This window comes from Ovis canadensis, chromosome 19 (assembly GCF_042477335.2).
Source record: "Ovis canadensis isolate MfBH-ARS-UI-01 breed Bighorn chromosome 19, ARS-UI_OviCan_v2, whole genome shotgun sequence".
Classification (NCBI taxonomy): domain Eukaryota; kingdom Metazoa; phylum Chordata; class Mammalia; order Artiodactyla; family Bovidae; genus Ovis; species Ovis canadensis.
The window spans coordinates 11,615,360-11,685,251 of NC_091263.1; positions in this window are offsets into that span (position 1 = coordinate 11,615,360).

Below are 69,892 nucleotides of genomic sequence, written 5' to 3' on the forward strand. Positions count from 1 at the left end.
CGAATGCGGGCATGCACTTGCGCTTTCCTCCAGTGCGGTAGCAGCAGTGTCACGCAGTCCGCCGCGTGGATCAAAGGATCTATGGTTTTCCCTCGAGTCTTTCCCACGAGGCTTTCCCACGAGGCTTTCCCACAGGGCTGTCCCACGTGCACACGTGGTGGGAGTCGATCCTCGGCTTGAACGTCAAGGCAGTGCAGGGAAAACAGGTTCCTCTGGAATGGACTGACACATCTGGGGGACTCTTGGAATTGTGGCACGACCCTGGAGTTCCTCTCGCCTTTCCTGTGGAGAGCGCCTCCTCTTGAGATGCGACGGGAACGCCGGGAATTCTTTCCCTACGAAACAGGGAAAGGATCCCTCATCTCGAGCTAGGAGGCGGAAACGGGGCTCCCCTGGATGTGTGCGGGACCCCACGTGCTTCCTTTCGAGTGCAGACGGGTATGTCGGGGAACTTCTTGAGTTGCAGCAATGGTGTGAAGGACCCTTTGGAAGTTCCAGTGGTTAGATGTGATTGGCCTCGAGAAGCCTCAGCGGAAATGGGCCTCATCTCGCCTGGAGGGCAAAACCTCCTGGATTTTCTCGAGTTGCGGCAGGTGCTCTCGACTTACGACGGGGACCTCAGGGACCCGCTCTGGTGGCCTCAGGAAAGGCCAGTCCCCATGCGAGTTCCTCGGGGGCGTCTCGGGATTCCTCTCCCGTCGATGCCGGGCCCTAAGACCTTGTGTGGAGTCGGGGCCGGAACCTGAGGATTCCTCTCCAGTGCTGACATGGATCTTGGGGTACTTCTGGAGTCTCCCCAGGGGAGTCAGTCCTCGTCTCGAATGCTGGCATGCACTTGCGCTTTCCCCCAGAGCGGTAGCAGCAGTGTCACGCAGTCCGCCGCGTGGATCAAAGGATCTATGGTTTTCCCTCGAGTCTTTCCCACGAGGCTTTCCCACGAGGCTTTCCCACAGGGCTGTCCCACGTGCACACGTGGTGGGAGTCGATCCTCGGCTTGAACGTCAAGGCAGTGCAGGGAAAACAGGTTCCTCTGGAATGGACTGACACATCTGGGGGACTCTTGGAATGGTGGCACGACCCTGGAGTTCCTCTCGCCTTTCCTGTGGAGAGCGCCTCCTCTTGAGATGCGACGGGAACGCCGGGAATTCTTTCCCTACGAAACAGGGAAAGGATCCCTCATCTCGAGCTAGGAGGCGGAAACGGGTCTCCCCTGGATGTGTGCGGGACCCCATGTGCTTCCTCTCGAGTGGAGACGGGTATATCGGGGAACTTCTTGAGTTGCAGCAAGGGTGTGAAGGACCCTTTGGAAGTTCCAGTGGTTAGATGTGATTGGCCTCGAGAAGCCTCAGCGGAAATGGGCCTCATCTCGCCTGGAGGGCAAAACCTCCTGGATTTTCTCGAGTTGCGGCAGGTGCTCTCGACTTACGACGGGCACCTCAGGGACCCGCTCTGGTGGCCTCAGGAAAGGCCAGTCCCCATGCGAGTTCCTCGGGGACCTCTCGGCATTCCTCTCCCGTCGATGCCGGGGCCTAAGACCTTGTGTGGAGTCGGGGCCGGAACCTGAGGATTCCTCTCCAGTGCTGACATGGATCTTGGGGTACTTCTGGAGTCTCCCCAGGGGAGTCAGTCCTCGTCTCGAATGCGGGCATGCACTTGCGCTTTCCTCCAGAGCGGTAGCAGCAGTGTCACGCAGTCCGCCGCGTGGATCAAAGGATCTATGGTTTTCCCTCGAGTCTTTCCCACGAGGCTTTCCCACGAGGCTTTCCCACAGGGCTGTCCCACGTGCACACGTGGTGGGAGTCGATCCTCGGCTTGAACGTCAAGGCAGTGCAGGGAAAACAGGTTCCTCTGGAATGGACTGACACATCTGGGGGACTCTTGGAATGGTGGCACGACCCTGGAGTTCCTCTCGCCTTTCCTGTGGAGAGCGCCTCCTCTTGAGATGCTACGGGAACGCCGGGAATTCTTTCCCTACGAAACAGGGAAAGGATCCCTCATCTCGAGCTAGGAGGCGGAAACGGGGCTCCCCTGGATGTGTGCGGGACCCCACGTGCTTCCTCTATAGTGGAGACGGGTATGTCGGGGAACTTCTTGAGTTGCAGCAATGGTGTGAAGGACCCTTTGGAAGTTCCAGTGGTTAGATGTGATTGGCCTCGAGAAGCCTCAGCGGAAATGGGCCTCATCTCGCCTGGAGGGCAAAACCTCCTGGATTTTCTCGAGTTGCGGCAGGTGCTCTCGACTTACGACGGGGACCTCAGGGAACCGCTCTGGTGGCCTCAGGAAAGGCCAGTCCCCATGCGAGTTCCTCGGGGGCGTCTCGGGATTCCTCTCCCGTCGATGCCGGGCCCTAAGACCTTGTGTGGAGTCGGGGCCGGAACCTGAGGATTCCTCTCCAGTGCTGACATGGATCTTGGGGTACTTCTGGAGTCTCCCCAGGGGAGTCAGTCCTCGTCTCGAATGCGGGCATGCACTTGCGCTTTCCTCCAGAGCGGTAGCAGCAGTGTCACGCAGTCCACCGCGTGGATCAAAGGATCTATGGTTTTCCCTCGAGTCTTTCCCACGAGGCTTTCCCACGAGGCTTTCCCACAGGGCTGTCCCACGTGCACACGTGGTGGGAGTCGATCCTCGGCTTGAACGTCAAGGCAGTGCAGGGAAAACAGGTTCCTCTGGAATGGACTGACACATCTGGGGGACTCTTGGAATGGTGGCACGACCCTGGAGTTCCTCTCGCCTTTCCTGTGGAGAGCGCCTCCTCTTGAGATGCGACGGGAACGCCGGGAATTCTTTCCCTACGAAACAGGGAAAGGATCCCTCATCTCGAGCTAGGAGGCGGAAACGGGGCTCCCCTGGATGTGTGCGGGACACCACATGCTTCCTCTCGAGTGGAGACGGGTATGTCGGGGAACTTCTTGAGTTGCAGCAAGGGTGTGAAGGACCCTTTGGAAGTTCCAGTGGTTAGACGTGATTGGCCTCGAGAAGCCTCAGCGGAAATGGGCCTCATCTCGCCTGGAGGGCAAAACCTCCTGGATTTTCTCGAGTTGCGGCAGGTGCTCTCGACTTACGACGGGGACCTCAGGGACCCGCTCTGGTGGCCGCAGGAAAGGCCAGTCCCCATGCGAGTTCCTCGTGGACCTCTCGGCATTCCTCTCCCGTCGATGCCGGGGCCTAAGACCTTGTGTGGAATCGGGGCCGCAACCTGAGGATTCCTCTCCAGTGCTGACATGGATCTTGGGGTACTTCTGGAGTCTCCCCAGGGGAGTCAGTCCTCGTCTCGAATGCGGGCATGCACTTGCGCTTTCCTCCAGAGCGGTAGCAGCAGTGTCACGCAGTCCGCCGCGTGGATCAAAGGATCTATGGTTTTCCCTCGAGTCTTTCCCAAGAGGCTTTCCCACGAGGCTTTCCCACAGGGCTGTCCCACGTGCACACGTGGTGGGAGTCGATCCTCGGCTTGAACTTCAAGGCAGTGCAGGGAAAACAGGTTCCTCTGGAATGGACTGACACATCTGGGGGACTCTTGGAATGGTGGCACGACCCTGGAGTTCCTCTCGCCTTTCCTGTGGAGAGCGCCTCCTCTTGAGATGCGACGGGAACGCCGGGAATTCTTTCCCTACGAAACAGGGAAATGATCCCTCATCTCGAGCTAGGAGGCGGAAACGGGGCTCCCCTGGATGTGTGCGGGACACCACGTGCTTCCTCTCGAGTGCAGACGGGTATGTCGGGGAACTTCTTGAGTTTCAGCAATGGTGTGAAGGACCCTTTGGAAGTTCCAGTGGTTAGACGTGATTGGCCTCGAGAAGCCTCAGCGGAAATGGGCCTCATCTCGCCTGGAGGGCAAAACCTCCTGGATTTTCTCGAGTTGCGGCAGGTGCTCTCGACTTACGACGGGGACCTCAGGGACCCGCTCTGGTGGCCTCAGGAAAGGCCAGTCCCCATGCGAGTTCCTCGGGGACCTCTCGGCATTCCTCTCCCGTCGATGCCGGGGCCTAAGACCTTGTGTGGAGTCGGGGCCGGAACCTGAGGATTCCTCTCCAGTGCTGACATGGATCTTGGGGTACTTCTGGAGTCTCCCCAGGGGAGTCAGTCCTCGTCTCGAATGCGGGCATGCACTTGAGCTTTCCTCCAGAGCGGTAGCAGCAGTGTCACGCAGTCCGCCACGTGGATCAAAGGATCTATGGTTTTCCCTCCAGTCTTTCCCACGAGGCTTTCCCACGTGGCTTTCCCACAGGGCTGTCCCACGTGCACACGTGGTGGGAGTCGATCCTCGGCTTGAACGTCAAGGCAGTGCAGGGAAAACAGGTTCCTCTGGAATGGACTGACACATCTGGGGGACTCTTGGAATGGTGGCATGACCCTGGAGTTCCTCTCGCCTTTCCTGTGGAGAGCGCCTCCTCTTGAGATGCGACGGGAACGCCGGGAATTCTTTCCCTACGAAACAGGGAAAGGATCCCTCATCTCGAGCTAGGAGGCGGAAACGGGGCTCCCCTGGATGTGTGCGGGACACCACATGCTTCCTCTCGAGTGGAGACGGGTATGTCGGGGAACTTCTTGAGTTGCAGCAAGGGTGTGAAGGACCCTTTGGAAGTTCCAGTGGTTAGACGTGATTGGCCTCGAGAAGCCTCAGCGGAAATGGGCCTCATCTCGCCTGGAGGGCAAAACCTCCTGGATTTTCTCGAGTTGCGGCAGGTGCTCTCGACTTACGACGGGGACCTCAGGGACCCGCTCTGGTGGCCGCAGGAAAGGCCAGTCCCCATGCGAGTTCCTCGTGGACCTCTCGGCATTCCTCTCCCGTCGATGCCGGGGCCTAAGACCTTGTGTGGAGTCGGGGCCGCAACCTGAGGATTCCTCTCCAGTGCTGACATGGATCTTGGGGTACTTCTGGAGTCTCCCCAGGGGAGTCAGTCCTCGTCTCGAATGCGGGCATGCACTTGCGCTTTCCTCCAGAGCGGTAGCAGCAGTGTCACGCAGTCCGCCGCGTGGATCAAAGGATCTATGGTTTTCCCTCGAGTCTTTCCCAAGAGGCTTTCCCACGAGGCTTTCCCACAGGGCTGTCCCACGTGCACACGTGGTGGGAGTCGATCCTCGGCTTGAACTTCAAGGCAGTGCAGGGAAAACAGGTTCCTCTGGAATGGACTGACACATCTGGGGGACTCTTGGAATGGTGGCACGACCCTGGAGTTCCTCTCGCCTTTCCTGTAGAGAGCGCCTCCTCTTGAGATGCGACGGGAACGCCGGGAATTCTTTCCCTACGAAACAGGGAAAGGATCCCTCATCTCGAGCTAGGAGGCGGAAACGGGGCTCCCCTGGATGTGTGCGGGACACCACGTGCTTCCTCTCGAGTGCAGACGGGTATGTCGGGGAACTTCTTGAGTTTCAGCAATGGTGTGAAGGACCCTTTGGAAGTTCCAGTGGTTAGATGTGATTGGCCTCGAGAATCCTCAGCGGAAATGGGCCTCATCTCGCCTGGAGGGCAAAACCTCCTGGATTTTCTCGAGTTGCGGCAGGTGCTCTCGACTTACGACGGGGACCTCAGGGACCCGCTCTGGTGGCCTCAGGAAAGGCCAGTCCCCATGCGAGTTCCTCGGGGGCCTCTCGGGATTCCTCTCCCGGCGATGCCGGGGCCTAAGACCTTGTGTGGAGTCGGGGCCGGAACCTGAGGATTCCTCTCCAGTGCTGACATGGATCTTGGGGTACTTCTGGAGTCTCCCCAGGGGAGTCAGTCCTCGTCTCGAATGCGGGCATGCACTTGCGCTTTCCTCCAGAGCGGTAGCAGCAGTGTCACGCAGTCCGCCGCGTGGATCAAAGGATCTATGGTTTTCCCTCGAGTCTTTCCCACGAGGCTTTCCCACGAGGCTTTCCCACAGGGCTGTCCCACGTGCACACGTGGTGGGAGTCGATCCTCGGCTTGAACATCAAGGCAGTGCAGGGAAAACAGGTTCCTCTGGAATGGACTGACACATCTGGGGGACTCTTGGAATGGTGGCATGACCCTGGAGTTCCTCTCGCCTTTCCAGTGGAGAGCGCCTCCTCTTGAGATGCGACGGGAATGCCGGGAATTCTTTCCCTACGAAACAGGGAAAGGATCCCTCATCTCGAGCTAGGAGGCGGAAACGGGGCTCCCCTGGATGTGTGCGGGACACCACGTGCTTCATCTCGAGTGCAGACGGGTATGTCGGGGAACTTCTTGAGTTGCAGCAAGGGTGTGAAGGACCCTTTGGAAGTTCCAGTGGTTAGATGTGATTGGCCTCGAGAAGCCTCAGCGGAAATGGGCCTCATCTCGCCTGGAGGGCAAAACCTCCTGGATTTCTCGAGTTGCGGCAGGTGCTCTCAACTTACGACGGGGACCTCAGGGAACCGCTCTGGTGGCCTCAGGAAAGGCCAGTCCCCATGCGAGTTTCTCTGGGGCCTCTCGGGATTCCTCTCCCGTCAATGCCGGGGCCTAAGACCTTGTGTGGAGTCGGGGCCGGAACCTGAGGATTCCTCTCCAGTGCTGACATGGATCTTGGGGTACTTCTGGAGTCTCCCCAGGGGAGTCAGTCCTCGTCTCGAATGCGGGCATGCACTTGCGCTTTCCTCCAGAGCGGTAGCAGCAGTGTCACGCAGTCCGCCGCGTGGATCAAAGGATCTATGGTTTTCCCTCGAGTCTTTCCCAAGAGGCTTTCCCACGAGGCTTTCCCACAGGGCTGTCCCACGTGCACACGTGGTGGGAGTCGATCCTCGGCTTGAACTTCAAGGCAGTGCAGGGAAAACAGGTTCCTCTGGAATGGACTGACACATCTGGGGGACTCTTGGAATGGTGGCACGACCCTGGAGTTCCTCTCGCCTTTCCTGTGGAGAGCGCCTCCTCTTGAGATGCGACGGGAACGCCGGGAATTCTTTCCCTACGAAACAGGGAAAGGATCCCTCATCTCGAGCTAGGAGGCGGAAACGGGGCTCCCCTGGATGTGTGCGGGACACCACGTGCTTCCTCTCGAGTGCAGACGGGTATGTCGGGGAACTTCTTGAGTTTCAGCAATGGTGTGAAGGACCCTTTGGAAGTTCCAGTGGTTAGACGTGATTGGCCTCGAGAAGCCTCAGCGGAAATGGGCCTCATCTCGCCTGGAGGGCAAAACCTCCTGGATTTTCTCGAGTTGCGGCAGGTGCTCTCGACTTATGACGGGTACCTCAGGGACCCGCTCTGGTGGCCTCAGGAAAGGCCAGTCCCCATGCGAGTTCCTCGGGGGCGTCTCGGGATTCCTCTCCCGTCGATGCCGGGGCCTAAGACCTTGTGTGGAGTCGGGGCCGGAACCTGAGGATTCCTCTCCAGTGCTGACATGGATCTTGGGGTACTTCTGGAGTCTCCCCAGGGGAGTCAGTCCTCGTCTCGAATGCGGGCATGCACTTGCGCTTTCCTCCAGAGCGGTAGCAGCAGTGTCACGCAGTCCGCCGCGTGGATCAAAGGATCTATGGTTTTCCCTCCAGTCTTTCCCACGAGGCTTTCCCACGTGGCTTTCCCACAGGGCTGTCCCACGTGCACACGTGGTGGGAGTCGATCCTCGGCTTGAACGTCAAGGCAGTGCAGGGAAAACAGGTTCCTCTGGAATGGACTGACACATCTGGGGGACTCTTGGAATGGTGGCATGACCCTGGAGTTCCTCTCGCCTTTCCTGTGGAGAGCGCCTCCTCTTGAGATGCGACGGGAACGCCGGGAATTCTTTCCCTACAAAACAGGGAAAGGATCCCTCATCTCGAGCTAGGAGGCGGAAACGGGGCTCCCCTGGATGTGTGCGGGACACCACGTGCTTCATCTCGAGTGCAGACGGGTATGTCGGGGAACTTCTTGAGTTGCAGCAAGGGTGTGAAGGATCCTTTGGAAGTTCCAGTGGTTAGATGTGATTGGCCTCGAGAAGCCTCAGCGGAAATGGGCCTCATCTCGCCTGGAGGGCAAAACCTCCTGGATTTTCTCGAGTTGCGGCAGGTGCTCTCGACTTACGACGGGGACCTCAGGGACCCGCTCTTGTGGCCTCAGGAAAGGCCAGTCCCCATGCGAGTTCCTCGGGGGCCTCTCGGGATTCCTCTCCCGGCGATGCCGGGGCCTAAGACCTTGTGTGGAGTCGGGGCCGGAACCTGAGGATTCCTCTCCAGTGCTGACATGGATCTTGGGGTACTTCTGGAGTCTCCCCAGGGGAGTCAGTCCTCGTCTCGAATGCGGGCATGCACTTGCGCTTTCCTCCAGAGCGGTAGCAGCAGTGTCACGCAGTCCGCCGCGTGGATCAAAGGATCTATGGTTTTCCCTCGAGTCTTTCCCACGAGGCTTTCCCACGAGGCTTTCCCACAGGGCTGTCCCACGTGCACACGTGGTGGGAGTCGATCCTCGGCTTGAACGTCAAGGCAGTGCAGGGAAAACAGGTTCCTCTGGAATGGACTGACACATCTGGGGGACTCTTGGAATGGTGGCATGACCCTGGATTTCCTCTCGCCTTTCCAGTGGAGAGCGCCTCCTCTTGAGATGCGACGGGAACGCCGGGAATTCTTTCCCTACGAAACAGGGAAAGGATCCCTCATCTCGAGCTAGGAGGCGGAAACGGGGCTCCCCTGGATGTGTGCGGGACCCCACGTGCTTCCTCTCGAGTGCAGACGGGTATGTCGGGGAACTTCTTGAGTTGCAGCAAGGGTGTGAAGGACCCTTTGGAAGTTCCAGTGGTTAGATGTGATTGGCCTCGAGAAGCCTCAGCGGAAATGGGCCTCATCTCGCCTGGAGGGCAAAACCTCCTGGATTTTCTCGAGTTGCGGCAGGTGCTCTCGACTTTCGACGGGGACCTCAGGGACCCGCTCTGGTGGCCTCAGGAATGGCCAGTCCCCATGCGAGTTCCTCGGGGGCGTCTCGGGATTCCTCTCCCGTCGATGCCGGGGCCTAAGACCTTGTGTGGAGTCGGGGCCGGAACCTGAGGATTCCTCTCCAGTGCTGACATGGATCTTGGGGTACTTCTGGAGTCTCCCCAGGGGAGTCAGTCCTCGTCTCGAATGCGGGCATGCACTTGCGCTTTCCTCCAGAGCGGTAGCAGCAGTGTCACGCAGTCCGCCGCGTGGATCAAAGGATCTATGGTTTTCCCTCGAGTCTTTCCCACGAGGCTTTCCCACGAGGCTTTCCCACAGGGCTGTCCCACGTGCACACGTGGTGGGAGTCGATCCTCGGCTTGAACGTCAAGGCAGTGCAGGGAAAACAGGTTCCTCTGGAATGGACTGACACATCTGGGGGACTCTTGGAATGGTGGCACGACCCTGGAGTTCCTCTCGCCTTTCCTGTGGAGAGCGCCTCCTCTTGAGATGCGACGGGAACGCCGGGAATTCTTTCCCTAGGAAACAGGGAAAGGATCCCTCATCTCGAGCTAGGAGGCGGAAACGGGGCTCCCCTGGATGTGTGCGGGACCCCACGTGCTTCCTCTCGAGTGGAGACGGGTATGTCGGGGAAGTTCTTGAGTTGCAGCAATGGTGTGAAGGACCCTTTGGAAGTTACCGTGGTTAGATGTGATTGGCCTCGAGATGCCTCAGCGGAAATGGGCCTCATCTCGCCTGGAGGGCAAAACCTCCTGGATTTTCTCGAGTTGCGGCAGGTGCTCTCGACTTACGACGGGGACCTCAGGGACCCGCTCTGGTGGCCTCAGGAAAGGCCAGTCCCCATGCGAGTTCCTCGGGGGCCTCTCGGGATTCCTCTCCCGTCGATGCCGGGGCCTAAGACCTTGTGTGGAGTCGGGGCCGGAACCTGAGGATTCCTCTCCAGTGCTGACATGGATCTTGGGGTACTTCTGGAGTCTCCCCAGGGGAGTCAGTCCTCGTCTCGAATGCGGGCATGCACTTGCGCTTTCCTCCAGAGCGGTAGCAGCAGTGTCACGCAGTCCGCCGCGTGCATCAAAGGATCTATGGTTTTCCCTCGAGTCTTTCCCACGAGGCTTTCCCACGAGGCTTTCCCACAGGGCTGTCCCACGTGCACACGTGGTGGGAGTCGATCCTCGGCTTGAACGTCAAGGCAGTGCAGGGATAACAGGTTCCTCTCGAGTGGACTGACACATCTGGGGGACTCTTGGAATGGTGGCACGACCCTGGAGTTCCTCTCGCCTTTCCTGTGGAGAGCGCCTCCTCTTGAGAAGCGACGGGAACGCCGGGAATTCTTTCTCTACGAAACAGGGAAAGGATCCCTCATCTCGAGCTAGGAGGCGGAAACGGGGCTCCCCTGTATGTGTGCGGGACCCCACGTGCTTCCTCTCGAGTGCAGACGGGTATGTCGGGGAACTTCTTGAGTTGCAGCAATGGTGTGAAGGACCCTTTGGAAGTTCCAGTGGTTAGATGTGATTGGCCTCGAGAAGCCTCAGCGGAAATGGGCCTCATCTCGCCTGGAGGGCAAAACCTCCTGGATTTTCTCGAGTTGCGTCAGGTGCTCTCGACTTACGACGGGGACCTCAGGGACCCGCTCTGGTGGCCTCAGGAAAGGCCAGTCCCCATGCGAGTTCCTCGGGGGCGTCTCGGGATTCCTCTCCAGTCGATGCCGGGGCCTAAGACCTTGTGTGGAGTCGGGGCCGGAACCTGAGGATTCCTCTCCAGTGCTGACATGGATCTTGGGGTACTTCTGGAGTCTCCCCAGGGGAGTCAGTCCTCGTCTCGAATGCGGGCATGCACTTGCGCTTTCCTCCAGAGCGGTAGCAGCAGTGTCACGCAGTCCGCCGCGTGGATCAAAGGATCTATGGTTTTCCCTCGAGTCTTTCCCACGAGGCTTTCCCACGAGGCTTTCACACAGGGCTGTCCCACGTGCACACGTGGTGGGAGTCGATCCTCGGCTTGAACGTCAAGGCAGTGCAGGGAAAACAGGTTCCTCTGGAATGGACTGACACATCTGGGGGACTCTTGGAATGGTGTCACGACCCTGGAGTTCCTCTTGCCTTTCCTGTGGAGAGCGCCTCCTCTTGAGATGCGACGGGAACGCCGGCAATTCTTTCCCTACGAAACAGGGAAAGGATCCCTCATCTCGAGCTAGGAGGCAGAAACGGGGCTCCCCTGGATGTGTGTGGGACACCACGTGCTTCCTCTCGAGTGCAGACGGGTATGTCGGGGAACTTCTTAAGTTGCAACAAGGGTGTGAAGGACCCTTTGGAAGTTCCAATGGTTAGATGTGATTGGCCTCGAGAAGCCTCAGCGGAAATGGGCCTCATCTCGCCTGGAGGGCAAAACCTCATGGATTTTCTCGAGTTGCGGCAGGTGCTCTCGACTTACGACGGGGACCTCAGGGACGCGCTCTGGTGGCCTCAGGAAAGGCCAGTCCCCATACGAGTTCCTCGGGGGCCTCTCGGGATTCCTCTCCCGTCGATGCCGGGGCCTAAGACCTTGTGTGGAGTCGGGGCCGGAACCTGAGGATTCCTCTCCAGTGCTGACATGGATCTTGGGGTACTTCTGGAGTCTCCCCAGGGGAGTCAGTCCTCGTCTCGAATGCGGGCATGCACTTGCGCTTTCCTCCAGAGCGGTAGCAGCAGTGTCACGCAGTCCGCCGCGTGGATCAAAGGATCTATGGTTTTCCCTCGAGTCTTTCCCACGAGGCTTTCCCACGAGGCTTTCCCACAGGGCTGTCCCACGTGCACACGTGGTGGGAGTCGATCCTCGGCTTGAACGTCAAGGCAGTGCAGGGAAAACAGGTTCCTCTGGAATGGACTGACACATCTGGGGGACTCTTGGAATGGTGGCACGACCCTGGAGTTCCTCTCGCCTTTCCTGTGGAGAGCGCCTCCTCTTGAGATGCGACGGGAACGCCGGGAATTCTTTCTCTACGAAACAGGGAAAGGATCGCTCATCTCGAGCTAGGAGGCGGAAACGGGGCTCCCCTGGATGTGTGCGGGACCCCACGTGCTTCCTCTCGAGTGGAGACGGGTATGTCGGGGAACTTCTTGAGTTGCAGCAATGGTGTGAAGGACCCTTTGGAAGTTCCAGTGGTTAGATGTGATTGGCCTCGAGAAGCCTCAGCGGAAATGGGCCTCATCTCGCCTGGAGGGCAAAACCTCCTGGATTTTCTCGAGTTGCGGCAGGTGCTCTCGACTTACGACGGGGACCTCAGGGACCCGCTCTGGTGGCCTCAGGAAAGGCCAGTCCCCATGCGAGTTCCTCGGGGGCCTCTCGGGATTCCTCTCCCGTCGATGCCGGGGCCTAAGACCTTGTGTGGAATCGGGGCTGGAACCTGAGGATTCCTCTCCAGTGCTGACATGGATCTTGGGGTACTTCTGGAGTCTCCCCAGGGGAGTCAGTCCTCGTCTCGAACGCGCGCATGCACTTGCGCTTTCCTCCAGAGCGGTAGCAGCAGTGTCACGCAGTCCGCCGCGTGGAGCAAAGGATCTATGGTTTTCCCTCGAGTCTTTCCCACGAGGCTTTCCCACGAGGCTTTCCCACAGGGCTGTCCCACGTGCACACGTGGTGGGAGTCGATCCTCGGCTTGAACGTCAAGGCAGTGCAGGGAAAGCAGGTTACTCTGGAATGGACTGACACATCTGGGGGACTCTTGGAATGGTGGCACCACCCTGGAGTTCCTCTCGCCTTTCCTGTGGAGAGCGCCTCCTCTTGAGATGCCACGGGAACGACGGGAATTCTTTCCCTACGAAACAGGGAAAGGATCCCTCATCTCGAGCTGGGAGGCAGAAACGGGTCTCCCCTGTATGTGTGCGGGACCCTCGTGCTTCCTCTCGAGTGGAGACGGGTATGTCGGGGAACTTCTTGAGTTGCAGCAAGGGTGTGAAGGACCCTTTGGAAGTTCCAGTGGTTAGATGTGATTAGCCTCGAGAAGCCTCAGCGGAAATGGGCCTCATCTCGCCTGGAGGGCAAAACCTCCTGGATTTTCTCGAGTTGCGGCAGGTGCTCTCGACTTACGACGGGGACCTCAGGGACCCGCTCTGGTGGCCTCAGGAAAGGCCAGTCCCCATGCGAGTTCCTCGGGGGCCTCTCGGGATTCCTCTCCCGTCGATGCCGGGGCCTAAGACCTTGTATGGAGTCGGGGCCGGAACCTGAGGATTCCTCTCCAGTGCTAACATGGATCTTGGGATACTTCTGGAGTCTCCCCAGGGGAGTCAGTCCTCGTCTCGAATGCGGGCATGCACTTGCGATTTACCCCAGAGCGGTAGCAGCAGTGTCACTCAGTCCGCCGCGTGCATCAAAGGATCTATAGTTTTCCCTCGAGTCTTTCCCACGAGGCTTTCCCACGAGGCTTTCCCACAGGGCTGTCCCACGTGCACACGTGGTGCGAGTCGATCCTCGGCTTGAACGTCAAGGCAGTGCAGGGAAAAAAGGTTCCTCTGGAATGGACTGACACATCTGGGGGACTCTTGGAATGGTGGCACGACCCTGGAGTTCCTCTCGCCTTTCCTGTGGAGAGCGCCTCCTCTTGAGATGCGACGGGAACGCCGGGAATTCTTTCCCTACGAAACAGGGAAAGAATCCCTCATCTCGAGCTAGGAGGCGGAAACGGGGCTCCCCTGGATGTGTGCGGGACCCTCGTGCTTCCTCTCGAGTGGAGACGGGTATGTCGGGGAACTTCTTGAGTTGCAGCAAGGGTGTGAAGGACCCTTTGGAAGTTCCAGGTGTTAGATGTGATTAGCCTCGAGAAGCCTCAGCGGAAATGGGCCTCATCTCGCCTGGAGGGCAAAACCTCCTGGATTTTCTCGAGTTGAGGCAGGTGCTCTCGACTTAGGACGGGGACCTCGGGGACCCGCGCTGGTGGCCTCAGGAAAGGCCAGTTCACATGCGAGTTCCTCATGGGACTCTCGGGATTCCTCTCCCGTCGATGCCGGGGCCTAAGACCTTGTGTGGAGTCGGGGACGGAACCTGAGGATTCCTCTCCAGTGCTGACATGGATCTTGGGGTACTTCTGGAGTCTCCCCAGGGGAGTCAGTGCTCGTCTCGAATGCGGGCATGCACTTGCGCTTTCCTCCAGAGCGGTAGCAGCAGTGTCACGCAGTCCGCCGCGTGGATCAAAGGATCTGTGGTTTTCCCTCGAGTCTTTCCCACGAGGCTTTCCCACAGGGCTGTCCCACGTGCACACGTGGTGGGAGTCGATCCTCGGCTTGAACATCAAGGCAGTGCAGGGAAAACAGGTTCCTCTGAAATGGACTGACACATCTGGGGACTCTTGGAATGGTGTCACGACCCTGGAGTTCCTCTCGCCTTTCCTGTGGAGAGCGCCTCCTCTTGAGATGCGACGGGAACGCCGGGAATTCTTTCCCTGCGAAACAGGGAAAGGATCCCTCATCTCGAGCTAGGAGGCGGAAACCGGGCTCCCCTCGATGTTTGCGGGACCCCACGTGCTTCCTCTCGAGTGGAGACGGGTATGTCCCGGAACTGCTTGAGTTGCAGCAAGGGTGTGAAGGACCCTTTGGAAGTTCCAGTGGTTAGACGTGATTAGCCTCGAGAAGCCTCAGCGGAAATGGGCCTCAACTCGCCTGGAGGGCAAAACCTCCTGGATTTTCTCGAGTTGTGGCAGGTGCTCTCGACTTACGACGTGGACCTCAGGGACCCGCTCTGGTGGCCTCAGGAAAGGCCAGTCCCCATGCGAGTTCCTCTGGGGCCTCTCTGGATTCCTCTCCCGTCGATGCCGGGGCCTAAGACCTTGTGTGGAGTCGGGGCCGGAACCTGAGGATTCCTCTCCAGTGCTGACATGGATCTTGGGGTACTTCTGGAGTCTCCCCAGGGGAGTCAGTCCTCATCTCGAATGCGGGCATGCACTTGCGCTTTCCTCTAGAGCGGTAGCAGCAGTGTCACGCAGTCCGTCGCGTGGATCAAAGGATCTATGGTTTTCCCTCGAGTCTTTCCCACGAGGCTTTCCCACGAGGCTTTCCCACAGGGATGTCCCACGTGCACACGTGGTGGGAGTCGATCCACGGCTTGAACGTCAAGGCAGTGCAGGGAAAACAGGTTCCTCTGGAATGGACTGACACATCTGGGGGACTCTTGGAATGGTGGCACGACCCTGGAGTTCCTCTCGCCTTTCCTGTGGAGAGCGCCTCCTCTTGAAATGCGACGGGAACGCCGGGAATTCTTTCCCTACGAAGCAGGGAAAGGATCCCTCATCTCGAGCTAGGAGGCGGAAACGGGGCTCCCCTGGATGTGTGCGGGACCCACGTGCTTCCTCTCGAGTGGAGACGGGTATGTCGGGGAACTTCTTGAGTTGCAGCAATGGTGTGAAGGACCCTTTGGAAGTTCCAGTGGTTTGACGTGATTAACCTCGAGAAGCCTCAGCGGAAATGGGCCTCATCTCGCCTGGAGGGCAAAACCTCCTGGATTTTCTCGAGTTGCGGCAGGTGCTCTCGACTTACGACGGGGACCTCAGGGACCCGCTCTGGTGGCCTCAGGAAAGGCCAGTCCCCATGCGAGTTCCTCGGGGGCCTCTCGGGATTCCTCTCCCATCGATGCCGGGGCCTAAGACCTTGTGTGGAGTCGGGGCCGGAACCTGAGGATTCCTCCCAGTGCTGACATGGATCTTGGGGTACTTCTGGAGTCTCCCAAGGGGACTCAGTCCTCGTCTCGATTGCGGGCATGCACTTGCGCTTTCCTCCAGAGCGGTAGCAGCAGTGTCACGCAGTCCGCCGCGTGGATCAAAGGATCTATGGTTTTCCCTGGAGTCTTTTCCACGAGGCTTTCCCACGAGGCTTTCCCACAGGGCTGTCCCACGTGCACACGTGGTGGGAGTCGATCCTCGGCTTCAACGTCAAGGCAGTGCAGGGAAAACAGGTTCCTCTGGAATGGACTGACACATCTGGGGGACTCTTGGAATGGTGGCACGACCCTGGAGTTCCTCTCGCCTTTCCTGTGGAGAGCGCCTCCTCTTGAGATGCGACGGGAACGCCGGGAATTCTTTCCCTGCGAAACAGGGAAAGGATCCCTCATCTCGAGCTAGGAGGCGGAAACCGGGCTCCCCTCGATGTGTGCGGGACCCCACGTGCTTCCTCTCGAGTGGAGACGGGTATGTCCCGGAACTGCTTGAGTTGCAGCAAGGGTGTGAAGGACCCTTTGGAAGTTCCATTGGTTAGACGTGATTAGCCTCGAGAAGCCTCAGCGGAAATGGGCCTCATCTCGCCTGGAGGGCAAAACCTCCTGGATTTTCTCCAGTTGTGGCAGGTGCTCTCGACTTACGACGTGGACCTCAGGGACCCGCTCTGGTGGCCTCAGGAAAGGCCAGTCCCCATGCGAGTTCCTCTGGGGCCTCTCTGGATTCCTCTCCCGTCGATGCCGGGGCCTAAGACCTTGTGTGGAGTCGGGGCCGGAACCTGAGGATTCCTCTCCAGTGCTGACATGGATCTTGGGGTACTTCTGGAGTCTCCCCAGGGGAGTCAGTCCTCGTCTCGAATGCGGGCATGCACTTGCGCTTTCCTCTAGAGCGGTAGCAGCAGTGTCACGCAGCCCGTCGCGTGGATCAAAGGATCTATGGTTTTCCCTCGAGTCTTTCCCACGAGGTTTTCCCACGAGGCTTTCCCACAGGGATGTCCCACGTGCACACGTGGTGGGAGTGGATCCACGGCTTGAACGTCAAGGCAGTGCAGGGAAAACAGGTTCCTCTGGAATGGACTGACACATCTGGGGGACTCTTGGAATGGTGGCACGACCCTGGAGTTCCTCTCGCCTTTCCTGTGGAGAGCGCCTCCTCTTGAAATGCGACGGGAACGCCGGGAATTCTTTCCCTACGAAGCAGGGAAAGGATCCCTCATCTCGAGCTAGGAGGTGGAAACGGGGCTCCCCTGGATGTGTGCGGGACCCCACGTGCTTCCTCTCGAGTGCAGACGGGTATGTCGGGGAACTTCTTGAGTTGCAGCAAGGGTGTGAAGGACCCTTTGGAAGTTCCAGTGGTTAGATGTGATTGGCCTCGAGAAGCCTCAGCGGAAATGGGCCTCATCTCGCCTGGAGGGCAAAACCTCCTGGATTTTCTCGAGTTGCGGCAGGTGCTCTCGACTTTCGACGGGGACCTCAGGGACCCGCTCTGGTGGCCTCAGGAAAGGCCAGTCCCCATGCGAGTTCCTCGGGGGCGTCTCGGGATTCCTCTCCCGTCGATGCCGGGGCCTAAGACCTTGTGTGGAGTCGGGGCCGGAACCTGAGGATTCCTCTCCAGTGCTGACATGGATCTTGGGGTACTTCTGGAGTCTCCCCAGGGGAGTCAGTCCTCGTCTCGAATGCGGGCATGCACTTGCGCTTTCCTCCAGAGCGGTAGGAGCCGTGTCACGCAGTCCGCCGCGTGGATCAAAGGATCTATGGTTTTCCCTCGAGTCTTTCCCACGAGGCTTTCCCACGAGGCTTTCCCACAGGGCTGTCCCACGTGCACACGTGGTGGGAGTCGATCCTCGGCGTGAACGTCAAGGCAGTGCAGGGAAAACAGGTTCCTCTGGAATGGACTGACACATCTGGGGGACTCTTGGAATGGTGGCACGACCCGGGAGTTCCTCTCGCCTTTCCTGTGGAGAGCGCCTCCTCTTGAGATGCGACGGGAACGCCGGGAATTCTTTCCCTGCGAAACAGGGAAAGGATCCCTCATCTCGAGCTAGGAGGCGGAAACCGGGCTCCCCTCGATGTGTGCGGGACCCCACGTGCTTCCTCTCGAGTGGAGACGGGTATGTCGGGGAACTTCTTGAGTTGCAGCAAGGGTGTGAAGGACCCTTTGGAAGTTCCAGTGGTTAGACGTGATTAACCTCGAGAAGCCTCAGCGGAAATGGGCCTCATCTCGCCTGGAGGGCAAAACCTCCTGGATTTTCTCGAGTTGCGGCAGGTGCTCTCGACTTACGACGGGGACCTCAGGGACCCGCTCTGGTGGCCTCAGGAAAGGCCAGTCCCCATGCGAGTTCCTCGGGGGCCTCTCGGGATTCCTCTCCCGTCGATGCCGGGGCCTAAGACCTTGTGTGGAGTCGGGGCCGGAACCTGAGTATTCCGCTCCAGTGCTGACATGCATCTTGGGGTACTTCTGGAGTCTCCCAAGGGGAGTCAGTCCTCGTCTCGAATGCGGGCATGCACTTGCGCTTTCCTCCAGAGCGGTAGCAGCAGTGTCACGCAGTCCTCCGCGTGGATCAAAGGATCTATGGTTTTCCCTCGAGTCTTTCCCACGAGGCTTTCCCACGAGGCTTTCCCACAGGGCTGTCCCACGTGCACACGTGGTGGGAGTCGATCCTCGGCGTGAACGTCAAGGCAGTGCAGGGAAAACAGGTTCCTCTGGAATGGACTGACACATCTGGGGGACTCTTGGAATGGTGGTACGACCCGGGAGTTCCTCTCGCCTTTCCTGTGGAGAGCGCCTCCTCTTGAGATGCGACGGGAACGCCGGGAATTCTTTCCCTGCGAAACAGGGAAAGGATCCCTCATCTCGAGCTAGGAGGCGGAAACCGGGCTCCCCTCGATGTGTGCGGGACCCCACGTGCTTCCTCTCGAGTGGAGACGGGTATGTCCCGGAACTGCTTGAGTTGCAGCAAGGGTGTGAAGGACCCCTTGGAAGTTCCAGTGGTTAGATGTGATTGGCCTCGTGAAGCCTCATCGGAAATGGGCCTCATCTCGCCTGGAGGGCAAAACCTCCTGGATTTTCTCGAGTTGCGGCAGGTCCTCTCGACTTACGACGGGGACCTCAGGGACCCGCCTTGGTGGCCTCAGGAAAGGCCAGTCCCCATGCGAGTTCATCGGGGGCCTCTCGGGATTCCTCTCCCGTCGATGCCGGGGCCTAAGACCTTGTGTGGACTCGGGGCCGGAACCTGAGGATTCCTCTCCAGTGCTGACATGGATCTTCGGGTAATTCTGGAGTCTCCCCAGGGGAGTCAGTCCTCGTCTCGAATGCGGGCATGCACTTGCGCTTTCCTCCAGAGCGGTAGCAGCAGTGTCACGCAGTCCGCCACGTGGATCAAAGGATCTATGGTTTTCCCTCGAGTCTTTCCCACGAGGCTTTCCCACGAGGCTTTCCCACAGGGCTGTCCCACGAGCACACGTGGAGGGAGTCGATCCTCGGCTTGAACGTCAAGGCAGTGCAGGGAAAACAGGTTCCTCTGGAATGGACTGACACATCTGGGGGACTCTTGGAATGGTGGCACGACCATGGAGTTCCTCTCGCCTTTCCTGTGGAGAGCGCCTCCTCTTGAGATGCGACGGGAACGCCGGGAATTCTTTCCCGACGAAACAGGGAAAGGATCCCTCATCTCGAGCGAGGAGGCGGAAACGGGGCTCCCCTGGATGTTTGCGGGACCCACGTGCTTCCTCTCGAGTGGAGACGGGTATGTCGAGGAACTTCTTGAGTTGCAGCAAGGGTGTGAAGGACCCTTTGGAAGTTCCAGTGGTTAGACGTGATTAGCCTCGAGAAGCCTCAGCGGAAATGGCCCTCATCTCGCCTGGAGGGCAAAACCTCCAGGATTTTCTCGAGTTGCGGCAGGTGCTCTCGACTTACGACGGGGACCTCAGGGACCCGCTCTGGTGGCCTCAGGAAAGGCCAGTCCCCATGCGAGTTCCTCGGGGGCCTCTCGGGATTCCTCTCCCGTCGATGCCGGGGCCGAAGACCTTGTGTGGAGTCGGGGCCGGAACCTGAGGATTCCTCTCCAGTGCTGACATGGATCTTGGGGTACTTCTGGAGTCTGCCCAGGGGAGTCAGTCCTCGTCTCGAATGCGGGCATGCACTTGCGCTTTCCTCCAGAGCGGTAGCAGCAGTGTCACGCAGTCCGCCGCGTGGATCAAAGGATCTATGTTTTTCCCTCGAGTCTTTCCCACGAGGCTTTCCCACGAGGCTTTCCCACAGGGCTGTCCCACGTGCACACGTGGTGGGAGTCGATCCTCGGCTTGAACGTCAAGGCAGTGCAGGGAAAACAGGTTCCTCTGGAATGGACTGACACATCTGGGGGACTCTTGGAATGGTGTCACGACCCTGGAGTTCCTCTCGCCTTTCCTGTGGAGAGCGCCTCCTCTTGAGATGCGACGGGAACGCCGGGAATTCTTTCCCTACGAAACAGGGAAAGGATCCCTCATCTCGAGCTAGGAGGCGGAAATGGTGCTCCCCTGGATGTGTGCGGGAAACCACGTGCTTCCTCTCGAGTGGAGACGGGTATGTCGCGGAACTGCTTGAGTTGCAGCAAGGGTGTGAAGGACCCTTTGGAAGTTCCAGTGGTTAGACGTGATTGGCCTCGAGAAGCCTCAGCGGAAATGGGCCTCAACTCGCCTGGAGGGCAAAACCTCCTGGATTTTCTCGAGTTGTGGCAGGTGCTCTCGACATACGACGGGGACCTCACGGACCTGCTCTGGTGGCCTCAGGAAAGGCCAGTCCCCATGCGAGTTCCTCGGGGGCCTCTCGGGATTCCTCTCCCGTCGATGCCGGGGCCTAAGACCTTGTGTGGAGTCGGGGCCGGAACCTGAGGATTCCTCTCCAGTGCTGACATGGATCTTGGGGTACTTCTGGAGTCTCCCAAGGGGAGTCGTCCTCGTCTGGGATGCGGGCATGCACTTGCGCTTTCCTCCAGAGCGGTAGCAGCAGTGTCACGCAGTCCGCCGCGTGGATCAAAGGATCTATGGTTTTCCCTCGAGTCTTTCCCACGAGGCTTTCCCACGAGGCTTTCCCACAGGGCTGTCCCACGAGCACACGTGGTGGGAGTCGATCCTGGGCTTGAACGTCAAGGCAGTGCAGGGAAAACAGGTTCCTCTAGAATGGACTGACACATCTGGGGGACTCTTGGAATGGTGGCATAACCCTGGAGTTCTTCTCGCCTTTCCTGTGGAGAGCGCCTCCTCTTGAGATGCGACTGGAACGCCGGGAAATCTTTCCCTACGAAACAGGGAAAGGATCCCTCATGTCGAGTTTGGAGGCGGAAACCGGGCTCCCCTCGATGTGTGCGGGACCCCACGTGCTTCCTCTCGAGTGGAGACGGGTATGTCCCGGAACTGCTTGAGTTGCAGCAAGGGTGTGAAGGACCCTTTGGAAGTTCCAGTGGTTAGATGTGATTGGCCTCGAGAAGCCTCATCGGAAATGGGCCTCATCTCGCCTGGAGGGCAAAACCTCCTGGATTTTCTCGAGTTGCGGCAGGTGCTCTCGACTAACGACGCGGACCTCTGGGACCCGCTCTGGTGGCCTCAGGAAAGGCCAGTCCCCATGCGAGTTCCTCGGGGGCCTCTCAGGATTCCTCTCCCGTCGATGCCGGGGCCTAAGACCTTGTGTGGAGTCGGGGCCGGAACCTGAGGATTCCTCTCCAGTGCTGACATGGATCTTGGGGTACTTCTGGAGTCTCCCCAGGGGAGTCAGTCCTCGTCTCGAATGCGGGCATGCACTTGCGCTTTCCTCTAGAGCGGTAGCAGCAGTGTCACGCAGTCCGCCGCGTGGATCAAAGGATCTATGGTTTTCCCTCGAGTCTTTCCCACGAGGCTTTCCCACGAGGCTTTCCCACAGGGCTGTCCCACGAGCACACGTGGTGGGAGTCGATCCTCGGCTTGAACGTCAAGGCAGTGCAGGGAAAACAGGTTCCTCTGGAATGGACTGACACATCTGGGGGACTCTTGGAATGGTGGCACGACCCTGGAGTTCCTCTCGCCTTTCCTGTGGAGAGCGCCTCCTCTTGAGATGCGACGGGAACGCCGGGAATTCTTTCCCTACGAAACAGGGAAAGGATCCCTCATCTCGAGCTAGGAGGCGGAAACAGGGCTCCCCTGGATGTGTGCGGGACACCACGTGCTTCCTCTCGAGTGCAGACGGGTATGTGGGGGAACTTCTTGAGTTGCAGCAAGGGTGTGAAGGACCCTTTGGAAGTTCCAGTGGTTAGATGTGATTGGCCTCGAGAAGCCTCAGCGGAAATGGGCCTCATCTCGCCTGGAGGGCAAAACCTCCTGGATTTTCTCGAGTTGCAGCAGGTGCACTCGACTTACGACGGGGACCCCAGGGACCCGCTCTGGTGGCCTCAGGAAAGGCCAGGCCCCATGCGAGTTCCTCGGGGGCCTCTCGGGATTCCTCTCCCGTCGATGCCGGGGCCTAAGACCTTGTGTGGAGTCGGGGCCGGAACCTGAGGATTCCTCTCCAGTGCTGACATGGATCTTGGGGTACTTCTGGAGTCTCCCCAGGGGAGTCAGTCCTCGTCTCGAATGCGGGCATGCACTTGCGCTTTCCTCCAGAGCGGTAGCAGCAGTGTCACGCAGTCCGCCGCGTGGATCAAAGGATCTATGGTTTCCCTCGAGTCTTTCCCACGAGGCTTTCCCACGAGGCTTTCCCACAGGGCTGTCCCACGTGCACACGTGGTGGGAGTCGATTCTGGGCTTGAACGTCAAGGCAGTGCAGGGAAAAAAGGTTCCTCTAGAATGGACTGACACATCTGGGGGACTCTTGGAATGGTGGCATGACCCTGGAGTTCTTCTCGCCTTTCCTGTGGAGAGCGCCTCCTCTTGAGATGCGACTGGAACGCCGGGAAATCTTTCCCTACGAAACAGGGAAAGGATCCCTCATGTCGAGTTAGGAGGCGGAAACCGGGCTCCCCTCGATGTGTGCGGGACCCCACGTGCTTCCTCTCGAGTGGAGACGGGTATGTCCGGGAACTGCTTGAGTTGCAGCAAGGGTGTGAAGGACCCTTTGGAAGTTCCAGTGGTTAGATGTGATTAGCCTCGAGAAGCCTCATCGGAAATGGGCCTCATCTCGCCTGGAGGGCAAAATCTCCTGGATTTTCTCGAGTTGCGGCAGGTGCTCTCGAGTTACGACGCGGACCTCTGGGACCCGCTCTGGTGGCCTCAGGAAAGGCCAGTCCCCATGTGAGTTCCTCGGGGGCCTCTCAGGATTCCTCTCCCGTCGATGCCGGGGCCTAAGACCTTGTGTGGAGTCGGGGCCGGAACCTGAGGATTCCTCTCCAGTGCTGACATGGATCTTGGGGTACTTCTGGGGTCTCCCCAGGGGAGTCAGTCCTCGTCTCGAATGCGGGCATGCACTTGCGCTTTCCTCTAGAGCGGTAGCAGCAGTGTCACGCAGTCCGCCGCGTGGATCAAAGGATCTATGGTTTTCCCTCGAGTCTTTCCCACGAGGCTTTCCCACGAGGCTTTCCCACAGGGCTGTCCCAGGAGCACACGTGGTGGGAGTCGATCCTCGGCTTGAACGTCAAGGCAGTGCAGGGAAAACAGGTTCCTCTGGAATGGACTGACACATCTGGGGGACTCTTGGAATGGTGGCACGACCCTGGAGTTCCTCTCGCCTTTCCTGTGGAGAGCGCCTCCTCTTGAGATGCGACGGGAAAGCCGGGAATTCTTTCCCTACGAAACAGGGAAAGGATCCCTCATCTCGAGCTAGGAGGCGGAAACGGGGCTCCCCTGGATGTGTGCGGGACACCACGTGCTTCCTCTCGAGTGCAGACGGGTATGTGGGGGAACTTCTTGAGTTGCAGCAAGGGTGTGAAGGACCCTTTGGAAGTTCCAGTGGTTAGATGTGATTGGCCTCGAGAAGCCTCAGCGGAAATGGGCCTCATCTCGCCTGGAGGGCAAAACCTCCTGGATTTTCTCGAGTTGCAGCAGGTGCACTCGACTTACGACGGGGACCCCAGGGACCCGCTCTGGTGGCCTCAGGAAAGGCCAGTCCCCATGCGAGTTCCTCGGGGGCCTCTCGGGATTCCTCTCCCGTCGATGCCGGGGCCTAAGACCTTGTGTGGAGTCGGGGCCGGAACCTGAGGATTCATCTCCAGTGCTGACATGGATCTTGGGGTACTTCTGGAGTCTCCCAAGGGGAGTCGTCCTCGTCTCGAATGCGGGCATGCACTTGCGCTTTCCTCCAGAGCGGTAGCAGCAGTGTCACGCAGTCCGCCGCGTGGATCAAAGGATCTATGGTTTTCCCTCGAGTCTTTCCCACGAGGCTTTCCCACGAAGCTTTCCCACAGGGCTGTCCCAGGAGCACACGTGGTGGGAGTCGATCCTGGGCTTGAACGTCAAGGCAGTGCAGGGAAAACAGGTTTCTCTGGAATGGACTGACACATCTGGGGGACTCTTGGAATGGTGGCATGACCCTGGAGTTCCTCTCGCCTTTCCTCTGGAGAGCGCCTCCTCTTGAGATGCGACGGGAACGCCGGGAATTCTTTCCCTACGAAACAGGGAAAGGATCCCTCATCTCGAGCTAGGAGTCGGAAACGGGGCTCCCCTGGATGTGTGCGGGACCCCACGTGCTTCCTCTCGAGTGCAGACGGGTATGTCGGGGAACTTCTTGAGTTGCAGCAAGGGTGTGAAGGACCCTTTGGAAGTTCCAGTGGTTAGATGTTTTTGGCCTCGAGAAGCCTCAGCGGAAATGGGCCTCATCTCGCCTGGAGGGCAAAACCTCCTGGATTTTCTCGAGTTGCGGCAGGTGCTCTCGACTTACGACGGGGACCTCAGGGACCAGCTCTGGTGACCTCCGGAAAGGCCAGTCCCCATGCGAGTTCCTCGGGGGCCTCTCGGGATTCCTCTCCCGTCGATGCCGGGGCCTAAGACCTTGTGTGGAGTCGGGGCCGGAACCTGAGGATTCCTCTCCAGTGCTGACATGGATCTTGGGGTATTTCTGGAGTCTCCCCAGGGGAGTCAGTCCTCGTCTCGAATGCGGGCATGCACTTGCGCTTTCCTCCAGAGCGGTAGCAGCAGTGTCACGCAGTCCGCCGCGTGGATCAAAGGATCTATGGTTTTCCCTCGAGTCTTTCCCACGAGGCTTTCCCACGAGGCTTTCCCACAGGGCTGTCCCACGTGAACACGTGGTGGGAGTCGATCTTCGGCTTGAACGTCAAGGCAGTGCAGGGAAAACAGGTTCCTCTGGAATGGACTGACTCATCTGGGGGACTCTTGGAATGGTGTCACGACCCTGGAGTTCCTCTCGCCTTTCCCGTGGAGAGCGCCTCCTCTTGAGATGCGACGGGAACGCCGGGAATTCTTTCCCTACGAAACAGGGAAAGGATCACTCATCTCGAGCTAGGAGGCGGAAACGGGGCTCCCCTGGATGTGTGCGGGACCCCACGTGCTTCCTCTCGAGTGGAGACGGGTATGTCGCGGAACTGCTTGAGTTGCAGCAAGGGTGTGAAGGACCCTTTGGAAGTTCCAGTGGTTAGATGTGATCAGCCTCGAGAAGCCTCAGCGGAAATGGGCCTGAACTCGCCTGGAGGGCAAAACCTCCTGGATTTTCTCGAGTTGTGGCAGGCGCTCTCGACTTACGACGGGGACCTCAGGGACCCGCTCTGGTGGCCTCAGGAAAGGCCAGTCCACATGCGAGTTCCTCGGGGGCCTCTCGGGATTCCTCTCCCATCGATGCCGGGGCCGAAGACCTTGTGTGGAGTCGGGGCCGGAACCTGAGGATTCCTCTCCAGTGCTGACATGGATCTTGGGGTACTTCTGGAGTCTCCCAAGGGGAGTCGTCCTCGTCTCGAATGCGGGCATGCACTTGCGCTTTCCTCCAGAGCGGTAGCAGCAGTGTCACGCAGTCCGCCGCGTGGATCAAAGGATCTATGGTTTTCCCTTGAGTGTTTCCCACGAGGCTTTCCCACGAAGCTTTCCCACAGGGCTGTCCCACGAGCACACGTGGTGGGAGTCGATCCTGGGCTTGAACGTCAAGGCAGTGCAGGGAAAACAGGTTCCTCTGGAATGGACTGACACATCTGGGGGACTCTTGGAATGGTGGCATGACCCTGGAGTTCCTCTCGCCTTTCCTGTGGAGAGCGCCTCCTCTTGAGATGCGACGGGAACGCCGGGAATTCTTTCCCTACGAAACAGGGAAAGGATTCCTCATGTCGAGCTAGGAGGCGGAAACGGGGCTCCCCTGGATGTGTGCGGGACCCCACGTGCTTCCTCTCCAGTGGAGACGGCTATATCGGGGAACTTCTTGAGTTGCAGCAAGGGTGTGAAGGACACTTTGGAAGTTCCAGTGGTTAGATGTGATCAGCCTCGAGAAGCCTCTTTGGAAATGGGCCTCATCTCGCCTGGAGGGCAAAACGTCCTGGATTTTCTCGAGTTGCGGAAGGTGCTCTCGACTTACGACGGGGACCTCAGGGAACCGCTCTGGTGGCCTCAGGAAAGGCCAGTCCCCATGCGAGTTCCTCGGGGGCCTCTCGAGATTCCTCTCCCTTCGATGCCGCGGCCTAAGACCTTGTGTGGAGTCGGGGCCGGAACCTGAGGATTCCTCTCCAGTGCTGACATGGATCTTGGGGTACTTCTGGAGTCTCCCCAGGGGAGTCAGTCCTCGTCTCGAATGCGGGCATGCACTTGCGCTATCCTCCAGAGCGGTAGCAGCAGTGTCACGCAGTCCGCCGCGTGCATCAATGGATCTATGGTTTTCCCTCGAGTCTTTCCCACGAGGCTTTCCCACGAGGCTTTCCCACAGGGCTGTCCCACGTGCACACGTGGTGGGAGTCGATCCTCGGCTTGAACGTCAAGGCAGTGCAGGGAAAACAGGTTCCTCTGGAATGGACTGACACATCTGGGGGACTCTTGGAATGGTGGCACGACCCTGGAGTTCCTCTCGCCTTTCCTGTGGAGAGCGCCTCCTCTTGAGATGCGATGGGAACGCCGGGAATTCTTTCCCTGCGAAACAGGGAAAGGATCCCTCATCTCGAGCTAGGAGGCGGAAACCGGGCTCCCCTCGATGTGTGCGGGACCCCACGTGCTTCCTCTCGAGTGCAGACGGGTATGTCGGGGAACTTCTTGAGTTGCAGCAAGGGTGTGAAGGACCCTTTGGAAGTTCCAGTGGTTAGATGTCTTTGGCCTCGAGAAGCCTCAGCGGAAATGGGCCTCATCTCGCCTGGAGGGCAAAACCTCCTGGATTTTCTCGAGTTGCGGTAGGTGCTCTCGACTTACGACGGGGACCTCAGGGACGCGCTCTGGTGGCCTCAGGAAAGGCCAGTCCCCATGCGACTTCCTCGGGGGCCTCTCGGGATTCCTCTCCCGTCGATGCCGGGGCCTAAGACCTTGTGTGGAGTCGGGGCCGGAACCTGAGGATTCCTCTCCAGTGCTGACATGGATCTTGGGGTACTTCTGGAGTCTCCCCAGGGGAGTCAGTCCTCGTCTCGAATGCGGGCATGCACTTGCGCTTTCCTCCAGAGCGGTAGCAGCAGTGTCACGCAGTCCGCCGCGTGGATCAAAGGATCTATGGTTTTCCCTCGAGGCTTTCCCACGAGGCTTTCCCACGAGGCTTTCCCACAGGGCTGTCCCACGTGCACACGTGGTGGGAGTCGATCCTCGGCTTGAACGTCAAGGCAGTGCAGGGAAAACAGGTTCCTCTGGAATGGACTGACACATCTGGGGGTCTCTTGGAATGGTGGCACGACCCTGGAGTTCGTCTCGCCTTTCCTGTGGAGAGCGCCTCCTCTTGAGATGCGACGGGAATGCCGGGAATTCTTTACTACGAAACAGGGAAAGGATCCCTCATCTCGAGCTAGGAGGCGGAAACGGGGCTCCCCTGGATGTGTGCGGGACCCTCGTGCTTCCTCTCGAGTGGAGACGTGTATGTCGGGGAATTTCTTCAGTTGCAGCAAGGGTGTGAAGGACCCTTTGGAAGTTCAAGTGGTTAGATGTGATTAGCCTCGAGAAGCCTCAGCGGAAATGGACTTCATCTCGCCTGGAGGGCAAAATCTCCTGGATTTTCTCGAGTTGCGGCAGGTGCTCTCGACTTACGACGGGGACCTCAGGGACCCGCTCTGGTGACCTCAGGAAAGGCCAGTCCCCATGCGAGTTCCTCGGGGGCCTCTCGGGATTCCTCTCCCGTCGATGCCGGGGCCTAAGACCTTGTGTGGAGTCGGGGCCGGAACCTGAGGATTCCTCTCCAGTGCTGACATGGATCTTGGGGTACTTCTGGAGTCTCCCCAGGGGAGTCAGTCCTCGTCTCGAATGCGGGCATGCACTTGCGCTTTCCTCCAGAGCGGTAGCAGCAGTGTCACGCAGTCCGCCGCGTGGATCAAAGGATCTATGGTTTTCCCTCGAGTCTTTCCCACGAGGCTTTCCCACGAGGCTTTCCACAGGGCTGTCCCACGTGCACACGTGGTGTGACTCGATCCTCGGCTTGAACGTCAAGGCAGTGCAGGGAAAACAGGTTCCTCTGGAATGGACTGACACATCTGGGGGACTCTTGGAATGGTGGCACGACCCTGGAGTTCCTCTCGCCTTTCCTGTGGAGAGCGCCTCCTCTTGAGATGCGACGGGAACGCCGGAATTCTTTCCCTACGAAACAGGGAAAGGATCCCTCTTTTCGAGCTTGGAGGCAGAAACGGGGCTCCCCTGGATGTGTGCGGGACCCCACGTGCTTCCTCTCGAGTGGAGACAGGTATGTCGGGGAACTTCTTGAGTTGCAGCAAGGGTGTGAAGGACCCTTTGGAAGTTCCAGTGGTTAGATGTGATTAGCCTCGAGAAGCCTCAGCGGAAATGGGCCTCATCTCGCCTGGAGGGCAAAACCTCCTGGATTTTCTCGAGTTGCGGCAGGTGCTCTCGACTTACGACGGGGACCTCAGGGACCCGCTCTGGTGGCCTCAGGAAAGGCCAGTCCCCATGCGACTTCCTCGGGTCCTCTCGGGATTCCTCTCCCGTCGATGCCGGGGCCTAAGACCTTGTGTGGAGTCGGGGCCGGAACCTGAGGATTCCTCTCCAGTGCTGACATGGATCTTGGGGTACTTCTGGAGTCTCCCGAGGGGAGTCAGTCCTCGTCTGGAATGCGGGCATGCACTTGCGCTATCCTCCAGAGCGGTAGCAGCAGTGTCAAGCAGTCCGCCGCGTGCATCAAAGGATCTATGGTTTTCCCTTGAGTCTTTCCCACGAGGCTTTCCCACGAGGCTTTCCCACAGGGCTGTCCCACTTGCACACGTGGTGGGAGTCGATCCTCGGCTTGAACGTCAAGGCAGTGCCGGGAAAACAGGTTCCTCTGGAATGGACTGACACATCTGGGGGACTCTTGGAATGGTGGCACGACCCTGGAGTTCCTCTCGCCTTTCCTGTGGAGAGCGCCTCCTCTTGAGATGCGACGGGAACGCCGGAATTCTTTCCCTACGAAACAGGGAAAGGATCCCTCTTTTCGAGCTTGGAGGCAGAAACGGGGCTCCCCTGGATGTGTGCGGGAACCCACGTGCTTCCTCTCGAGTGGAGACAGGTATGTCGGGGAACTTCTTGAGTTGCAGCAAGGGTGTGAATGACCCTTTGGAAGTTCCAGTGGTTAGATGTGATTAGCCTCGAGAAGCCTCAGCGGAAATGGGCCTCATCTCGCCTGGAGGGCAAAACCTCCTGGATTTTCTCGAGTTGCGGCAGGTGCTCTCGACTTACGACGGGGACCTCAGAGACCCGCTCTGGTGGCCTCAGGAAAGGCCAGTCCCCATGCGACTTCCTCGGGTCCTCTCGGGATTCCTCTCCCGTCGATGCTGGGGCCTAAGACCTTGTGTGGAGTTGGGGCCGGAACCTGAGGATTCCTCTCCAGTGCTGACATGGATCTTGGGGTACTTCTGGAGTCTCCCCAGGGGAGTCAGTCCTCGTTTCGAATGCGGGCATGCACTTGCGCTTTCCTCCAGAGCGGTAGCAGCAGTGTCACGCAGTCCGCCGTGTGGATCAAAGGATCTATGGTTTTCCCTCGAGCCTTTCCCACGAGGCTTTCCCACGAGGCTTTCCCACAGGGCTGTCCCACGTGCACACGTGGTGGGAGTCGATCCTCGGCTTGAACGTCAAGGCAGTGCAGGGAAAACAGGTTCCTCAGGAATGGACTGACACATCCGGGGGTCTCTTGGAATGGTGGCACGACCCTGGAGTTCCTCTCGCCTTTCCTGTGGAGAGCGCCTCCTCTTGAGATGCGACGGGAATGCCTGGAATTCTTTCCTACGAAACAGGGAAAGGATCCCTCATCTCGAGCTAGGAGGCGGAAACGGGGCTACCCTGGTTGTGTGCGGGACCCTCGTGCTTCCTCTCGAGTGGAGACGGGTATGTCGGGGAACTTCTAGAGTTGCAGCAAGGGTGTGAAGGACCCTTTGGAAGTTCAAGTGGTTAGACGTGATTAGCCTCCAGAAGCCTCAGCGGAAATGGGCTTCATCTCGCCTGGAGGGCAAAATCTCCTGGATTTTCTCGAGTTGCGGCAGGTGCTCTCGACTTACGACGGGGACCTCAGGGACCCGCTCTGGTGACCTCAGGAAAGGCCAGTCCCCATGCGAGTTCCTCGGGGGCCTCTCGGGATTCCTCTCCCGTCGATGCCGGGGCCGAAGACCTTGTGTGGAGTCGGGGCCGGAACCTGAGGATCCCTCTCCAGTGCTGACATGGATCTTGGGGTACTTCTGGAGTCTCCCCAGGGGAGTCAGTCCTCGTCTGGGATGCGGGCATGCACTTGCGCTATCCTCCAGAGCGGTAGCAGCAGTGTCAAGCAGTCCGCCGCGTGCATCAAAGGATCTATGATTTTCCCACGAGTCTTTCCCACGAGGCTTTCCCACGAGGCTTTCCCACAGGGCTGTCCCACGTGCACACGTGGTGGGAGTCGATCCTCGGCTTGAACGTCAAGGCAGTGCAGGGAAAACATGTTCCTCTGGAATCGACTGACATATCTGGGGGACTCTTTGAATGGTGGCACGACGCTGGAGTCCTCTCGCCTTTCCTGTGGAGAGCGCCTCCTCTTGAGATGCGACGGGAACGCCGGGAATTCTTTCCCTACGAAACAGGGAAAGGATCCCTCATCTCGAGCTAGGAGGCAGAAACGGGGCTCCCCTGGATGTGTGCGGGACCCTCGTGCTTCCTCTCGAGTGGAGACGGGTATGTCGGGGAACTTCTTGAGTTGCAGCAAGGGTGTGAAGGACCCTTTGGAAGTTCCAGTGGTTAGATGTCTTTGGCCTCGAGAAGCCTCAGCGGAAATGGGCCTCATCTCGCCTGGAGGGCAAAACCTCCTGGATTTTCTCGAGTTGCGGCAGGTGCTCTCGACTTACGACGGGGACCTCAGGGACCCGCTCTGGTGGCCTCAGGAAAGGCCAGTCCCCATGCGACTTCCTCGGGTCCTCTCGGGATTCCTCTCCCGTCGATGCTGGGGCCTAAGACCTTGTGTGGGGTCGGGGCCGGAACCTGAGGATTCCTCTCCAGTGCTGACATGGATCTTGGGGTACTTCTGGAGTCTCCCCAGGGGAGTCAGTCCTCGTCTCGAATGCGGGCATGCACTTGCGCTTTCCTCCAAAGCGGTAGCAGCAGTGTCACGCAGTCCGCCGCGTGGATCAAAGGATCTATGGTTTTCCCTCGAGTCTTTCCCACGAGGCTTTCCCACGAGGCTTTCCCACAGGGCTGTCCCACGTGCACACGTGGTGGGAGTCGATCCTCGGCTTGAACGTCAAGGCAGTGCAGTGAAAACAGGTTCCTCTGGAATGGACTGACACATCTGGGGGACTCTTGGAATGGTGGCACGACCCTGGAGTTCCTCTCGCCTTTCCTGTGGAGAGCGCCTCCTCTTGAGATGCGACGGGAACGCCGGGAATTCTTTCCCTACGAAACAGGGAAAGGATCCTTCATCTCGAGCTAGGAGGCGGAAAAGGGGCTCCCCTGGATGTGTGCGGGACCCCACGTGCTTCCTCTCGAGTGGAGACGGGTATGTCGGGGAACTTCTTGAGTTGCAGCAATGGTGTGAAGGACCCTTTGGAAGTTCCAGTGGTCAGACGTGATTAGCCTCGAGAAGCCTCAGCGGAAATGGGCTTCATCTCGCCTGGAGGGCAAAACCTCCTGGATTTTCTCGAGTTGCGGCAGGTGCTCTCGACTTACGACGGGGACCTCAGGGACCCGCTCTAGTGGCCTCAGGAAAGGCCAGTCCACATGCGAGTTCCTCGGGGGCCTCTCGGGATTCCTCTCCCGTCGATGCCGGGGCCTACGACCTTGTGTGGAGTCGGGGCCGGAACCTGAGGATTCCTCTCCAGTGCTGACATGGATCTTGGGGTACTTCTGGAGTCTCCCCAGGGGAGTCAGTCCTTGTCTCGAATGCGGGCATGCACTTGCGCTTTCCTCCAGAGCGGTAGCAGCAGTGTCACGCAGTCCACCACGTGGATCAAAGGATCTATGGTTTTCCCTCGAGTCTTTCCCACGAGGCTTTCCCACGAGGCTTTCCCACAGGGCTGTCCCACGTGCACACGTGTTGAGAGTCGATCCTCGGCTTGAATGTCAAGGCAGTGCAGGGAAAACAGATTCCTCTGGAATGGACTGACACATCTGGGGGTCTCTTGGAATGGTGGCACGACCCTGGAGTTCCTCTCGCCTTTCCTGTGGAGAGCGCCTCCTCTTGAGATGCGACGGGAACGCCGGGAATTCTTTCCCTACGAAACAGGGAAAGGATCCCTCATCTCGAGCTAGGAGGCGGAAACCGGGCTCCCCTCGATGTGTGCGGGACCCCACGTGCTTCCTCTCGAGTGGAGACGGGTATGTCGCGGAACTTCTTGAGTTGCAGCAAGGGTGTGAAGGACCCATTGGAAGTTCCAGTGGTTAGATGTGATTAGCCTCGAGAAGCCTCAGCGGAAATGGGCCTCATCTCGCCTGGAGGGCAAAACCTCCTGGATTTCCTCGAGTTGCGGCAGGTGCTCTCGACTTACGACGGGGACCTCAGGGACCCGCTCTGGTGGCCTCAGGAAAGGCCAGTCCCCATGCGAGTTCCACGGGGGCCTCTGGGGATTCCTCTCCCGTCGATGCCGGGGCCTAAGACCTTGTGTGGAGTCGGGGCCGGAACCTGAGGATTCCTCTCCAGTGCTGACATGGATCTTGGGGTACTTCTGGAGTCTCCCCAGGGGAGTCAGTCCTCGTCTCGAATGCGGGCATGCACTTGCGCTTTCCTCCAGAGCGGTAGCAGCAGTGTCACGCAGTCCGCCGCGTGGATCAAAGGATCTATGGTTTTCCCTCGAGTCTTTCCCACGAGGCTTTCCCACGAGGCTTTCCCACAGGGCTGTCCCACGTGCACACGTGGTGGGAGTCGATCCTCTGCTTGAACGTCAAGGCAGTGCAGTGAAAACAGGTTCCTCTGGAATGGACTGACACATCTGGGGGACTCTTGGAATGGTGGCACGACCCTGGAGTTCCTCTCGCCTTTCCTGTGGAGAGCGCCTCCTCTTGAGATGCGACGGGAACGCCGGGAATTCTTTCCCTACGAAACAGGGAAAGGATCCTTCATCTCGAGCTAGGAGGCGGAAAAGGGGCTCCCCTGGATGTGTGCGGGACCCCACGTGCTTCCTCTCGAGTGGAGACGGGTATGTCGGGGAACTTCTTGAGTGGCAGCAAGGGTGTGAAGGACCCTTTGGAAGTTCCAGTGGTTAGACGTGATTAGCCTCGAGAAGCCTCAGCGGAAATGGGCCTCATCTCGCCTGGATGGCAAAACCTCCTGGATTTTCTCGAGTTGAGGCAGGTGCTCTCGACTTACGACAGGGACTTCAGGGACCCGCTCTGGTGGCCTCAGGAAAGGCCAGTCCCCATGCGAGTTCCTCGGGGGCCTCTCGGGATTCCTCTCCCGTCGATGCCGCGGCCTAAGACCTTGTGTGGAGTCGGGGCCGGAACCTGAGGATTCCTCTCCAGTGCTGACATGGATCTTGGGGTACTTCTGGAGTCTCCCCAGGGGAGTCAGTCCTCGTCTCGAATGCGGTCATGCACTTGCGCTTTCCTCCAGAGCGGTAGCAGCAGTGTCACGCAGTCTGCCGCGTGGATCAAAGGATCTATGGTTTTCCCTCGAGTCTTTCCCACGAGGCTTTCCCACGAGGCTTTCCCACAGGGCTGTCCCACGTCCACACGTTGTGGGAGTGGATCCTCGGCTTGAACGTCAAGGCAGTGCAGGGAAAACAGGTTCCTCTGGAATGGACTGACACATCTGGGGGACTCTTGGAATGGTGGCACGACCCTGGAGTTCCTCTCGCCTTTCCTGTGGAGAGCGCCTCCTCTTGAGATGCGACGGGAACGCCGGGAATTCTTACCCTACGAAACAGGGAAAGGATCTCTCATCTCGAGCTAGGAGGCGGAAACGGGGCTCCCCTGGATGTGTGCGGGACCCCACGTGCTTCCTCTCCAGTGGAGACGGGTATGTCGGGGAACTTCTTGAGTTGCAGCAAGGGTGTGAAGGACCCTTTGGAAGTTCCAGTGGTTAGATGTGATTAGCCTCGAGAGGCCTCAGCGGAAATGGGCCTCATCTCGCCTGGAGGGCAAAACCTCCTGGATTTTCTCGAGTTGCGGCAGGTGCTCTCGACTTACGACGGGGACCTCAGGGACCCGCTCTGGTGGCCTCAGGAAAGGCCAGTCCACATGCGAGTTCCTCGGGGGCCTCTCGGGATTCCTCTCCCGTCGATGCCGGGGCCTAAGACCTTGTGTGGAGTCGGGGCCGGAACCTGAGGATTCCTCTCCAGTGCTGACATGGATCTTGGGGTACTTCTGGAGTCTCCCCAGGGGAGTCAGTCATCGTCTCGAATGCGGGCATGCACTTGCGCTTTCCTCCAAAGCGGTAGCAGCAGTGGTACGCAGTCCGCCGCGTGGATCAAAGGATCTATGGTTTTCCCTCGAGTCTTTCCCACGAGGCTTTCCCACGAGGCTTTCCACAGGGATGTCCCACGTGCACACGTGGTGGGAGTCGATCCTCGGCTTGAACGTCAAGGCAGTGCAGGGAAAACAGGTTCCTCTGGAATGGACTGACATATCTGGGGGACTCTTGGAATGGTGGCACGACCCTGGAGTTCCACTCGCCTTTCCTGTGGAGAGCGCCTCCTCTTGAGATGCGACGGGAACGCCGGGAATTCTTTCCCTACGAAACAGGGAAAGGATCCCTCATCTCGAGCTAGGAGGCGGAAATGGGGCTCCCCTGGATGTGTGCGGGACCCCACGTGCTTCCTCTCGAGTGGAGACGGGTATGTCGGGGAACTTCTTGAGTTGCAGCAAGGGTGTGAAGGACCCTTTGGAAGTTCCTGTGGTTAGACGTGATTAGCCTCGAGAAGCCTCAGCGGAAATGGGCCTCATCTCGCCTGGAGGGCAAAACCTCCTGGATTTTCTCGAGTTGCGGCAGGTGCTCTCGACTTATGACGGGGACCTCAGGGACCCGCTCTGGTGGCCTCAGGAAAGGCCAGTCCCCATGCGAGTTCCTCGGGGGCGTCTCGGGATTCCTCTCCCGTCGATGCCGGGGCCTAAGACCTTGTGTGGAGTCGGGGCCGGAACCTGAGGATTCCTCTCCAGTGCTGACATGGATCTTGGGGTACTTCTGGAGTCTCCCCAGGGGAGTCATTCCTCGTCTCGAATGCGGGCATGCATTTGCGCTTTCCTCCAGAGCGGTAGCAGCAGTGTCACGCAGTCCGCCGCGTGGATCAAAGGATCTATGGTTTTTCCCTCGAGTCTTTCCCACGAGGCTTTCCCACGAGGCTTTCCCACAGGGCTGTCCCACGTGCACACGTGGTGGGAGTGGATCCTCGGCTTGAACGTCAAGGCAGTGCAGGGAAAACAGGTTCCTCTGGAATGGACTGACACATCTGGGGGACTCTTGGAATGGTGGCACGACCCTGGAGTTCCTCTCGCCTTTCCTGTGGAGAGCTCCTCCTCTTGAGATGCGACGGGAACGCCGGGAATTCTTTCCCTACGAAACAGGGAAAGGATCCCTCATCTCGAGCTAGGAGGCGGAAAGGGGCTCCGCTGGATGTGTGCGGGACCCCATGTGCTTATTCTCGAGTGGAGACGGGTATGTCGGGGACCTTCTTGAGTTGCAGCAAGGGTGTGAAGGACCCTTTGGAAGTTCCAGTGGTTAGACGTGATTCGCCTCGAGAAGCCTCAGCGGATATGGGCCTCATCTCGCCTGGAGGGCAAAACCTCCTGGATTTTCTCGAGTTGCGGCAGGTGCTCTCGACTTACGACGGGGACCTCAGGGACCCTCTCTGGTGGCCTCAGGAAAGGCCAGTCCCCATGCGAATTCCTCGGGGGCCTCTCGGGATTCCTCTCCCGTCGATACCGGGGCCTAAGACCTTGTGTGGAGTCGGAGCCGGAACCTGAGGATTCCTCTCCAGTGCTGACATGGATCTTGGGGTACTTCTGGAGTCTCCCCAGGGGAGTCAGTCCTCGTCTCGAATGCGGGCATGCACTTGCGCTTTCCTCTAGAGCGGTAGCAGCAGTTTTACGCAATCCGCCGCGTGGATCAAAGGATCTATGGTTTTCCCTCGAGTCTTTCCCACGAGGCTTTCCCACGAGGCTTTCCCACAGGGCTGTCCCACGTGCACACGTGTTGAGAGTCGATCCTCGGCTTGAATGTCAAGGCAGTGCAGGGAAAACAGATTCCTCTGGAATGGACTGACACATCTGGGGGTCTCTTGGAATGGTGGCACGACCCTGGAGTTCCTCTCGCCTTTCCTGTGGAGAGCGCCTCCTCTTGAGATGCGACGGGAACGCCGGGAATTCTTTCCCTACGAAACAGGGAAAGGATCCCTCATCTCGAGCTAGGAGGCGGAAACCGGGCTCCCCTCGATGTGTGCGGGACCCCACGTGCTTCCTCTCGAGTGGAGACGGGTATGTCGCGGAACTGCTTGAGTTGCAGCAAGGGTGTGAAGGACCCATTGGAAGTTCCAGTGGTTAGATGTGATTAGCCTCGAGAAGCCTCAGCGGAAATGGGCCTCATCTCGCCTGGAGGGCAAAACCTCCTGGATTTCCTCGAGTTGCGGCAGGTGCTCTCGACTTACGACGGGGACCTCAGGGACCCGCTCTGGTGGCCTCAGGAAAGGCCAGTCCCCATGCGAGTTCCACGGGGGCCTCTGGGGATTCCTCTCCCGTCGATGCCGGGGCCTAAGACCTTGTGTGGAGTCGGGGCCGGAACCTGAGGATTCCTCTCCAGTGCTGACATGGATCTTGGGGTACTTCTGGAGTCTCCCCAGGGGAGTCAGTCCTCGTCTCGAATGCGGGCATGCACTTGCGCTTTCCTCCAGAGCGGTAGCAGCAGTGTCACGCAGTCCGCCGCGTGGATCAAAGGATCTATGGTTTTCCCTCGAGTCTTTCCCACGAGGCTTTCCCACGAGGCTTTCCCACAGGGCTGTCCCACGTGCACACGTGGTGGGAGTCGATCCTCTGCTTGAACGTCAAGGCAGTGCAGTGAAAACAGGTTCCTCTGGAATGGACTGACACATCTGGGGGACTCTTGGAATGGTGGCACGACGCTGGAGTTCCTCTCGCCTTTCCTGTGGAGAGCGCCTCCTCTTGAGATGCGACGGGAACGCCGGGAATTCTTTCCCTACGAAACAGGGAAAGGATCCTTCATCTCGAGCTAGGAGGCGGAAAAGGGGCTCCCCTGGATGTGTGCGGGACCCCACGTGCTTCCTCTCGAGTGGAGACGGGTATGTCGGGGAACTTCTTGAGTTGCAGCAAGGGTGTGAAGGACCCTTTGGAAGTTCCAGTGGTTAGACGTGATTAGCCTCGAGAAGCCTCAGCGGAAATGGGCCTCATCTCGCCTGGAGGGCAAAACCTCCTGGATTTTCTCGAGTTGCGGCAGGTGCTCTCGACTTACGACAGGGACTTCAGGGACCCGCTCTGGTGGCCTCAGGAAAGGCCAGTCCCCATGCGAGTTCCTCGGGGGCCTCTCGGGATTCCTCTCCCGTCGATGCCGCGGCCTAAGACCTTGTGTGGAGTCGGGGCCGGAACCTGAGGATTCCTCTCCAGTGCTGACATGGATCTTGGGGTACTTCTGGAGTCTCCCCAGGGGAGTCAGTCCTCGTCTCGAATGCGGTCATGCACTTGCGCTTTCCTCCAGAGCGGTAGCAGCAGTGTCACGCAGTCTGCCGCGTGGATCAAAGGATCTATGGTTTTCCCTCGAGTCTTTCCCACGAGGCTTTCCCACGAGGCTTTCCCACAGGGCTGTCCCACGTCCACACGTTGTGGGAGTGGATCCTCGGCTTGAACGTCAAGGCAGTGCAGGGAAAACAGGTTCCTCTGGAATGGACTGACACATCTGGGGGACTCTTGGAATGGTGGCACGACCCTGGAGTTCCTCTCGCCTTTCCTGTGGAGAGCGCCTCCTCTTGAGATGCGACGGGAACGCCGGGAATTCTTACCCTACGAAACAGGGAAAGGATCTCTCATCTCGAGCTAGGAGGCGGAAACGGGGCTCCCCTGGATGTGTGCGGGACCCCACGTGCTTCCTCTCCAGTGGAGACGGGTATGTCGGGGAACTTCTTGAGTTGCAGCAAGGGTGTGAAGGACCCTTTGGAAGTTCCAGTGGTTAGATGTGATTAGCCTCGAGAGGCCTCAGCGGAAATGGGCCTCATCTCGCCTGGAGGGCAAAACCTCCTGGATTTTCTCGAGTTGCGGCAGGTGCTCTCGACTTACGACGGGGACCTCAGGGACCCGCTCTGGTGGCCTCAGGAAAGGCCAGTCCCCATGCGAGTTCCTCGGGGGCCTCTCGGGATTCCTCTCCCGTCGATGCCGGGGCCTAAGACCTTGTGTGGAGTCGGGGCCGGAACCTGAGGATTCCTCTCCAGTGCTGACATGGATCTTGGGGTACTTCTGGAGTCTCCCCAGGGGAGTCAGTCCTCGTCTCGAATGCGGGCATGCACTTGCGCTTTCCTCCAAAGCGGTAGCAGCAGTGTCACGCAGTCCGCCGCGTGGATCAAAGGATCTATGGTTTTCCCTCGAGTCTTTCCCACGAGGCTTTCCCACGAGGCTTTCCACAGGGATGTCCCACGTGCACACGTGGTGGGAGTCGATCCTCGGCTTGAACGTCAAGGCAGTGCAGGGAAAACAGGTTCCTCTGGAATGGACTGACATATCTGGGGGACTCTTGGAATGGTGGCACGACCCTGGAGTTCCACTCGCCTTTCCTGTGGAGAGCGCCTCCTCTTGAGATGCGACGGGAACGCCGGGAATTCTTTCCCTACGAAACAGGGAAAGGATCCCTCATCTCGAGCTAGGAGGCGGAAATGGGGCTCCCCTGGATGTGTGCGGGACCCCACGTGCTTCCTCTCGAGTGGAGACGGGTATGTCGGGGAACTTCTTGAGTTGCAGCAAGGGTGTGAAGGACCCTTTGGAAGTTCCTGTGGTTAGACGTGATTAGCCTCGAGAAGCCTCAGCGGAAATGGGCCTCATCTCGCCTGGAGGGCAAAACCTCCTGGATTTTCTCGAGTTGCGGCAGGTGCTCTCGACTTATGACGGGGACCTCAGGGACCCGCTCTGGTGGCCTCAGGAAAGGCCAGTCCCCATGCGAGTTCCTCGGGGGCGTCTCGGGATTCCTCTCCCGTCGATGCCGGGGCCTAAGACCTTGTGTGGAGTCGGGGCCGGAACCTGAGGATTCCTCTCCAGTGCTGACATGGATCTTGGGGTACTTCTGGAGTCTCCCCAGGGGAGTCATTCCTCGTCTCGAATGCGGGCATGCATTTGCGCTTTCCTCCAGAGCGGTAGCAGCAGTGTCACGCAGTCCGCCGCGTGGATCAAAGGATCTATGGTTTTTCCCTCGAGTCTTTCCCACGAGGCTTTCCCACGAGGCTTTCCCACAGGGCTGTCCCACGTGCACACGTGGTGGGAGTGGATCCTCGGCTTGAACGTCAAGGCAGTGCAGGGAAAACAGGTTCCTCTGGAATGGACTGACACATCTGGGGGACTCTTGGAATGGTGTCACGACCCTGGAGTTCCTCTCGCCTTTCCTGTGGAGAGCTCCTCCTCTTGAGATGCGACGGGAACGCCGGGAATTCTTTCCCTACGAAACAGGGAAAGGATCCCTCATCTCGAGCTAGGAGGCGGAAAGGGGCTCCGCTGGATGTGTGCGGGACCCCATGTGCTTATTCTCGAGTGGAGACGGGTATGTCGGGGACCTTCTTGAGTTGCAGCAAGGGTGTGAAGGACCCTTTGGAAGTTTCAGTGGTTAGACGTGATTCGCCTCGAGAAGCCTCAGCGGATATGGGCCTCATCTCGCCTGGAGGGCAAAACCTCCTGGATTTTCTCGAGTTGCGGCAGGTGCTCTCGACTTACGACGGGGACCTCAGGGACCCGCTCTGGTGGCCTCAGGAAAGGCCAGTCCCCATGCGAATTCCTCGGGGGCCTCTCGGGATTCCTCTCCCGTCGATACCGGGGCCTAAGACCTTGTGTGGAGTCGGAGCCGGAACCTGAGGATTCCTCTCCAGTGCTGACATGGATCTTGGGGTACTTCTGGAGTCTCCCCAGGGGAGTCAGTCCTCGTCTCGAATGCGGGCATGCACTTGCGCTTTCCTCTAGAGCGGTAGCAGCAGTTTTACGCAATCCGCCGCGTGGATCAAAGGATCTATGGTTTTCCCTCGAGTCTTTCCCACGAGGCTTTCCCACGAGGCTTTCCCACAGGGCTGTCCCACGTGCACAGGTGGTGGGAGTCGATCCTCGGCTTGAACGTCAAGGCAGTGCAGGGAAAACAGGTTCCTCTGTAATGGACTGACACATCTGGGCGTCTCTTGGAATGGTGGCACGACCCTGGAGTTCCTCTCGCCTCTCCTGTGGAGAGCCCCTCCTCTTGAGATGCGACGGGAACGCCGGGAATTCTTTCCCTAAGAAACAGGGAAAGGATCCCTCATCTCGAGCTAGGAGGCGGAAACGGGGCTCCCCTGGATGTGTGCAGGACCCCACGTGCTTCCTCTCGAGTGGAGACGGGTATGTCGGGGAACTTCTTGAGTTGCAGCAAGGGTGTGAAGGACCCTTTGGAAGTTCCAGTGGTTAGATGTGATTCGCCTCGAGAAGCCTCAGCGGAAATGGGCCTCATCTCGCCTGGAGGGCAAAACCTCCTGGATTTTCTCGAGTTGCGGCATGTGCTCTCGACTTACGACGGGGACCTCGGGGACCCGCTCTGGTGACCTCAGGAAATGCCAGTCCCCATGCGAGTTCCTCGGGGGCCTCTCGGGATTCCTCTCCCGTCGATGCCGGTGCCTAAGACCTTGTGTGGAGTCGGGGCCGGAACCTGAGGATTCCTCTCCAGTGCTGACATGGATCTTGGGGTACTTCTGGAGTCTCCCCAGGGGAGTCAGTCCTCGTCTCGAATGCGGGCATGCACTTGCGCTTTCCTCCAGAGCGGTAGCAGCAGTGTCACGCAGTCCGCCGCGTGGATCAAAGGATCTATGGTTTTCCCTCGAGTCTTTCCCACGAGGCTTTCCCACGAGGCTTTCCCACAGGGCTGTCCCACGTGCACACGTGGTGGGAGTCGATCCTCGGCTTGAACGTCAAGGCAGTGCAGTGAAAACAGGTTCCTCTGGAATGGACTGACACATCTGGGGGACTCTTGGAATGGTGGCACGACCCTGGAGTTCCTCTCGCCTTTCCTGTGGAGAGCGCCTCCTCTTGAGATGCGACGGGAACGCCGGGAATTCTTTCCCTACGAAACAGGGAAAGGATCCTTCATCTCGAGCTAGGAGGCGGAAAAGGGGCTCCCCTGGATGTGTGCGGGACCCCACGTGCTTCCTCTCGAGTGGAGACGGGTATGTCGGGGAACTTCTTGAGTTGCAGCAAGGGTGTGAAGGACCCTTTGGAAGTTCCAGTGGTTAGACGTGATTAGCCTCGAGAAGCCTCAGCGGAAATGGGCCTCATCTCGCCTGGAGGGCAAAACCTCCTGGATTTTCTCGAGTTGCGGCAGGTGCTCTCGACTTACGACAGGGACTTCAGGGACCCGCTCTGGTGGCCTCAGGAAAGGCCAGTCCCCATGCGAGTTCCTCGGGGGCCTCTCGGGATTCCTCTCCCGTCGATGCCGCGGCCTAAGACCTTGTGTGGAGTCGGGGCCGGAACCTGAGGATTCCTCTCCAGTGCTGACATGGATCTTGGGGTACTTCTGGAGTCTCCCCAGGGGAGTCAGTCCTCGTCTCGAATGCGGTCATGCACTTGCGCTTTCCTCCAGAGCGGTAGCAGCAGTGTCACGCAGTCTGCCGCGTGGATCAAAGGATCTATGGTTTTCCCTCGAGTCTTTCCCACGAGGCTTTCCCACGAGGCTTTCCCACAGGGCTGTCCCACGTCCACACGTGGTGGGAGTGGATCCTCGGCTTGAACGTCAAGGCAGTGCAGGGAAAACAGGTTCCTCTGGAATGGACTGACACATCTGGGGGACTCTTGGAATGGTGGCACGACCCTGGAGTTCCTCTCGCCTTTCCTGTGGAGAGCGCCTCCTCTTGAGATGCGACGGGAACGCCGGGAATTCTTACCCTACGAAACAGGGAAAGGATCTCTCATCTCGAGCTAGGAGGCGGAAACGGGGCTCCCCTGGATGTGTGCGGGACCCCACGTGCTTCCTCTCCAGTGGAGACGGGTATGTCGGGGAACTTCTTGAGTTGCAGCAAGGGTGTGAAGGACCCTTTGGAAGTTCCAGTGGTTAGATGTGATTAGCCTCGAGAAGCCTCAGCGGAAATGGGCCTCATCTCGCCTGGAGGGCAAAACCTCCTGGATTTTCTCGAGTTGCGGCAGGTGCTCTCGACTTACGACGGGGACCTCAGGGACCCGCTCTGGTGGCCTCAGGAAAGGCCAGTCCACATGCGAGTTCCTCGGGGGCCTCTCGGGATTCCTCTCCCGTCGATGCCGGGGCCTAAGACCTTGTGTGGAGTCGTGGCCGGAACCTGAGGATTCCTCTCCAGTGCTGACATGGATCTTGGGGTACTTCTGGAGTCTCCCCAGGGGAGTCAGTCCTCGTCTCGAATGCGGGCATGCACTTGCGCTTTCCTCCAAAGCGGTAGCAGCAGTGTCACGCAGTCCGCCGCGTGGATCAAAGGATCTATGGTTTTCCCTCGAGTCTTTCCCACGAGGCTTTCCCACGAGGCTTTCCACAGGGATGTCCCACGTGCACACGTGGTGGGAGTCGATCCTCGGCTTGAACGTCAAGGCAGTGCAGGGAAAACAGGTTCCTCTGGAATGGACTGACATATCTGGGGGACTCTTGGAATGGTGGCACGACCCTGGAGTTCCACTCGCCTTTCCTGTGGAGAGCGCCTCCTCTTGAGATGCGACGGGAACGCCGGGAATTCTTTCCCTACGAAACAGGGAAAGGATCCCTCATCTCGAGCTAGGAGGCGGAAATGGGGCTCCCCTGGATGTGTGCGGGACCCCACGTGCTTCCTCTCGAGTGGAGACGGGTATGTCGGGGAACTTCTTGAGTTGCAGCAAGGGTGTGAAGGACCCTTTGGAAGTTCCAGTGGTTAGACGTGATTAGCCTCGAGAAGCCTCAGCGGAAATGGGCCTCATCTCGCCTGGAGCGCAAAACCTCCTGGATTTTCTCGAGTTGCGGCAGGTGCTCTCGACTTATGACGGGGACCTCAGGGACCCGCTCTGGTGGCCTCAGGAAAGGCCAGTCCCCATGCGAGTTCCTCGGGGGCGTCTCGGGATTCCTCTCCCGTCGATGCCGGGGCCTAAGACCTTGTGTGGAGTCGGGGCCGGAACCTGAGGATTCCTCTCCAGTGCTGACATGGATCTTGGGGTACTTCTGGAGTCTCCCCAGGGGAGTCATTCCTCGTCTCGAATGCGGGCATGCATTTGCGCTTTCCTCCAGAGCGGTAGCAGCAGTGTCACGCAGTCCGCCGCGTGGATCAAAGGATCTATGGTTTTTCCCTCGAGTCTTTCCCACGAGGCTTTCCCACGAGGCTTTCCCACAGGGCTGTCCCACGTGCACACGTGGTGGGAGTGGATCCTCGGCTTGAACGTCAAGGCAGTGCAGGGAAAACAGGTTCCTCTGGAATGGACTGACACATCTGGGGGACTCTTGGAATGGTGGCACGACCCTGGAGTTCCTCTCGCCTTTCCTGTGGAGAGCTCCTCCTCTTGAGATGCGACGGGAACTCCGGGAATTCTTTCCCTACAAAACAGGGAAAGGATCCCTCATCTCGAGCTAGGAGGCGGAAAGGGGCTCCGCTGGATGTGTGCGGGACCCCATGTGCTTATTCTCGAGTGGAGACGGGTATGTCGGGGACCTTCTTGAGTTGCAGCAAGGGTGTGAAGGACCCTTTGGAAGTTTCAGTGGTTAGACGTGATTCGCCTCGAGAAGCCTCAGCGGATATGGGCCTCATCTCGCCTGGAGGGCAAAACCTCCTGGATTTTCTCGAGTTGCGGCAGGTGCTCTCGACTTACGACGGGGACCTCAGGGACCCGCTCTGGTGGCCTCATGAAAGGCCAGTCCCCATGCGAATTCCTCGGGGGCCTCTCGGGATTCCTCTCCGTCGATACCGGGGCCTAAGACCTTGTGTGGAGTCGGGGCCGGAACCTGAGGATTCCTCTCCAGTGCTGACATGGATCTTGGGGTACTTCTGGAGTCTCCCCAGGGGAGTCAGTCCTCGTCTCGAATGCGGGCATGCACTTGCGCTTTCCTCTAGAGCGGTAGCAGCAGTTTTACGCAATCCGCCGCGTGGATCAAAGGATCTATGGTTTTCCCTCGAGTCTTTCCCACGAGGCTTTCCCACGAGGCTTTCCCACAGGGCTGTCCCACGTGCACAGGTGGTGGGAGTCGATCCTCGGCTTGAACGTCAAGGCAGTGCAGGGAAAACAGGTTCCTCTGTAATGGACTGACACATCTGGGCGTCTCTTGGAATGGTGGCACGACCCTGGAGTTCCTCTCGCCTCTCCTGTGGAGAGCCCCTCCTCTTGAGATGCGACGGGAACGCCGGGAATTCTTTCCCTAAGAAACAGGGAAAGGATCCCTCATCTCGAGCTAGGAGGCGGAAACGGGGCTCCCCTGGATGTGTGCGGGACCCCACGTGCTTCCTCTCGAGTGCAGACGGGTGTGTCGGGGAACTTCTTGAGTTGCAGCAAAGGTGTGAAGGACCCTTTGGAAGTTCCAATGGTTAGATGTGATTGGCCTCGAGAAGCTTCAGCGGAAATGGGCCTCATCTCGCCTGGAGGGCAAAACCTCCTGGATTTTCTCGAGTTGCGGCAGGTGCTCTCGACTTACGACGGGGACCTCAGGGACCCGCTCTGGTGGCCTCAGGAAAGGCCAGTCCCCATGCGAGTTCCTCAGGGGCGTCTCGGGATTCCTCTCCCGTCGATGCCGGGGCCTAAGACCTTGTGTGGAGTCGGGGCCGGAACCTGAGGATTCCTCTCCAGTGCTGACATGGATCTTGGGGTACTTCTGGAGTCTCCCCAGGGGAGTCAGTCCTCGTCTCGAATGCGGGCATGCACTTGCGCTTTCCTCAAGAGCGGTAGCAGCAGTGTCACGCAGTCCGCCGCGAGGATCAAAGGATCTATGGTTTTCCCTCGAGTCTTTTCCCCGAGGCTTTCCCACGAGGCTTTCCCACAGGGCTGTACCACATGCACACGTGGTGGGAGTCGATCCTTGGCTTGAAAGTCAAGGCAGTGCAGGGAAACAGGTTCCTCTGGAATGGACTGACACATCTGGGGGACTCTTGGAATGGTGGCACGACCCTGGAGTTCCTCTCGCCTTTCCTGTGGAGAGCGCCTCCTCTTGAGATGCGACGGGAACGCCGGGAATTCGTTCCCTACGAAACAGGGAAAGGATCCCTCATCTCGAGCTAGGAGACGGAAACGGAGCTCCCCTGGATGTGGGCGGGACACCACGTGCTTCCTCTCGAGTGGAGACGGGTATGTCGGGGAACTTCGTGAGTTGCAGCAATGGTGTGAAGGACCCTTTGGAAGTTCCAGTGTTTAGACGTAATTAGCCTCGAGAAGCCTCAGCAGAAATGGGCCTCATCTCGCCTGGAGGGCAAAACCTCCTGGATTTTCTCGAGTTGCGGCAGGTGCTCTCGACTTACGACGGGGATCTCAGGGACCCGCTCTGGTGGCCTCAGGAAAGGCCAGTCCCCATGCGAGTTCCTCGGGGGCCTCTCGGGATTCCTCTCCCTTCGATACCAGGGCCTAAGACCTTGTGTGGTGTCGGGGCCGGAACGTGAGGTTTCCTCTCCAGTGCTGACATGGATCTTGGGGTACTTCTGGAGTCTACCCAGGGGAGTCAGTCCTCGTCTCGAATGCGGGCATGCACTTGCGCTTTCCTCCAGAGCGGTAGCAGCGGTGTCACGCAGTCCGCCTCGTGGATCAAAGGATCTATGGTTTTCCCTCGAGTCTTTCCCACGAGGCTTTCCCACGAGGCTTTCCCACAGGGCTGTCCCACGTGCACACGTGGTGGGAGTCGATCCTCGGCTTGAACGTCAAGGCAGTTCAGGGAAAACAGGTTTCTCTGGAATGGACTGACACATCTGGGGGACTCTTGGAATGGTGGCACGACCCTTCAGTTCCTCTCGCCTTTCCTGTGGAGAGCGCCTCCTCTTGAGATGCGACGGGAACGCCGGGAATTCTTTCCCTACGAAACAGGGAAAGGATCCCTCATCTCGAGCTAGGAGGCGGAAACGGGGCTCCCCTGGATGTGTGAGGGACCCCACGTGCTTCCTCTCGAGTGGAAACGGGTATGTCGAGGAACTTCTTGAGTTGCAGCAAGGGTGTGAAGGACCCTTTGGAAGTTCCAGTGGTTAGATGTGATTGGCCTCGAGAAGCCTCAGCGGAAATGGGCCTCATCTCGCCTGGAGGGCAAAACCTCCTGGATTTTCTCGAGTTGCGGCAGGTGCTCTCGACTTACGACGGGGACCTCAGGGAACCGCTCTGGTGGCCTCAGGAAAGGCCAGTCCCCATGCGAGTTCCTCGGGGGCCTCTCGGGATTCCTCTCCCGTCGATGCCGGTGCCTAAGACCTTGTGTGGAGTCGGGGCCGGAACCTGAGGATTCCTCTCCAGTGCTGACATGGATCTTGGGGTACTTCTGGAGTCTCCCCAGGGGAATCAGTCCTCGTCTCGAATGCGGGCATGCACTTGCGCTTTCCTCCATAGCGGTAGCAGCAGTGTCACGCGGTCCGCCGCGTGGATCAAAGGATCTATGGTTTTCCCTCGAGTCTTTCCCACGAGGCTTTCCCACGAGGCTTTCCCACAGGGCTGTCCCACGTGCACACGTGGTGGGAGTCGATCCTCGGCTTGAACGTCAAGGCAGTGCAGGGAAAACAGGTTCCTCTGGAATGAACTGACACATCTGGGGGACTCTTGCAATGGTGGCACGACCCTGGAGTTCCTCTCGCCTTTCCTGTGGAGAGCGCCTCCTCTTGAGATGCGACGGGAACGCCGGGAATTCTTTCCCTACGAAACAGGGAAAGGATCCCTCATCTCGAGCTAGGAGGCGGAAACGGGGCTCCCCTGGATGTGTGCGGGAAACCACGTGCTTCCTCTCGAGTGCAGACGGGTGTGTCGGGGAACTTCTTGAGTTGCAGCAATGGTGTGAAGGACCCTTTGGAAGTTCCAATGGTTAGATGTGATTGGCCTCGAGAAGCCTCAGCGGAAATGGGCCTCATCTCGCCTGGAGGGCAAAACCTCCTGGATTTTCTCGAGTTGCGGCAGGTGCTCTCGACTTACGACGGGGACCTCAGGGACCCGCTCTGGTGGCCTCAGGAAAGGCCAGTCCCCATGCGAGTTCCTCGGGGGCGTCTCGGGATTCCTCTCCCGTCGATGCCGGGGCCTAAGACCTTGTGTGGAGTCGGGGCCGGAACCTGAGGATTCCTCTCCAGTGCTGACATGGATCTTGGGGTACTTCTGGAGTCTCCCCAGGGGAGTCAGTCCTCGTCTCGAATGCGGGCATGCACTTGCGCTTTCCTCAAGAGCGGTAGCAGCAGTGTCACGCAGTCCGCCGCGAGGATCAAAGGATCTATGGTTTTCCCTCGAGTCTTTTCCCCGAGGCTTTCCCACGAGGCTTTCCCACAGGGCTGTACCACATGCACACGTGGTGGGAGTCGATCCTTGGCTTGAAAGTCAAGGCAGTGCAGGGAAACAGGTTCCTCAGGAATGGACTGACACATCTGGGGGACTCTTGGAATGGTGGCACGACCCTGGAGTTCCTCTCGCCTTTCCTGTGGAGAGCGCCTCCTCTTGAGATGCGACGGGAACGCCGGGAATTCGTTCCCTACGAAACAGGGAAAGGCTCCCTCATCTCGAGCTAGGAGACGGAAACGGAGCTCCCCTGGATGTGGGCGGGACACCACGTGCTTCCTCTCGAGTGGAGACGGGTATGTCGGGGACCTTCTTGAGTTGCAGCAATGGTGTGAAGGACCCTTTGGAAGTTCCAGTGTTTAGACGTAATTAGCCTCGAGAAGCCTCAGCAGAAATGGGCCTCATCTCGCCTGGAGGGCAAAACCTCCTGGATTTTCTCGAGTTGCGGCAGGTGCTCTCGACTTACGACGGGGATCTCAGGGACCCGCTCTGGTGGCCTCAGGAAAGGCCAGTCCCCATGCGAGTTCCTCGGGGGCCTCTCGGGATTCCTCTCCCTTCGATACCAGGGCCTAAGACCTTGTGTGGTGTCGGGGCCGGAACGTGAGGTTTCCTCTCCAGTGCTGACATGGATCTTGGGGTACTTCTGGAGTCTCCCCAGGGGAGTCAGTCCTCGTCTCGAATGCGGGCATGCACTTGCGCTTTCCTCCAGAGCGGTAGCAGCGGTGTCACGCAGTCCGCCGCGTGGATCAAAGGATCTATGGTTTTCCCTCGAGTCTTTCCCACGAGGCTTTCCCACGAGGCTTTCCCACAGGGCTGTCCCACGTGCACACGTGGTGGGAGTCGATCCTCGGCTTGAACGTCAAGGCAGTTCAGGGAAAACAGGTTTCTCTGGAATGGACTGACACATCTGGGGGACTCTTGGAATGGTGGCACGACCCTTCAGTTCCTCTCGCCTTTCCTGTGGAGAGCGCCTCCTCTTGAGATGCGACGGGAACGCCGGGAATTCTTTCCCTACGAAACAGGGAAAGGATCCCTCATCTCGAGCTAGGAGGCGGAAACGGGGCTCCCCTGGATGTGTGAGGGACCCCACGTGCTTCCTCTCGAGTGGAAACGGGTATGTCGAGGAACTTCTTGAGTTGCAGCAAGGGTGTGAAGGACCCTTTGGAAGTTCCAGTGGTTAGATGTGATTGGCCTCGAGAAGCCTCAGCGGAAATGGGCCTCATCTCGCCTGGAGGGCAAAACCTCCTGGATTTTCTCGAGTTGCGGCAGGTGCTCTCGACTTACGACGGGGACCTCAGGGAACCGCTCTGGTGGCCTCAAGAAAGGCCAGTCCCCATGCGAGTTCCTCGGGGGCCTCTCGGGATTCCTCTCCCGTCGATGCCGGTGCCTAAGACCTTGTGTGGAGTCGGGGCCGGAACCTGAGGATTCCTCTCCAGTGCTGACATGGATCTTGGGGTACTTCTGGAGTCTCCCCAGGGGAATCAGTCCTCGTCTCGAATGCGGGCATGCACTTGCGCTTTCCTCCATAGCGGTAGCAGCAGTGTCACGCGGTCCGCCGCGTGGATCAAAGGATCTATGGTTTTCCCTCGAGTCTTTCCCACGAGGCTTTCCCACGAGGCTTTCCCACAGGGCTGTCCCACGTGCACACGTGGTGGGAGTCGATCCTCGGCTTGAACGTCAAGGCAGTGCAGGGAAAACAGGTTCCTCTGGAATGAACTGACACATCTGGGGGACTCTTGCAATGGTGGCACGACCCTGGAGTTCCTCTCGCCTTTCCTGTGGAGAGCGCCTCCTCTTGAGATGCGACGGGAACGCCGGGAATTCTTTCCCTACGAAACAGGGAAAGGATCCCTCATCTCGAGGTAGGAGGCGGAAACGGGGCTCCCCTGGATGTGTGCGGGAAACCACGTGCTTCCTCTCGAGTGCAGACGGGTGTGTCGGGGAACTTCTTGAGTTGCAGCAATGGTGTGAAGGACCCTTTGGAAGTTCCAATGGTTAGATGTGATTGGCCTCGAGAAGCCTCAGCGGAAATGGGCCTCATCTCGCCTGGAGGGCAAAACCTCCTGGATTTTCTCGAGTTGCGGCAGGTGCTCTCGACTTACGACGGGGACCTCAGGGACCCGCTCTGGTGGCCTCAGGAAAGGCCAGTCCCCATGCGAGTTCCTCGGGGGCGTCTCGGGATTCCTCTCCCGTCGATGCCGGGGCCTAAGACCTTGTGTGGAGTCGGGGCCGGAACCTGAGGATTCCTCTCCAGTGCTGACATGGATCTTGGGGTACTTCTGGAGTCTCCCCAGGGGAGTCAGTCCTCGTCTCGAATGCGGGCATGCACTTGCGCTTTCCTCCAGAGCGGTAGCAGCAGTGTCACTCAGTCCGCCGCGTGGATCAAAGGATCTATGGTTTTCCCTCGAGTCTTTCCCACGAGGCTTTCCCACGAGGCTTTCACACAGGGCTGTCCCACGTGCACACGTGGTGGGAGTCGATCCTCGGCTTGAACGTCAAGGCAGTGCAGGGAAAACAGGTTCCTCTGGAATGGACTGACACATCTGGGGGTCTCTTGGAATGGTGGCACGACCCTGGAGTTCCTCTCCCCTTTCCTGTGGAGAGCACCTCCTCTTGAGATGCGACGGGAACGCCGGGAATTCTTTCCCTACGAAACAGTGAAGGATCCCTCATCTCGAGCTAGGAGGCGGAACCGGAGCTCCCCTGGATGTGTGAGGGACCCCACGTGCTTCCTCTCCAGTGGAGACGGGTATGTCGGGGAACTTCTTGAGTTGCAGCAAGGGTGTGAAGGACCGTTTGGAAGTTCCAGTGGTTAGATGTGATTGGCCTCGAGAAGCCTCAGCGGAAATGGGGTCATCTCGCCTGGAGGGCAAAACCTCCTGGATTTTCTCGAGTTGCGGCAGGTGCTCTCGACTTACGACGGGGACCTCAGGGAACCGCTCTGGTGGCCTCAGGAAAGGCCAGTCCCCATGCGAGTTCCTCGGGGGCCTCTCGGGATTCCTCTCCCGTCGATGCCGGGGCCTAAGACCTTGTGTGGACTCGGGGCCGGAACCTGAGGATTCCTCTCCAGTGCTGACATGGATCTTGGGGTACTTCTGGAGCCTCCCCAGGGGAGTCAGTCCTCGTCTCGAATGCGGCCATGCACTTGCGCTTTCCTCCAGAGCGGTAGCAGCAGTGTCACGCAGTCCGCCGCGTGGATCAAAGGATCTATGATTTTCCCTCGAGTCTTTCCCACGAGGCTTTCCCACGAGGCTTTCCCACAGGGCTGTCCCACGTGCACACGTGGTGGGAGTCGATCCTCGGCTTGAACGTCAAGGCAGTGCAGGGAAAACAGGTTCCTCTGGAATGGGCTGACACATCTGGGGGACTCTTGGAATGGTGGCACGACCCTGGAGTTCCTCTCGCCTTTCCTGTGGAGAGCGCCTCCTCTTGAGATGCGACGGGAACGCCGGGAATTCTTTCCCTACGAAACAGGGAAAGGATCCCTCATCTCGAGCTAGGAGGCGGAAACGGGGCTCCCCTGGATGTGTGCGGGACCCACGTGCTTCCTCTCGAGTGAAGACGGGTATGTCGGGGAACTTCTTGAGTTGCAGCAAGGGTGTGAAGGACCCTTTGGAAGTTCCAGTGGTTAGACGTGATTAGCCTCGAGAAGCCTCAGCGGAAATGGGCCTCATCTCGCCTGGAGGGCAAAACCGCCTGGATTTTCTCGAGTTGCGGCAGGTGCTCTCGACTTACGATGGGGCCCTCAGGGACCCGCTCTGGTGGCCTCAGGAAAGGCCAGTCCCCATGCGAGTTCCTCGGGGGCGTCTCGGGATTCCTCTCCCGTCGATCCCGGGGCCTAAGACCTTGTGTTTAGTCGGGGCCGGAACCTGAGGATTCATCTCCAGTGCTGACATGGATCTTGGGGTACTTCTGGAGTCTCCCCAGGGGAGTCAGTCCTCGTCTCGAATGCGGGCATGCACTTGCGCTTTCCTCCAGAGCGGTAGCAGCAGTGTCACGCAGTCCGCCGCGTGGATCAAAGGATCTATGGTTTTCCCTCGAGTCTTTCCCACGAGGCTTTCCCACGAGGCTTTCCCACAGGTCTGTCCCAAGTGCACACGTGGTGGGAGTCGATCCTCGGCTTGAACGTCAAGGCAGTGCAGGGAAAACAGGTTCCTCTGGAATGGACTGACACATCTGGGGGACTCTTGGAATGGTGTCACGACCCTGGAGTTCCTCTCGCCTTTCCTGTGGAGAGCGCCTCCTCTTGAGATGCGACGGGAACGCCGGGAATTCTTTCCCTACGAAACAGGGAAAGAATCCCTCATCTCGAGCTTGGAGGCGGAAACGGGGCTCCCCTGGATGTGTGCGGGATCCCACGTGCTTCCATTCGAGTGGAGACGGGTATGTCGGGGAACTTCTTGAGTTGCAGCAATGGTGTGAAGGACCCTTTGGAAGTTCCAGTGGTTAGATGTGATTGGCCTCGAAAAGCCTCAGCGGAAATGGGCCTCATCTCGCCTGGAGGGCAAAACCTCCTGGATTTTCTCGAGTTGCGGCAGGTGCTCTCGACTTACGACGGGGACCTCAGGGACCCGCTCTGGTGGCCTCAGGAAAGGCCAGTCCCCATGCGAGTTCCTCGGGGGCGTCTCGGGATTCCTCTCCCGTCGATGCCGGGGCCTAAGTCCTTGTGTGGAGTCGGGGCCGGAACCTGAGGATTCCTCTCCAGTGCTGACATGGATCTTGGGGTACTTCTGGAGTCTCCCCAGGGGAGTCAGTCCTCGTCTCGAATGCGGGCATGCACTTGCGCTTTCCTCCAGAGCGGTAGCAGCGGTGTCACGCAGTCCGCCGCGTGGATCAAAGGATCTATTGTTTTCCCTCGAGTCTTTCCCACGAGGCTTTCCCACAGGGCTGTCCCAGGTGCACACGTGGTGGGAGTCGATGCTCGGCTTGAACGTCAAGGCAGTGCAGGGAAAACAGGTTCCTCTGGAATGGACTGACACATCTGGGGGACTCTTGGAATGGTGGCACGACCCTGGAGTTCCTCTCGCCTTTCCTGTGGAGAGCGCCTCCTCTTGAGATGCGACGGGAACGCCGGGAATTCTTTCCCTACGAAACAGGGAAAGGATCCCTCATCTCGAGCTAGGAGGCGGAAACGGGGCTCCCCTGGATGTGTGCGGGACACCACGTGCTTCCTCTCGAGTGGAGACGGGTATGTCGGGGAACTTCTTGAGTTGCAGCAAGGGTGTGAAGGACCCTTTGGAAGTTCCAGTGGTTAGATGTGATTGGCCTCGAGAAGCCTCAGCGGAAATGGGCCTCATCTCGCCTGGAGGGCAAAACCTCCTGGATTTTCCCGAGTTGCGGCAGGTGCTCTCGACTTACGACGGGGACCTCAGGGAACCGCTCTGGTGGCCTCAGGAAAGGCCAGTCCCCATGCGAGTTCCTCGGGGGCGTCTCGGGATTCCTTTCCCGTCGATGCCGGGGCCTAAGACCTTGTGTGGAGTCGGGGCCGGAACCTGAGGATTCCTCTGCAGTGCTGACATGCATCTTGGGGTACTTCTGGATCTCCCCAGGGGAGTCAGTCCTCGTCTCGAATGCGGGCATGCACTTGCGCTTTCCTCTAGAGCGGTAGCAGCAGTGTCACGCAGTCCGCCGCGTGGATCAAAGGATCTATGGTTTTCCCTCGAGTATTTCCCATGAGGCTTTCCCACGAGGCTTTCCCACAGGGCTGTCCCCCGTGCACACGTGGTGGCAGTCGATCCTCGGCTTGAACGTCAAGGCAGTGCAGGGAAAACAGGTTCCTCTGGAATGGACTGACACATCTGGGGGACTCTTGGAATGGTGGCACGACCCTGGAGTTCCTCTCGCCTTTCCTGTGGAGAGCGCCTCCTCTTGAGATGCGACGGGAACGCCGGGAATTCTTTCCCTATGAAACAGGGAAAGGATCCCTCATCTCGAGCTAGGAGGCGGAAACGGGTCTCCCCTGGATGTGTGCGGGACCCCACGTGCTTCCTCTCGAGTGGAGACGGGTATGTCGGGGAACTTCTTGAGTTGCAGCAAGGGTGTGAAGGACCATTTGGAAGTTCCAGTGGTTAGATGTGATTGGCCTCGAGAAGCCTCAGCGGAAATGGGCCTCATCTCGCCTGGAGGGCAAAACCTCCTTGATTTTCTCGAGTTGCGGCAGGTGCTCTCGACTTACAACGGGGACCTCAGGGACCCGCTCTGGTGGCCTCAGGAAAGGCCAGTCCCCATGCGAGTTCCTCGGGGGCGTCTCGGGATTCCTCTCCCGTCGATGCCGCGGCCTAAGACCTTGTGTGGAGTCGGGGCCGGAACCTGAGGATTCCTCTCCAGTGCTGACATGGATCTTGGGGTACTTCTGGAGTCTCCCCAGGGGAGTCAGTCCTCGTCTCGAATGCGGGCATGCACTTGCGCTTTCCTCCAGAGCGGTAGCAGCAGTGTCACGCAGTCCGCCGCGTGGATCAAAGGATCTATGGTTTTCCCTCGAGTCTTTCCCACGAGGCTTTCCCACGAGGCTTTCCCACAGGGCTGTCCCACGTGCACACGTGGTGGGAGTCGATCCTCGGCTTGAACGTCAAGGCAGTGCAGGGAAAACAGGTTCCTCTGGAATGGACTGACACATCTGGGGGACTCTTGGAATGGTGTCACGACCCTGGAGTTCCTCTCGCCTTTCCTGTGGAGAGCGCCTCCTCTTGAGATGCGACGGGAACGCCGGGAATTCTTTCCCTACGAAACAGGGAAAGGATCCCTCATCTCGAGCTAGGAGGCGGAAACGGGGCTCCCCTGGATGTGTGCGGGACCCCACGTGCTTCCTCTCGAGTGGAGACGGGTATGTCGGGGAACTTCTTGAGTTGCAGCAATGGTGTGAAGGACCCTTTGGAAGTTCCAGTGGTTAGATGTGATTGGCCTCGAGAAGCCTCAGCGGAAATGGGCCTCATCTCGCCTGGAGGGCAAAACCTCCTGGATTTTCTCGAGTTGCGGCAGGTGCTCTCGACTTACGACGGGGACCTCAGGGAACCGCTCTGGTGGCCTCAGGAAAGGCCAGTACCCATGCGAGTTCCTCGGGGGCCTCTCGGGATTCCCCTCCTGTCGATGCCGGGGCCTAAGACCTTGTGTGGAGTCGGGGCCGGAACCTGAGGATTCCTCTCCAGTGCTGCCATGGATCTTGGGGTACTTCTGGAGTCTCCCCAGGGGAGTCAGTCCTCGTCTCGAATGCGGGCATGCACATGCGCTTTCCTTCAGAGCGGTAGCAGCAGTGTCACGCAGTCCGCCGCGTGGATCAAAGGATCTATGGTTTTCCCTCGAGTCTTTCCCACGAGGCTTTCCCACGAGGCTTTCCCACAGGGCTGTCCCAAGTGCACACGTGGTGGGAGTCGATCCTCGGCTTGAACGTCAAGGCAGTGCAGGGAAAACAGTTTCCTCTGGAATGGACTGACACATCTGGGGGACTCTTGGAATGGTGGCACGACCCTGGAGTTCCTCTCGCCTTTCCTGTGGAGAGCGCCTCCTCTTGAGATGCGACGGGAACGCCTGGAATTCTTTCCCTACGAAACAGGGAAAGGATCCCTCATCTCGAGCTAGGAGGCGGAAACGGGGCTCCCCTGGATGTGTGCGGGACCCCACGTGCTTCCTCTCGAGTGGAGACGGGTATGTCGGGGAACTTCTTGAGTTGCAGCAAGGGTGTGAAGGACCCTTTGGAAGTTCCAGTGGTTAGACGTGATTGGCCTCGAGAAGCCTCAGCGGAAATGGGCCTCATCTCGCCTGGAGGGCAAAACCTCCTGGATTTTCTCGACTTGCGGCAGGTGCTCTCGACTTACGACGGGGATCTCAGGGAACCGCTCTGGTGGCCTCAGGAAAGTCCAGTCCCCATGCGAGTTCCTCGGGGGCCTCTCGGGATTCCTCTCCCGTCGATGCCGGGGCCTAAGACCTTGTGTGGAGTCGGGGCCGGAACCTGAGGATTCCTCTCCAGTGCTGACATGGATCTTGGGGTACTTCTGGAGTCTCCCCAGGGGAGTCAGTCCTCGTCTCGAATGCGGGCATGCACTTGCGCTTTCCTCCAGAGCGGTAGCAGCAGTGTCACGCAGTCCGCCTCGTGGATCAAGGGATCTATGGTTTTCCCTCGAGTCTTTCCCACGAGGCTTTCCCACGAGGCTTTCCCACAGGGCTGTCCCACGTGCACACGTGGTGGGAGTCGATCCTCGGCTTGAACGTCAAGGCAGTGCAGGGAAAACAGGTTCCTCTGGAATGGACTGACACATCTGGGGAACTCTTGGAATGGTGGCACGACCCTGGAGTTCCTCTCGCCTTTCCTGTGGAGAGCGCCTCCTCTTGAGATGCGACGGGAACGCCGGGAATTCTTTCCCTACGAAACAGGGAAAGGATCCCTCATCTCGAGCTAGGAGGCGGAAACGGGGCTCCCCTGGATGTGTGCGGGACCCCACGTGCTTCCTCTCGAGTGGAGACGGGTATGTCGGGGAACTTCTTGAGTTGCAGCAATGGTGTGAAGAACCCTTTGGAAGTTCCAGTGGTTAGATGTGATTGGCCTCGAGAAGCCTCAGCGGAAATGGGCCTCATCTCGACTGGAGGGCAAAACCTCCTGGATTTTCTCGAGTTGCGGCAGGTGCTCTCGACTTACGACGGGGACCTCAGGGACCCGCTCTGGTGGCCTCAGGAAAGGCCAGTCCCCATGCGAGTTCCTCGGGGGCCTCTCGGGATTCCTCTCCCGTCTATGCCGGGGCCTAAGACCTTGTGTGGAGTCGGGGCCGGAATCTGAGGATTCCTCTCCAGTGCTGACATGGACCTTGGGGTACTTCTGGAGTCTCCCCAGGGGAGTCAGTCCTCGTCTCGAATGCGGGCATGCACTTGCGCTTTCCTCCAGAGCGGTAGCAGCAGTGTCACGCAGTCCGCCACGTGGATCAAAGATCTATGGTTTTCCCTCGAGTCTTTCCCACGAGGCTTTCCCACGAGGCTTTCCCACAGGGCTGTCCCACGTGCACACGTGGTGGGAGTCGATCCTCGGCTTGAACGTCAAGGCAGTGCAGGGAAAACAGGTTCCTCTGGAATGGACTGACACATCTGGGGGACTCTTGGAATGGTGTCACGACCCTGGAGTTCCTCTCGCCTTTCCTGTGGAGAGCGCCTCCTCTTGAGATGCGACGGGAACGCCGGGAATTCTTTCCCTACGAAACAGGGAAAGGATCCCTCATCTCGAGCTAGGAGGCGGAAACGGGGCTCCCCTGGATGTGTGCGGGACCCCACGTGCTTCCTCTCGAGTGGAGACGGGTATGTCGGGGAACTTCTTGAGTTGCAGCAAGGGTGTGAAGGACCCTTTGGAAGTTCCAGTGGTTAGACGTGATTGGCCTCGAGAAGCCTCAGCGGAAATGGGCCTCATCTCGCCTGGAGGGCAAAACCTCCTGGATTTTCTCGAGTTGCGGCAGGTGCTCTCGACTTACGACGGGGATCTCAGGGAACCGCTCTGGTGGCCTCAGGAAAGTCCAGTCCCCATGCGAGTTCCTCGGGGGCCTCTCGGGATTCCTCTCCCGTCGATGCCGGGGCCTAAGACCTTGTGTGGAGTCGGGGCCGGAACCTGAGGATTCCTCTCCAGTGCTGACATGGATCTTGGGGTACTTCTGGAGTCTCCCCAGGGGAGTCAGTCCTCGTCTCGAATGCGGGCATGCACTTGCGCTTTCCTCCAGAGCGGTAGCAGCAGTGTCACGCAGTCCGCCGCGTGGATCAAAGGATCTATGGTTTTCCCTCGAGTCTTTCCCACGAGGCTTTCCCACGAGGCTTTCCCACAGGGCTGTCCCACGTGCACACGTGGTGGGAGTCGATCCTCGGCTTGAACGTCAAGGCAGTGCAGGGAAAACAGGTTCCTCTGGAATGGACTGACACATCTGGGGGACTCTTGGAATGATGGCACGACCCTGGAGTTCCTCTCGCCTTTCCTGTGGAGAGCGCCTCCTCTTGAGATGCGACGGGAACGCCGGGAATTCTTTCCCTACGAAACAGGGAAAGGATCCCTCATCTCGAGCTAGGAGGCGGAAACGGGGCTCCCCTGGATGTGTGCGGGACCCCACGTGCTTCCTCTCGAGTGGAGACGGGTATGTCGGGGAACTTCTTGAGTTGCAGCAAGGGTGTGAAGGACCCTTTGGAAGTTCCAGTGGTTAGACGTGATTGGCCTCGAGAAGCCTCAGCGGAAATGGGCCTCATCTCGCCTGGAGGGCAAAACCTCCTGGATTTTCTCGAGTTGCGGCAGGTGCTCTCGACTTACGACGGGGACCTCAGGGACCCGCTCTGGTGGCCTCAGGAAAGGCCAGTCCCCATGCGAGTTCCTCGGGGGCCTCTCAGGATTCCTCTCCCGTCTATGCCGGGGCCTAAGACCTTGTGTGGAGTCGGGGCCGGAACCTGAGGATTCCTCTCCAGTGCTGACATGGATCTTGGGGTACTTCTGGAGTCTCCCCAGGGGAGTCAGTCCTCGTCTCGGATGCGGGCATGCACTTGCGCTTTCCTCCAGAGCGGTAGCAGCAGTGTCACGCAGTCCGCCTCGTGGATCAAGGGATCTATGGTTTTCCCTCGAGTCTTTCCCACGAGGCTTTCCCACGAGGCTTTCCCACAGGGCTGTCCCACGTGCACACGTGGTGGGAGTCGATCCTCGGCTTGAACGTCAAGGCAGTGCAGGGAAAACAGGTTCCTCTGGAATGGACTGACACATCTGGGGGACTCTTGGAATGGTGGCACGACCCTGGAGTTCCTCTCGCCTTTCCTGTGGAGAGCGCCTCCTCTTGAGATGCGACGGGAACGCCGGGAATTCTTTCCCTACGAAACAGGGAAAGGATCCCTCATCTCGAGCTAGGAGGCGGAAACGGGGCTCCCCTGGATGTGTGCGGGACACCACGTGCTTCCTCTCGAGTGCAGACGGGTATGTCGGGGAACTTCTTGAGTTGCAGCAAGGGTGTGAAGGACCCTTTGGAATTCCAGTGGTTAGATGTGATTGGCCTCGAGAAGCCTCAGCGGAAATGGGCCTCATCTCGCATGGAGGGCAAAACCTCCTGGATTTTCTCGAGTTGCGGCAGGTGCTCTCGACTTACGACGGGGACCTCAGGGACCCGCTCTGGTGGCCTCAGGAAAGGCCAGTCCCCATGCGAGTTCCTCAGGGTCCTCTCGGGATTCCTCTCCCGTCGATGCCGGGGCCTAAGACCTTGTGTGGAGTCGGGGCCGGAATCTGAGGATTCCTCTCCAGTGCTGACATGGATCTTGGCGTACTTCTGGAGTCTCCCCAGGAGAGTCAGTCCTCGTCTCGAATGCGGGCATGCACTTGCGCTTTCCTCCAGAGCGGTAGCAGCAGTGTCAAGCAGTCCGCCGCGTGACATAGATCAAAGGATCTATGGTTTTCCCTCGAGTCTTTCCCACGAGGCTTTCCCACGAGGCTTTCCAACAGGGCTGTCCCAAGTGCACACGTGGTGGGAGTCGATCCTCGGCTTGAACGTCAAGGCAGTGCAGGGAAAACAGGTTCCTCTGGAATGGACTGACACATCTGGGGGACTCTTGGAATGGTGGTATGACCCTGGATTTCCTCTCGCCTTTCCTGTGGAGAGCGCCTCCTCTTGAGATGCGACGGGAACGCCGGGAATTCTTTCCCTACGAAACAGGGAAAGGATCCCTCATCTCGAGATAGGAGGCGGAAAAGGGCCTCCCCTGGATGTGTGCGGGACACCACGTGCTTCCTCTCGAGTGCAGACGGGTATGTCGGGGAACTTCTTGAGTTGCAGCAAGGGTGTGAAGGACCCTTTGGAAGTTCCAGTGGTTAGATGTGATTGGCCTCGAGAAGCCTCAGCGGAAATGGGCCTCATCTCGCCTGGAGGGCAAAACCTCCTGGATTTTCTCGAGATGCGGCAGGTGCTCTCGACTTACGACGGGCACCTCAGGGACCCGCTCTTGTGGCCTCAGGAAAGGCCAGTCCCCATGCGAGTTCCTCGGGGGCCTCTCGGGATTCCTCTCCCGTCGATGCCGGGGCCTAAGACCTTGTGTGGAGTCGGGGCCGGAACCTGAGGATTCCTATCCAGTGCTGACATGGATCTTGGGGTACTTCTGGAGTCTCCCCAGGGGAGTCAGTCCTCGTCTCGAATGCGGGCATGCACTTGCGCTTTCCTCCAGAGGGGTAGCAGCAGTGTCACGCCGTCCGCCGCGTGGATCAACGGATATATGGTTTTCCCTCGAGTCTTTCCCACGAGGCTTTCCCACGAGGCTTTCCCACAGGGCTGTCCCACGTGCACACGTGGTGGGACTCGATCCTCGGCTTGAACGTCAAGGCAGTGCAGGGAAAACAGGTTCCTCTGGAATGGACTGACACATCTGGGGGACTCTTGGAATGGTGTCACGACCCTGGAGTTCCTCTCGCCTTTCCTGTGGAGAGCGCCTCCTCTTGAGATGCGACGGGAACGCCGGGAATTCTTTCCCTACGAAACAGGGAAAGGATCCCTCATCTCGAGCTAGGAGGCGGAAACGGGGCTCCCCTGGATGTGTGCGGGACCCCACGTGCTTCCTCTCGAGTGGAGAAGGGTATGTCGGGGAACTTCTTGAGTTGCAGCAATGGTGCGAAGGACCCTTTGGAAGTTCCAGTGGTTAGATGTGATTGGCCTCGAGAAGCCTCAGCGGAAATGGGCCTCATCTCGCCTGGAGGGCAAAACCTCCTGGATTTTCTCGAGTTGCGGCAGGTGCTCTCGACTTACGACGGGGACCTCAGGGACCCGCTCTGGTGGCCTCAGGAAAGGCCAGTCCCCATGCGAGTTCCTCGGGGGCCTCTCGGGATTCCTCTCCCGTCGATGCCGGGGCCTAAGACCTTGTGTGGAGTCGGGGCCGGAACCTGAGGATTCCTCTCCAGTGCTGACATGGATCTTGGGGTACTTCTGGAGTCTCCCCAGGGGAGTCAGTCCTCGTCTCGAATGCGGGCATGCACGTGCGCTTTCCTCCTGAGCGGTAGCAGCAGTGTCACTCAGTCCGCCGTGTGGATCAAAGGATCTATGGTTTTCCCTCGAGTCTTTCCCACGAGGCTTTCCCACGAGGCTTTCCCACAGGGCTGTCCCACGTGCACACGTGGTGGGAGTCGATCCTCGGCTTGAACGTCAATGCAGTGCAGGGAAAACAGGTTCCTCTGGAATGGACTGACACATCTGGCGGACTCTTGGAATGGTGGCACGACCCTGGAGTTCCTCTCGCCTTTCCTGTGGAGAGCGCCTCCTCTTGAGATGCGACGGGAACGCCGGGAATTCTTTCCCTACGAAACAGGGAAAGGATCCCTCATCTCGAGCTAGGAGGCGGAAACGGGGCTCCCCTGGATGTGTGCGGGACACCACGTGCTTCCTCTCGAGTGCAGACGGGTATGTCGGGGAACTTCTTGAGTTGCAGCAAGGGTGTGAAGGACCCTTTGGAAGTTCCAGTGGTTAGATGTGATGGGCCTCGAGAAGCCTCAGCGGAATTGGGCCTCATCTCGCTTGGAGGGCAAAACCTCCTGGATTTTCTCGAGTTGCGGCAGGTGCTCTCGACTTACGACGGGGACCTCAGGGACCCGCTCTGGTGGCCTCAGGAAAGGCCAGTCCCCATGCGAGTTCCTCGGGGGCCTCTCAGGATTCCTCTCCCGTCTATGCCGGGGCCTAAGACCTTGTGTGGAGTCGGGGCCGGAACCTGAGGATTCCTCTCCAGTGCTGACATGGATCTTGGGGTACTTCTGGAGTCTCCCCAGGGGAGTCAGTCCTCGTCTCGAATGCGGGCATGCACTTGCGCTTTCCTCCAGAGCGGTAGCAGCAGTGTCACGCAGTCCGCCTCGTGGATCAAGGGATCTATGGTTTTAACTCGAGTCTTTCCCACGAGGCTTTCCCACGAGGCTTTCCCACAGGGCTGTCCCACGTGCACACGTGGTGGGAGTCGATCCTCGGCTTGAACGTCAAGGCAGTGCAGGGAAAACAGGTTCCTCTGGAATGGACTGACACATCTGGGGGACTCTTGGAATGGTGGCACGACCCTGGAGTTCCTCTCGCCTTTCCTGTGGAGAGCGCCTCCTCTTGAGATGCGACGGGAATGCCGGGAATTCTTTCCCTACGAAACAGGGAAAGGATCCCTCATCTCGAGCTAGGAGGCGGAAACGGGGCTCCCCTGGATGTGTGCGGGACCCCACGTGCTTCCTCTCGAGTGCAGACGGGTATGTCGGGGAACTTCTTGAGTTGCAGCAATGGTGTGAAGAACCCTTTGGAAGTTCCAGTGGTTAGATGTGATTGGCCTCGAGAAGCCTCAGCGGAAATGGGCCTCATCTCGACTGGAGGGCAAAACCTCCTGGATTTTCTCGAGTTGCGGCAGGTGCTCTCGACTTACGACGGGGACCTCAGGGACCCGCTCTGGTGGCCTCAGCAAAGGCCAGTCCCCATGCGAGTTCCTCAGGGGCCTCTCGGGATTCCTCTCCCGTCGATGCCGGTGCCTAAGACCTTGTGTGGAGTCGGGGCCGGAACCTGAGGATTCCTCTCCAGTGCTGACATGGATCTTGGCGTACTTCTGGAGTCTCCCCAGGAGAGTCAGTCCTCGTCTCGAATGCGGGCATGCACTTGCGCTTTCCTGCAGAGCGGTAGCAGCAGTGTCACGCAGTCCGCCGCGTGACATAGATCAAAGGATCTATGGTTTTCCCTCGAGTCTTTCCCACGAGGCTTTCCCACGAGGCTTTCCAACAGGGCTGTCCCAAGTGCACACGTGGTGGGGGTCGATCCTCGGCTTGAACGTCAAGGCAGTGCAGGGAAAACAGGTTCCTCTGGAATGGACTGACACATCTGGGGGACTCTTGGAATGGTGGTATGACCCTGGATTTCCTCTCGCCTTTCCTGTGGAGAGCGCCTCCTCTTGAGATGCGACGGGAACGCCGGGAATTCTTTCCCTACGAAACAGGGAAAGGATCCCTCATCTCGAGATAGGAGGCGGAAACGGGCCTCCCCTGGATGTGTGCGGGACACCACGTGTTTCCTCTCGAGTGCAGACGGGTATGTCGGGGAACTTCTTGAGTTGCAGCAAGGGTGTGAAGGACCCTTTGGAAGTTCCATTGGTTAGATGTGATTGGCCTCGAGAAGCCTCAGCGGAAATGGGCCTCATCTCGCCTGGAGGGCAAAACCTCCTGGATTTTCTCGAGTTGCGGCAGGTGCTCTCGACTTACGACGGGCACCTCAGGGACCCGCTCTTGTGGCCTCAGGAAAGGCCAGTCCCCATGCGAGTTCCTCGGGGGCCTCTCGGGATTCCTCTCCCGTCGATGCCGGGGCCTAAGACCTTGTGTGGAGTCGGGGCCGGAACCTGAGGATTCCTCTCCAGTGCTGACATGGATCTTGGGGTACTTCTGGAGTCTCCCCAGGGGAGTCAGTCCTCGTCTCGAATGCGGGCATGCACTTGCGCTTTCCTCCAGAGGGGTAGCAGCAGTGTCACGCCGTCCGCCGCGTGGATCAACAGATATATGGTTTTCCCTCGAGTCTTTCCCACGAGGCTTTCCCACGAGGCTTTCCCACAGGGCTGTCCCACGTGCACACGTGGTGGGACTCGATCCTCGGCTTGAACGTCAAGGCAGTGCAGGGAAAACAGTTTCCTCTGGAATGGACTGACACATCTGGGGGACTCTTGGAATGGTGGCACGACCCTGGAGTTCCTCTCGCCTTTCCTGTGGAGAGCGCCTCCTCTTGAGATGCGACGGGAACGCCGGGAATTCTTTCCCTACGAAACAGGGAAGGGATCCCTCATCTCGAGCTAGGAGGCGGAAACGGGGCTCCCCTGGATGTGTGCGGGACCCCACGTGCTTCCATTCGAGTGGAGACGGGTATGTCGGGGAACTTCTTGTGTTGCAGCAAGGGTGTGCGGGACCCTTTGGAAGTTCCAGTGTTTAGACGTGATTAGCCTAGAGAAGCCTCAGCGGAAATGAGCCTCATCTCGCCTGGAGGGCAAAACCTCCTGGATTTTCTCGAGTTGCGGCAGGTGATCTCGACTTACGACGTGGACCTCAGGGACCCGCTCTGGTGGCCTCAGGAAAAGCCAGTCCCCATGCGAGTTCCTCGGGGGCCTCTCGGGATCCCTCTCCCGTCGATGCCGGGGCCTAAGTCCTTCTGTGGAGTCGGGGCCGGAACCTGAGGATTCCTCTCCAGTGCTGACATGGATCTTGGGGTACTTCTGGAGTCTCCCCAGGGGAGTCAGTCCTCGTCTCAAATGCGGGCATGCACTTGCGCTTTCCTCCAGAGCGGTAGCAGCAGTGTCACGCAGCCCGCCGCGTGGATCAAAGGATCTATGGTTTTCCCTCGAGTCTTTCCCACGAGGCTTTCCCACGAGGCTTTCCCACAGGGCTGTCCCACGTGCACACGTGGTGGGAGTCGATCCTCGGCTTGAACATCAAGGCAGTGCAGGGAAAACAGGTTCCTCTGTAATGGACTGACACATCTGGGGGTCTCTTGGAATGGTGGCACGACCCTGGAGATCCTCTCCCCTTTCCTGTGGAGAGCGCCTCCTCTTGAGATGCGACGGGAACGCCGGGAATTCTTTCCCTACGAAACAGGGAAAGGATCCCTCATCTCGAGCTAGGAGGCGGAAATGGGGCTCCCCTGGATGTGTGCGGGACCCCACGTGCTTCCTCTCGAGTGGAGACGGGTATGTCGGGGAAGTTCTTGAGCTGCAGCAAGGGTGTGAAGGACCCTTTGGATGTTCCAGTGGTTAGACGTGATAAGCCTCGAGAAGCCTCAGAGGAAATGGGCCTCATCTCGCCTGGAGGGCAAAACCTCCTGGATTTTCTCGAGTTGCGGCAGGTGCTCTCGACTTACGACGGGGACCTCAGGGACCCGCTCTGGTGGCCTCAGGAAAGGCCAGTCCCCATGCGAGTTCCTCGGGGGCCTCTCGGGATCCCTCTCCCGTCGATGCCGGGGCCTAAGTCCTTCTGTGGAGTCGGGGCCGGAACCTGAGGATTCCTCTCCAGTGCTGACATGGATCTTGGGGTACTTCTGGAGTCTCCCCAGGGGAGTCAGTCCTCGTCTCGAATGCGGGCATGCACTTGCGCTTTCCTCCAGAGCGGTAGCAGCAGTGTCACGCAGCCCGCCGCGTGGATCAGAGGATCTATGGTTTTCCCTCGAGTCCTTCCCACGAGGCTTTCCCACGAGGCTTTCCCACAGGGCTGTCCCACGTGCACACGTTGTGGGAGTCGATCCTCGGCTTGAACATCAAGGCAGTGCAGGGAAAACAGGTTCCTCTGTAATTGACTGACACATCTGGGGGTCTCTTGGAATGGTGGCACGACCCTGGATTTCCTCTCCCCTTTTCTGTGGAGAGCGCCTCCTCTTGAGATTCGACGGGAACGCCGGGAATTCTTTCCCTACAAAACAGGGAAAGGATCCCTCATCTCGAGCTAGGAGGCGGAAACGGGGCTCCCCTGGATGTGTTCGGGACACCACGTGCTTCCTCTCGAGTGCAGACGGGTATGTCGGGGAACTTCTTGAGTTGCAGCAAGGGTGTGAAGGACCCTTTGGAAGTTCCAGTGGTTAGATGTGATTGGCCTCGAGAAGCCTCAGCGGAAATGGGCCTCATCTCGCTTGGAGGGCAAAACCTCCTGGATTTTCTCGAGTTGCGGCAGGTGCTCTCGACTTACAACGGGGACCTCAGGGACCCGCTCTGGTGGCCTCAGGAAAGGCCAGTCCCCATGCGAGTTCCTCGGGGGCCTCTCGGGATTCCTCTCCCGTCGATGCCGGGGCCTAAGACCTTGTGTGGAGTCGGGGACGGAACCTGAGGATTCCTCTCCAGTGCTGACATGGATCTTGGGGTACTTCTGGAGTCTCCCCAGGGGAGTCAGTCCTCGTCTCGAATGCGGGCAGGCACTTGCGCTTTCCTCCAGAGCGGTAGAAGCAGTGTCACGCAGTCCGCCGCGTGGATCAAAGGATCTATGGTTTTCCCTCGAGTCTTTCCCACGAGGCTTTCCCACGAGGCTTTCCAACAGGGCTGTCCCACGTGCACACGTGGTGGGAGTGGATCCTCGGCTTGAACGTCAAGGCAGTGCAGGGAAAACAGGTTCCTCTGGAATGGACTGACACATCTGGGGGACTCTTGGAATGGTGGTATGACCCTGGATTTCCTCTCGCCTTTCCTGTGGAGAGCGCCTCCTCTTGAGATGCGACGGGAACGCCGGGAATTCTTTCCCTACGAAACAGGGAAAGGATCCCTCATCTCGAGATAGGAGGCGGAAACGGGCCTCCCCTGGATGTGTGCGGGACACCACGTGCTTCCTCTCGAGTGCAGACGGGTATGTCGGGGAACTTCTTGAGTTGCAGCAAGGGTGTGAAGGACCCTTTGGAAGTTCCAGTGGTTAGATGTGATTGGCCTCGAGAAGCCTCAGCGGAAATGGGCCTCATGTCGTCTGGAGGGCAAAACCTCCTGGATTTTCTCGAGTTGCGGCAGGTGCTCTCGACTTACGACGGGGACCTCAGGGACCCACTCTTGTGGCCTCAGGAAAGGCCAGTCCCCATGCGAGTTCCTCGGGGGCCTCCCGGGATTCCTCTCCCGTCGATGCCGGGGCCTAAGACCTTGTGTGGAGTCGGGGCCGGAACCTGAGGATTCCTCTCCAGTGCTGACATGGATCTTGGGGTACTTCTGGAGTCTCCCCAGGGGAGTCAGTCCTCTTCTCGAATGCAGGCATGCACTTGTGCTTTCCTCCAGAGGGGTAGCAGCAGTGTCACACCGTCCGCCGCATGGATCAACGGATATATGGTTTTCCCTCGAGTCTTTCCCATGAGGCTTTCCCACGAGGCTTTCCCACAGGGATGTCCCACGTGCACACGTGGTGGGACTCGATCCTCGGCTTGAACGTCAAGGCAGTGCAGGGAAAACAGGTTCCTCTGGAATGGACTGACACATCTGGGGGACTCTTGGAATGGTGGCACGACCCTGGAGTTCCTCTCGCCTTTCCTGTGGAGAGCGCCTCCTCTTGAGATGCGACGGGAACACCGGGAATTCTTTCCCTACGAAACAGGGAAAGGATCCCTCATCTCGAGCTAGGAGGCGGAAACGGGGCTCCCCTGGATGTGTGCGGGACCCCACGTGCTTCCTCTCGAGTGGAGACGGGTATGTCGGGGAACTTCTTGAGTTGCAGCAATGGTGAGAAGGACCCTTTGGAAGTTCCAGTGGTTAGATGTGATTGGCCTCGAGAAGCCTCAGCGGAAATGGGCCTCATCTCGCCTGGAGGGCAAAACCTCCTGGATTTTCTCGAGTTTCGGCAGGTGCTCTAGACTTACGACAGGGACCTCAGGGACACGCTCTGGTGGCCTCAGGAAAGGCCAGTCCCCATGCGAGTTCCTCGGGGGAGTCTCGGGATTCCTCTCCCGTCGATGCCGGGGCCTAAGACCTTGTGTGGAGTCGGGGCCGGAACCTGAGGATTCCTCTCCAGTGCTGACATGGATCTTGGGGTACTTCTGGAGTCTCCCCAGGGGAGTCAGTCCTCGTCTCGAATGCGGGCATGCACTTGCGCTTTCCTCCAGAGCGGTAGCAGCAGTGTCACGCAGCCCGCCGCGTGGATCAGAGGATCTATGGTTTTCCCTCGAGTCCTTCCCACGAGGCTTTCCCACGAGGCTTTCCCACAGGGCTGTCCCACGTGCACACGTGGTGGGACTCGATCCTCGGCTTGAACGTCAAGGCAGTGCAGGGAAAACAGGTTCCTCTGGAATGGACTGACATATCTGGGGGACTCTTGGAATGGTGTCACGACCCTGGAGTTCCTCTCGCCTTTCCTGTGGAGAGCGCCTCCTCTTGAGATGCGACGGGAACGCCGGGAATTCTTTCCCTACGAAACAGGGAAAGGATCCCTCATCTCGAGCTAGGAGGCGGAAACGGGGCTCCCCTGGATGTGTGCGGGACCCACGTGCTTCCTCTCGAGTGGAGACGGGTATGTCGGGGAACTTCTTGAGTTGCAGCAAGGGTGTGAAGGACCATTTGGAAGTTCCAGTGGTTAGACGTGATTAGCCTCGAGAAGCCTCAGCGGAAATGGGCCTCATCTCGCCTGGAGGGCAAAACCTCCTGGATTTTCTCGAGTTGCGGCAGGTGCTCTCGACTTACGACGGGGACCTCAGGGACCCGCTCTGGTGGCCTCAGGAAAGGCCAGTCCCCATGCGAGTTCCTCGGGGGCCTCTCGGGATTCCTCTCCCGTCGATGCCGGGGCCTAAGACCTTGTGTGGAGTCGGGGCCGGAATCTGAGGATTCCTCTCCAGTGCTGACATGGATCTTGGGGTACTTCTGGAGTCTCCCCAGGGGAGTCAGTCCTCGTCTGGAATGCGGGCATGCACTTGCGCTTTCCTCCAGAGCGGTAGCAGCAGTGTCACGCAGTCCGCCGCGTGGATCAAAGGATCGATGGTTTTCCCTCGAGTCTTTCCCACGAGGCTTTCCCACGAGGCTTTCCCACAGGGCTATCCGACGTGCACACGTGGTGGGAGTCGATCCTCGGCTTGAACGTCAAGGCAGTGCAGGGAAAACAGGTTCCTCTGGAATGGACTGACACATCTGGGGGACTCTTGGAATGGTGGCACGACCCTGGAGTTCCTCTCGCCTTTCATGTGGAGAGCTCCTCCTCTTGAGATGCGACGGGAACGCCGGGAATTCTTTCCCTACGAAACAGGGAAAGGATCCCTCATCTCGAGCTAGGAGGCGGAAACGGGGCTCCCCTGGATGTGTGCGGGACCCCACGTGCTTCCTCTCGAGTGGAGACGGGTATGTCGGGGAACTTCTTGCGTTGCAGCAAGGGTGTGAAGGACCCTTTGGAAGTTCCAGTGGTTAGATGTGATTGGCCTCGAGAAGCCTCAGCGGAAATGGGCCTCATCTCGCCTGGAGGGCAAAACCTCCTGGATTTTCTCGAGTTGCGGCAGGTGCTCTCGACTTACGACGGGGACCTCAGGGACCCGCTCTGGTGGCCTCAGGAAAGGCCAGTCCCCATGCGAGTTCCTCGGGGGCCTCTCGGGATTCCTCTCCCGTCGATGCCGGGGCCTAAGACCTTGTGTGGAGTCGGGGCCGGTACCTGAGGATTCCTCTCCAGTGCTGACATGGATCTTGGGGTACTTCTGGAGTCTCCCCAGGGGAGTCAGTCCTCGTCTCGAATGCGGGCATGCACTTGCGCTTTCCTCCAGAGCGGTAGCAGCAGTGTCACGCAGTCCGCCGCGTGGATCAAAGGATGTTTGGTTTTCCCTCGAGTCTTTCCCACGAGGCTTTCTCACGAGGCTGTCCCACGTGCACACGTGGTGTGAGTCGATCCTCGGCTTGAACGTCAAGGCAGTGCAGGGAAATCAGGTTCCTATGGAATGGACTGACACATCTGGGGGACTCTTGGAATGGTGGCACGACCCTGGAGTTCCTCTCGCCTTTCCTGTGGAGAGCGCCTCCTCTTGAGATACGACGGGAACGCCGGGAATTCTTTCCCTACGAAACAGGAAAAGGATCCCTCATCTCGAGCTAGGAGGCGGAAACGGGGCTCCCCTGGATGTTTGCGGGACACCACGTGCTTCCTCTCGAGTGGAGACGGGTATGTCGGGGAACTTCTTGAGTTGCAGCAAGGGTGTGAAGGACCCTTTGGAAGTTCCAGTGGTTAGATGTGATTGGCCTCGAGAAGCCTCAGCGGAAATGGGCCTCATCTCGCCTGGAGGGCAAAACCTCCTGGATTTTCTCGAGTTGCGGCAGGTGCTCTCGACTTACGACGGGGACCTCAGGGACCCGCTCTGGTGGCCTCAGGAAAGGCCAGTCCCCATGCGAGTTCCTCAGGGGCCTCTCGGGATTCCTCTCCCGTCGATGCCGGGGCCTAAGACCTTGTGTGGAGTCGGGGCCGGAACCTGAGGATTCCTCTCCAGTGCTGACATGGATCTTGGGGTACGTCTGTAGTCTCCCCAGGGGAGTCAGTCCTCGTCTCGAATGCGGGCATACATTGCGCTTTCCTCCAGAGCGGTAGCAGCAGTGTCACGCAGTCCGCCGCGTGGATCAAAGTATCTATGGTTTTCCCTCGAGTCTTTCCCACGAGGCTTTCCCACGAGGCTTTCCCACAGGGCTGTCCCATGGGCACACGTGGTGGGAGTCGATCCTCGGCTTGAACGTCAAGGCAGTGCAGGGAAAACAGGTTCCTCTGGAATGGACTGACACATCTGGGGGACTCTTGGAATGGTGTCACGACCCTGGAGTTCCTCTCGCCTTTCCTGTGGAGAGCGCCTCCTCTTGAGATGCGACGGGAACGCCGGGAATTCTTTCCCTACGAAACAGGGAAAGGATCCCTCATCTCGAGCTAGGAGGCGGAAACGGGGCTCCCCTGGATGTGTGCGGGACCCCACGTGCTTCCTCTCGA